The 72,089-nt window shown below is 40.0% G+C and overlaps 1 protein-coding gene across 3 annotated transcripts; it reads left to right on the forward strand.

Moving 5' to 3' along the window:
- Window positions 1–20,032: 20,032 nt before the first annotated feature.
- On the forward strand, window positions 20,033–53,906 carry KIF5B (kinesin family member 5B). 3 transcript variants are annotated; one of them, XM_015619107.2, is made up of 26 exons: window positions 20,033–20,393; window positions 27,674–27,761; window positions 29,297–29,370; window positions 29,799–29,903; window positions 30,300–30,348; window positions 30,650–30,705; window positions 30,819–30,906; window positions 32,316–32,440; window positions 33,939–34,043; window positions 34,436–34,581; window positions 36,337–36,485; window positions 37,890–38,083; window positions 38,988–39,056; window positions 40,154–40,360; window positions 42,100–42,243; window positions 42,896–43,084; window positions 43,928–44,045; window positions 44,365–44,426; window positions 44,536–44,645; window positions 44,826–44,927; window positions 46,963–47,023; window positions 47,128–47,199; window positions 47,378–47,482; window positions 47,974–48,190; window positions 49,873–50,002; window positions 51,352–53,906. In XM_015619107.2, the coding sequence occupies exons 1-26, from the start codon at window positions 20,268–20,270 to the stop codon at window positions 51,356–51,358; spliced, it is 2,898 nt and encodes a 965-aa protein (XP_015474593.1). In that variant the 5' UTR covers window positions 20,033–20,267; the 3' UTR covers window positions 51,359–53,906. The 3 variants fall into 3 exon arrangements, 2 of the variants coding, with proteins under 2 accessions (XP_015474593.1, XP_015474594.1); XM_015619108.2 differs by having other exon boundaries at window positions 42,899–43,084; XR_004500539.1 differs by lacking the exon at window positions 46,963–47,023 and having other exon boundaries at window positions 47,084–47,199.
- The last annotated feature ends 18,183 nt before the right edge of the window (window positions 53,907–72,089 follow it).

Raw genomic sequence — 72,089 nt, forward strand, 5'->3', positions numbered from 1 at the left:
TATGGCAAATGGGATCACTGTGACCTCAGCGCAGCTCCATCTGCTGATAAAGACTTTATTTTTGGCCGTAATGTCACAATTGCCTTAAATAATTGAGACTGAAAACCTCCAGGATGATAACTGCAATGGAAAACATAATGCTTCTTGTAGCATCCTGCTCTGGGACAGAGTGGAGGTGGAAGTTGAAAACCTGAGCTCAGCCTGCACATAGGGAAAGGCTGTGCATGGAAACTCAGCCGCTGTCTGCAATGCAGAGCAAGTTCCTGAGCTGGCCCTGGGTTAGCTGGCCAGGACCCCACTGTTTCTCAGGAGGTGGATTTGTCCTGGCACAGCAGCTGCTCTGTGCTGTGCTGTGCTGTGCTGTGAGACACAGAGCAGTGTCAAGATCCTGAGGGCACGTGCTCAGAGGGGAGAGAAAACAGAGAGATGAGGCAGGGCAGCACAGAGGTGCAAAGCTTACAGGAATCAGACCAAGGACTTGTCTGGCTGTCTAAATTTGCCTCCTGCTTTAGTTAACTTAGAATCAACCCCTTACATTTTTGAAGGATAGATCTGATCACATAGTTCTACTTCCTTAGGCTGAACTCAAGTTAGCAAAAAAATTAGGACTGTCTGAAAACAAATAAAACCCACACACATTGTGCCTTTTGGCTCTGAGCCAGTGGGGGTGTACATTCAGTAGTTTTTTCAAAGATTTGAGACATGCTTCTTATCAAGAAAATCCCTGAAAGTGAAAATTCCCACAGGACTGTCAGACTTGATGGGTTAGGCAAAAAATACCTGATGCTCCAAATTGTGGACTAAAGGCAGCTGAGAACACCAAGCTGCAGGAACACAGGACTCCATCAAGTCTGGATTAATTTGCTTATTTGTGCTGTGGACAAGGATCACTACAGCCAATGTCTATCCCATCTCCATCCACACACAGTATAACATGACTACTGTTACAAGTCTGCAATGGTGTCTTTCTGTGTCAGCTTACAGGCAGGTTTCTTGAAACACAACTGGTTTTGTCTTTTGAACAACAGCCAGCACTCACTGAAAGCTGTACAAAGTTTTTTAGGGGTTTAAGGGTTGCCTGTCCTGTTCCCAGTGCATGTTGTCCCTGCCACTGATGGCAGAGTCACATGGGCAGTATAAGTAAGTTTCAACAGAAAAAGACTGAAGGGCCATAGACATTAAATTCACATCCCACTCTTGGAAATTATTTCTGTCTAGTGTAGTGAAGCTGGAAATAATAGTTGTGAGGTACATTGATAAAGAGGGCTTCATAGACACTACCCATATTAAACATTTCAGTGGAGGAAACCTCACTCTGTAAAAGCAACTCATGTCCTAAGCAGCTTTTTCAATGAGGAACTCTCACTGAAATTGCTGAAAAGGAAAAAACAGCCTTGGTTAAGGCAAGGTATATATTTCATTGGAAGTAATTCTAGATACATTTAAATTACTTGCAAATTTTGTTTATTTCAACAGGATGGGACTTTGGCCACTTTTGATGTAGTGGAGATTAACTCCATAGGATGGCAAGTCATGTAACTTTTCACATGTTTTAGTGCAGGAATTCAAAGCAAGGCATCCCTCCTAACACTCATGTAATGTCACTGTTCTGGTGTTCCCAGCCTCTTTACAGTCACAAGCTAGGCAGAAATCAGCTGCTATCTGATCTCACATACTGTCTTTGATGCCAAAGTTGTATTACATGACCAAAGAACTCATGAGCAGTTATAAATTAATTAACACAGACACAATTCAACACTAAGCAAATGGGGTGTTATGTCAGTCTAAAAATATCTTAAATTCCAGAAATCCCAGGTGACTCTCCACAGTAACACATCTGGAAAATTCAGTTTTTTCTCTCTCCAGTTACAGCTCACAGAGCTGGATCCCAGTCCTTAGTCTAGTCACTCTTCATAAGCAGATGTCCTCACCTACCCCGTGCCCTTCTGAAGCCAGCAGGCCCCTGTACAAGCACCAACAACTCTTTTCCTCAACAGCAGAACTGAGCCAAAGCAAGAAAAAAGGAAAGAAAGATGGAAAGAAAACACCTCATTTCTGATAAATCAAATAGGCTAATCAAATATCGTGAGGAAAGGCCCTGCAGAAATGTATTTATAACACACAGGATGTCAAACAAATCAGTGACAGAGGGAGAATGACTTGAGCAAGTTAAGTGTCCAAATAATCCACCAGGCTTTGAGTTGGCAAGAATGCTACAGGACCAGATGTAGGCTGTGAATCAGCAACTTTGGAATGCCAGTGCAGAAAGAATGGCAAGAGTGATCCAAGGGGGGACAGAGGCATGCAGAAACTGTTCCAAGACCATTTTAGCAAAGCATGTATTTCTAACATATATTTATGTCCCTATGATGCTAAAGTAATGGCTCAAATGCTTACTAGCTTAGCTCCTCAAAGCATTAATTGAAATCAAAAAGACTTCCTGATGTCTAAGGCAAACTTTACAACTTAAAATTAAAAAATATGCTTTAGAAAGACCTATTTGCTGGAGAGTGGAAGTAAAAAATGCTGAATTACTGCTTCTTAGTTTCCAAAATCTTCATTCCATAGACTGACTTCTGTCTTGGCTGTCACCAGAGCAGGATGAAGAACAAATGGAGGAGAGCTGTCCCATGCTTTTGGCAATGTGGTGCCAAGGACAGGATTCCTTTCAGTGGGTGGGGAGGAATGACATGCTGAGGGCATTTGTTCCCAGCTAACTTTGGCCCTGTGCTAAACAGCCTCAGGATAGACACGGGTATCCCTACCCTCACCCTGCCCACTGCTCTGTCTCCTTGCCCATGGGGGATGCAGGATTATTGCACTACCCAGACTTCATTACTAAAGATCTTTTGCACTCTGTGAAAAGATAATTCACAGCTCACTGGGGATCCTTATACCATTTTCTTTTTGGCAGTATCACTCCTTTCTTTAACCCTTTGAGAGGTGAGCAATACTAAAACAATTTTTGTCCTCTTTGTTCCATTGGAACTCATAGTCCATGTGTCCTTCTAGAGAAAAATCAGACTACGTTCACTAGAGAAAGCAAGTGAAGTGTCTTTTTCTAGAAACAGGAAGAACACATGATACTGCTGGAAGAATTATCTTTATTTTCTTGAATTAAGCTATACTTCAGGATATTTTGCAAGGGTTAGAATATATCTATTTCACTTCAAATGTCTCTTACTGATTTTATGATTAATATTTCTTTTCTTTCCTTTTTTTTAGCTTGAATGGGAAAAAGTAATTAATTTCTAAAATTTTAACAATAAATTTTCTCCAACCTTCAACCCAGAAAAAAACTTAAAAATAATTTCTCTATCAGCTGACTGACTGTGAGTGTACCCTGGTGTGTTCAACATACAGAGATAGCATTGTCAATAGTCAGAAAACACCTCTGCACTTCAAACAGAAATCACATGAGAGGACCTTCCTGATGCCCAGATGGGTCAGTTGGCAGGAGGAGGACTGATAGCAATGAGAACCCTACTTTGCATGTGTTTATAATTACCACACAGGCTGCTTAGGATATTTTTTTTTTCTTTCTCCTGACTCTGCTGTCAGCAAAGTCAGACGTCTTTATGGCTTCCATAATGTACCCAAAGATGCATCTTCCTTGCAATCCACTTCAGCATTACAGGCAGGAATATCCCTGTCACCAAGAAGGCAAGAACTGTTTTCTTCTTTCAAATAGAAATTAGTTCTAGCCTTGACTAATTTCTCAAATTACTTTGATCTAGTCCAGAATAGCAATGCTGAGTTCTTTTCAGACAGCAGGATAGCAACACTTCTTTTTCTATGCTAGTGAATTCTCTGGATGTAACTTGGAGGAAGACAGGACAAGGGAAAAGAAAATTAACAAGAAAAGAGAATTTCAAGTGTTCTGTTCTGCTTCTCAGGCCAAAGATCCTATACAAGATGGTTATGCACTGGACCATGGGCTGTGGTCAGGAGAACATTGCTTTCAGATGACAATTGCAAAGCTCCATTCCTTAGACTGGAGCTGTGCTGTGCTCTGGAGCATTTGGATCAGTGACATTCATTTCAGTCCCTCTGTGCCCCAACTGAGACCTGGGGAAATTTAGTAACAGTCTCTGTGGGCCCTCTGCCCTCACTGCATTCTGCAGCTGCCTGAATGGAAAAGCAGCAGAAGCATTTTCCCCCACTTCTAATGCATCTCAAATCTAACTTGAAAAGACCACAGGTAGGATGAGAAATTTATGTCACTCTTGTGTTCAGGCTTCACTTGCTGCTGCCCGGGTTGCTGCCATGTGTGACAAAAGTGGCAGTTTGGGTTCTGAGAACACCTCTGTGCTGGGAACTGGCCCATGGCTCCTTGCAGGGCACCAAACAAATACCTGGCAGCAACGTGCTGCTGCCAATGGGAGAATTGACCCAAACTGTTTGTTAGAAGCATAAATTGTGCCTCCCATTGCAAAGCACCTGGGCATTTAGAACTTTGGAAGTGGTTTTTTTGTACTGTTTAAATATGAAAGGAAGCTCCTCAAACAAGTGAAATTTTCAGTTTCAGTTACTGTATGGTGAAACAAATCCTGGCCTTATTAAAAAAAAAAAAAAAAAAAAGCTGGCTCCTGTTCAACACCTCTCCTTTGATAAAAGAACTTGAAATAATGTAAATAAAACGAAATAAATCAGAATAAAAACCAACCATGTATATTTCACATGAAGTGAACCTACTATGCCTGCTAAATACTTACAGGCAGTATGTGATCTGCTTTTGATTCATCACTTGTTTAAGTAATACAGATATTTTGCTCTCCAAAGTAATAGGCAGAAAAGACCAAGTAAAACAAAATGTAAAAAACCCAACCAGGTCTATGCCTAATGGCTTGTGTTTGCAGGTCAAATAAAGAAGAACTGTTTAAAACCCTTTCTGAAAAGCTTATGGGTTTGGATATTACCTCACCTAGCAGAAAATCACTGAGAAATGTTAAATTTAAGAAAGACTTCATCAGCAAAATTGTGACACCTCGACAAATTGATTAAAATAAGTTGATCTGCATCTTGAACTAGAGATCAGCAATGTGGCTCTGCGTTTGATCCTTTGCCATTTGTGCCACTGGGAATTTGTTTTTGCACTTGTAACCCAGGCAGAGAAATGGCATGCAAGGGAGAAAAGTGCTGGAACGGCTCATTAATGCTTCTGTAAATAGCTGTTCTTGCCTTGTAAAGGCACTGGGAATTTTTTTTTTTCATGAAGATTGGGTGAATACCCAAGCAGTCTCAACACTGATGGGCCTTGAATTACTTTACAGACTTTATACAGACATAAAAGGGAAGAGGAAAATGCATCTGCAAAGTATCTCAGTTGACCTGCAGGTAGACTTAAGCTATTAATTAACATTTTTGATATTGACAGGTTTTTTTACCTGCATCCTGTGGTAGCCACTAGCTAAAGTAAAAACCCAGCTCTTGGGTTTGCTGGTACAAAACAGAGTGGATGCAAGGCACACAGAATGATTATGAGTTTGACTGAGTCTACACATTCTTTCTGTTGTATTCCCAGCCTGAATTGCAATATCAGAGATGACAATCATAATTTCACTTTGAGAAGTTGAAGTACATGCCCTAAGAAAAGAAAAGAGAACAAAACAGTTTGTACATTCCAGATTGAATGAACGTTCACTGACTCATGGCAGTTTGTGCAGAATTGCCATGGTAGATTGTCAGACATCTGGCAATCAGCATATTGCCAAAACAATGTAATACAGTCAGTTGTACAGACCTGAAGTTTGTGACTTGAAATTATATAGCTTACTAGAGCAAATGTTTCAAGTTTTGTCAGTGATATATTTGTCCTTCTGACAAAATAATGAAGCATTCTGTTAAATAGAGTATTTTATTGTGGAAACCTCAGAAATAACAGAACATCTATGACACAGATCCATCACATTCATTTGCGCAGTTGGAAGGCAAATCATCTGTCCTCTGATTGATTATCTCTGTGTCACAGAGCTCCATTAACATTATTTGAAAATATAAGTTAGTGTAATGCAGTCAAGGAGTTTGAATTTTGGCAGTGTCATCATATGCACGTAATGTTAAGAGATGATACTTATTAATCAATCATCAATCTGACTCATTTAAAAACATCATATTCCAAAGCAGAAAAAAATTGAAAGGAAACAAACAAAATAATTATTTTATCTTTTGATTTCAGTAAATAAAACTTCCATAGTCTTATTCATCAACTTCCTTTGATTTTTTAGGAAATCAAAAGCATTGCTGCAGGGTTAAAATTGGACAAAAAATATCATAGAGAAGGTTTGAATGAGGACTATTGCATTTAGATGTATCAGACTGTGAGCACTTGCTTAGGGAGCCTGGAATAAAAATACTAAACAATTTCCTATCTTCAAATCATGTATCTTGAATGATGTGGAATTCATTATTTTCACTTACAACCCAGCAGTGAAAACATCCTCTTACTGGGAAAAATGAACTTGAAAAGACTGCAGAAATTTTAAAAATATTGATATTGCCCTTCTATTTTAATTTAATTTTTATTGCATATGCTAAGAATTTTATGATTTGGTTTTAAACTCTTGCAATACTTTAAATTATAGTAAGGACCATTTTATAAGCTCCATTTTATTTAAATTAACTGTTTTTAAAGAGAAAGAAAAGAGCAAAAATACCCTCTAACGTAAGATGTGGTAACTTATTTTTCATGCAATTATCTTTATTATCCCTTCCAGAAAAGCTGATCACTTTGATAATCACATAAAACAGTATATAAATTAAAAGGAAAAGTGCATGCTGTGCCCTGCCAGTGGAACATCTGATTTTGATCATTGCAAAATGTCAATTAAATACTTATAATGCACTGGCAGATCAATTTTTTTTAATGCTGTGTAGGTAGATAACTTCACCACGCTATTCTGTCCTTAGGGTTTGTTTCCACCCAATCTGACACGCATTCATTGATACTGATGTTTCTGTTCCCACCTGGTGGGGAAAGCACAGAGTAGGCCACTAGTGGCAGGCTGGTTAGTCAATCTTTAAAGGATTCCATTTTTAATCTGATTGCTCCTTACTTTTCTTTTAAATATACCACAGGCACCTGCCAAATTTATCTCTTTGACATAAAAATAGAAGGCTTCTTTAAAATATTTAAAAATCTAGTTTCAGTTGAGCTTTTTCTTTCATAGAGAAAATGCAATGATAGGGTGGGAAAAGCAATTGATAACTCAGGCACAGGGAAAAGGGGACGAATGTACTTGAATGCCAGAAGTGCAGTTATCCCAGAATCATGGCATAGCTGAGGCTGGAAGCGAGCCCTGGAGAGGATCTAGTCCTGCCCCCTGCTAATGCCCAGTGCCTTTTACTATGCACACTAATACCATTTGGTAGCTTCTCTCTGCTCATAACTCATGTCAGAGTCTAATCAGCCCTTTCAGAGGGCTAATGATAGAGCTCTCACAGACAGTACTTCAGCACAAAGTTTGAATCAATAATGCTTTAATGGATTCTATTTGATCTTTGCAAGATACAGAGAACCAATCCAATTCTGCGTCATTTGAATGCTTTCCTTCAAGTGAATGCCAAATACAGCCTCTGCTTTGGAAAAAACTGCTCTGAGGAGTGTACTAAATGTGTGCAGAACATCTGAGACTCTTGTGTGGTTAGAAATGTTCTGAGACTGATGCATTGCTGTTATCAATATATTGCATATTGCTGCATATCTTATCGCTGTTTTCTGGAAGTCTACTTAAGGTGGGTCCAAATTTACATTTAAGGGTTCTGTGGGTAAACTTAAGCACCTGACTAAAATTACCCCACTTAGGAGTCCAACTCAGTCCTCATCCGCTCTGAGCTTTAGGCATCTAGGACTTGCATATCCAAAGCTAAGTTAGATTACTTGGGCTCTTTGACAGTCAATAGAAGGTACATGGGCCTCCCCAGAGGACAATTCATCTGACCTACCTTGCAGTGACAAATCACCTTCTGGGCCATTTAAATTTGTTCATAGACTACAAGAGTAGACTAAGAACACTAGACTGTCTGCTAGCTTAAAGATGATTGAACAGGTTAGATGAAATCTGCTCTAGGTTTTAATTGTTTTGGTTGTTTAACACTCTAGAAATCCTCCTGGCCAAGGCAAGGTCAAAAAAAGAACATTAACACCTCTCTGGCAGACAAAACTTCAGCTTTCCTTGGTCAGAATGCTGAAGAGACTTTCCTGGACACCAACCAGACTGCAGAATATGAATACCGAGGTTCCTGTATATTGTGGTATATGATGTTTCCTTAGACAATCTGTTTTCCCTTGCTATTTCTTAAAAAAAAAGTTATTAGCAGAAGAACAGTGTTTCCACAGATAAAAGATTACTATTTTGGCTGTTTTTTCTTTGCAGGAGCAAAGTAATCTCAAAAAATTAATAATCAATTAACCAGTTGACAGCAACTTTAAAGTCTTGTTCATACGATTTTGCCTCTTTTAATGTTGAACATTGAGAAAAGATCAAAGCAATAAATATTGGTAATCTCACAGGAAGCCTGTCTGAAGCAAACCAAACCTTTGCTCCTTTTTCTGTGTACTCATTAAGTTACATAAATATCCTTGCTAGCAATGCAGTAAATTCTGTTGGCTATATATAAAAGGGAACAGAATTCAGCTTATTACCTAAGATGTAGTTACCCTGTCTAGCAGGAATAAAAAACAAAGCAAAATTGCTTTTTTTGCTTGTGTGTACAGATAAAATTCTTACAGAACAAAGAAACAGGTTTGCTAAGTAAAAATCTGTCAGGTTCATATAATTTTTTTCTTGGGGCAAAAATACTCTTTAAAGTAGAAATCTTCAACACATCAGAACACACTGGTGTGAGCACTCTGCTGTATTGTCATTCATGCACATGAGATTTTCTGGAAGGGTTTCCTCTACCATCTTGTATATCTCATAAAATCTTCAGTGATCTTAATGAAGACTTATATCACATTGGACTTCTTAGTTAATTTTAACGTGCTGTGACCAACGTGCCCGTACTTGTCTTTTTTTTTTAAAGACAAGTCATGCTGCTGAGCTGGGAAGTACAAGCAAGGGAATGCCTGTCTCCTGGGGAAAGAGCTGTGCCACTACCTCCATCTAGATACAAAGAAGAGAAAGGAAAAATGTACTTTGCACTCAAAGTCAAAACCAGCTCTTGTGGCATATTCAACATCTACAAAATGCTCAGTAGGGATTTCTGGAGAAATCTTTCATTTGGCCAAGAAGTAGAGCCCTAAGCAGGTCAGAGGCACAAATAACAGCCTTCCAAGCTTACAGGCACTGCTTGTTATTCTCTGGGTTCAGGTCTCAGCACAGTCTAGAACATAGTAACAGAGGATTGAAAAAGACTACTTAGGTCACTGAAAGATATCCCAGGGAGTCCAAGAACAACTGCAACAGATATTTAGTCTTAAAAGATCCATACAACTCCTCCCCATACTTCTGCTTGAATGCTGTTCCTGATTCCCTGTGGTACTGAGACACAAAGGAAAAGGAGTAAAGCTGTACATCTGGGGTACCATGAGAAGAAAGCAGGAGTGGTCATTTCCAAACACCCTAACAGCAGTAAGAATTGGAGATCCTAAAAGATCCTAAGATGCTCCAAGAACTCCTAACACCAGAAACAACAGCAGTGCCTCTCACTGACTACTCAGCCCAGGACCCACTTGACTGCTAGAGCTAAGAACAGAAGTCCTGTAATGGGAGGCTAAAGCATTGTAAACACACACAATCTCCTCTCTAACAAGCATTTGGGTACCAGCCCTACCAATAAATTGATACAAAAGAGCAGTGATCTCAAGCTTTAATTCTAACTGCACAGTCATTCTTATCTTGTTTTGGGATCCCCATCCATAAACTTATCAACCTCCATCTTAAAACACTTTGAGTTTCTTATAACAATGTACCATTGTTGTCTACCTTTTCCCAGGGAAAGCTAGCCTTGGGGAATACAACAGGAATGTGTTGTTTTGTTTGTTTTTTTTTATTTAAACAGCATGAACTTCAGTGTTAACCCTTTCATCATTCTGCTAAATATTATACATTTAAAATAATAGTGAGCACTGCTGTTTTCTGTAGACCAGGCTGTACCTTTGAGCAGTGGAAACAGGGCTGATGTACCTGTAATCAGTGTGACCTGTAATCTTTACACAGAAAGGACAGATGCTCCAGATAATCAACTCATGCATAAAACACTGCTACAATTGAATTCATAAGTCCTAGATTAAATGCAGAACACATATAAGCATAATTTTTTTCAAGACATACTAGGTACCCACCTAAGCCACTGTGACCCATGAGATGATGATAAAGAGGGAGGATTTTCAGAAACAGTGACAGGATTGAAGAGGCATTCCTTCCTCTTCCATTTTTAAATTAATTTGAGGAATTATATCTGCTCTGGATACTTGATCATCAATTTTATTAACAGTGAGAAGTTTATATATTATTTTAATATCACACATAATAGTATATTATAGTATATTTATATATATTTATATATGTATATACATATTATATATATTTTTATATATTTATAGTGTAGTATATTTACAAAGTAAATAAATACAAACTATTTTCTTTTCAGTAATGGCAAATACACATAACAATAGAAGGGGAAATTTTCTGCACAAAAATTGCTTCAGCATGTTGTTAATGCAGTCAGTGATATCTTTGAAAACAGGAGGAGTTAAACTGTTGAAAATGGAAAACACCAATATTACTGACTTGTAAGTAGTTATGTTGATGAGGCTGAGAATTAACAGGTAAACAAAGATGGAACTCTGTAACAGAAACATAGAAGGGCCTATTCCAGAGAAAACACTTGAAAAAGGACTCTGATATCCACAAAGATAGTTGTTTCAAGGCACCTAACTCTGACCAGCATCAGGTACAATGTAAACTGGGCCACAGCATGCAAGGACCATCAATGCTTCACACTATAAGTTTGACATTAACTAAATTAACTTCAAATATATTTTCACTTTAGAAAATACTCGCTTCACTTTAGAAAATTTTCAAGTCTATGTATAAAAGTATTTTACAAGTTATTCTAAAATACTTCACTGATTATGAGGTCCATGTCCAGTAACCATCCTGTAGAGTTTTGACTGGATAGAGGGCTGGTGGATGAGGTAAGGGGAACTAAAGGACACACAGGACTTCAAATCTATAGTATCCTTTACAACCTTCTACAAGCTGATCTGCCAAATTGTAATGACCAATGAACCACATGCTAAAGCTTAAGCTACCTCCCTCTAAGCTCCCAACCCTCCTCTTACATTTTAACCCTCACACACCGTGCAAGGTAAATTTTTAATCCCATGGCATTGAACTGGATTCAGAGGAATTCCTTGTGTGCTACCTGTTAAATGCTGGGCCAGAGCAAAGGGCACAAAGAAAATTTTAGTTTTACTCATACTATGTTACTAAGTTCCAGCCATTGCAATGGGCACTGTTTTCCATTTAAACAGAACATAAAACCATTAAATATAATAAACTTTACTGAAAAGTTTATTATAAGTTCTTCCCTTTTACCTGGTGACAAGTCTAATGGTTTTGGGGGGCTCCAAAATTGAAGACTACACCAACTGAGGAATCAATTTCCTTGTTTTTCTATCCAAGTACAAGTGCTCTCTTCAGAGCTATAACCAAGGAAGGAAGAATTCTTTGCCAGGAATAATGATACTATTGTTTCTGAAAGAGATGCATATGGACAAATCAGAATATAATTATTCAAGACATGTGGGGATCACAAACACAATTTCAGTTTTGCTATTCCATTTTTCCTCTGTATTTTTGGAAATGTCTTAAAATTTTCTACAAACAATTAGGAAAACAACAAGGTTGTTGATGTCTATGGAAAAAGCACAACTCAGAGTATGACAGTCAAAAGGATTAATAGCATTTAAGATGAAACCATGTTATCTTAATATCAGAAATATAAGGGTTTCGTAAATTCTCATTGTTCTCACTGTTCTTTTTCTTTGCCCATATTATTCACCATTTTGTAGGCATCATGAGAGAAGTCATTCTTCCAGATTATTTAATTACTAGAATAATGCAGTAGGATGCATTGCTGCAACTCTGGGAGACAAACTGTACCCTATGCTCAACATCGAAGAAAAGAGAACAGGAAATTATGACCAGAGGCAAGGACAGAAAAAAAAGACCAGCAAAGTCATACAAATCATGAACCAATGAAACAAATGATCTTTAATGTCGTGAAGGTACTTGAGAAAGAGTGAATTAAATATGTGGGGGCAAGAAAGATTTTATTAGTAGCTATACTTTTTTTAAAATTGTTTCAGGTGCCTGCTGGATATTGGGAAAGCAACAATGTATCATGGAAAACCATTACAGGGCTGGATAGACAGAGTAGAGCTGTATTAAAGCTGAAAAGAGACCACCTTCATGAATGAAATAGGGATGAGACAGAAGTTTACTTAGGATAACAAAAGCTCTTTAGATGTTGCCAAAAAAGGTGATTAGTAGCTGTCTCATCCCTTACCTGATTTTCTTTTATTTACTCAGCCACTCCTTAGTGTGCTAAATCAGCACTTTAGCACCAAAGCTCCTGAATAACCACTAAGAACTGCTGCTTTCCCACATACTAAATCCATGTTGTAAGAGCTGGCAAACATCCAGAGTAGGAAGAAAAAAAAAACCAGATTTTTACTAAACAGTTTGAAAATCTGGTGTAACCCCTCTGCTGTTTCCTGTGGACAGCATGGTAAATGAGCTTGATAAAAATGTGACTGAGATGGAGAAAACAGTATGAACTGACACATACATGTGCATGCAAGCACACACTCCCCCACGCCCCCTCACTCCCTCCACCTAGGGCAAGACACATCCATTTATGGGAGGATTGGAAGTCAGGATGGTGAGTCTGTGTGAGGTCAGCAGGAACTTCACAGGAAAGGTTGTTTTTGAGGTGCAGTTGTTCCACCCTCCCACTCCTCATGAATGGTGCATTTACCATTACCAGGGAAGTTTCTTCTGCATGCAACTTGAAAAAGCACTCACAGCCTGGCAGTTTTAAATTGCATTCTGAAAGTCGGCTCTGTTCTGACTATTGCATGTACTGTCACCAATGATAAATGTCAGAATAGAGAAATTTCTGTTGATAAAAGAACTAGAAAAAAAGTTAGATCCTTCTTTTCCAGTATTATTTCTGCAAAGCTTTAAAGAAATTCATAAAATATCATTTTGCCAAGAGATTTTAGACATGAATTTGAGTATAAACATATTTCAAACTTGCTGAGTTAAAAGCTATGTATGGTCATCTTTTTAAACAGAATTACGTCTACAAAATAAATGTGAATTTTAGTCAGTTTGTGTGTACATGCATGTGTGTGTGTGTGTGTGTATAACAACTGTGAAAAACACACTTTACTTCAACAGTCACAGCCTCTGATGCTTGATGTTTTTTGATGCATGAATTGGACAAAAAGATCTAGTCAGGTACAATTTTTCAGAACAATATCAGTGAGAGACAAATCCCATTGATCTTAAACTGATTCTGACTTTAATTTTTGCTGGCTAATAGAAGCATGTCAAGCTTGGCTGGTTAGCTGCAAGAATAAAGAAACAAGAAGAAAGGCACTATGGGATCTCTGTTCAAGCACACTTTTTACATCCTCCCCGAAGAAAACAATAAGGCCTTGCCAAATATTACTGTCTTTTGAGCTTTAGATTTTAAAGAAACATATAAAGAGATGGGCTTTAACTGCTACATTTAGGAGCTTTTTATTCCTTTGATGCTTCTAAATTCAAATTCAGAAAACATATGAATTTAGATTTTATTTTTTTTTCCGCAAGTGCCCAATAAAATACCCTCAATGACAATGGAGAAAAGTGTCAGAGAAGAGTCCTCAAACTCCATCAAAAGCCTTTTTTCAATCACTGAAAATAAGATCTTGCTGAATTACCTGTACAATCTCAAGATAGAAACTTTTAAAAAACCAAAAAAAACCACAACCAAACAAAAATAAATAGACCTAGGGGCCTTGGGGGATTTTTTCTCGCACTCAAAATGGGACATTGCATATCATTTCTGACATCCTTATAGCCAGCTATGTAAGATCACTAGACAGACTCTGATGTGCTTGGAAGTACACAGGATATATGACTAATGTATTTTGATAGATAATACATGTCATACAGATTTATGGTCATAAAATACATAGCTTGATATTTCCTTATCATTCAATCTACTTTTTGTACTCTTCTTTCTCCAAGTTTGGGGTCTGAAGGACTGCAAATTAGCTATGACCTAACCCAAATTATATTAGAGTGGCAGGGGGTTTTTGGCACATGAAAGCATTTACATTAATAAAGCAAGGTTATCCATAGACCATACCAATGAGGAGCTGTGACTGGTTTAATGTTCACTATGTAACTTGTGCTCCCTAAATTTTTGTTTGCCATTTAAAAGTTGATAAAAAAAGCAAAGCTGCATTTTGAAGAAATAAGCAAGGCTTCGGTTTCAAATGTAGACCTTTTATCCATAATTTTGCTGCTTCCAGACAAGGTTATCAGGATATGCTCATTCAGAAGAGAAATGCTGCAGTGAAGAGAAGGAGAAAACAAAATTGCGAACAAATACAGAGAAAAAAGAAGAACAAATCCAAAATGGAGTCAAAGAAAAAGTTGCATTCAGAACACACTGGTGTTACATAGTAAGGCTGACTTTCCTTTCACATTTCATGTAAGGCTGTAGTATCTGCTTCCTGTGAAATGGTAGTTTCCCCACCAGCTAAGTATGTAACAGAATGATAATCTCAGTGGGATTTCTTGCCATTTCTGTATGCAACCTGAGGTGCAAAGCAATGATGTTCGTAGTCACCAGTGGTTTGAAATCAGGTTATTGTGAGACCACTACTCCTGTCAATACCAGATCTTTACATGTGGATCAGCTGAGAAAAATTTTATGCTCTTTTGAATGCTTTGGATGCTAATTTTTGCAAAGTTTGTTCAGTGTATAATTTTTTTGTCCTTTAAAAATCATGGAAATTCCTCTCTATTTCTATATATAGCTATATTATAGTAGTGTTATACATTTTGTTCTGCAATGCTTGAGCCAGTTCTTTTCTGGAGTGCCTCAATAAACCACACAGAATATAAGGTCCAAAAGTGGGTTTCTTCTTCAAAGAGAATTGGAGTCAATACTTTAGATAGTGAGCAGACAGATTTTTTTTGCATGAATTTGCACAAATTAGCTGAAATAAACATCTAAAATGTGACATTATTCCCAGAGCTTGCTTTTGCTTTTAATTAGTCCATCACTATCAGAATATTAAATATGATCTTGCCGATTAGGAACAAATTAGAGGGGTTTTGGGGTTTATGCATTTCCAGCTAAAAAAGTGAAATAAAACAGATTTTTAAATTAATTACATTTTTTCCAAGAAGAGGTTACTATGTGTCACTAGAAGCAATCTCAACACGTTTCATTCTTCTAACTCACATAAAATCCAAAACTTGATTTTGACAAGTAGATACATTCCATATCATATTTTTTACTGGAATGAAAAGAAACTTGTGTTTTGCAACCAGATAAGAGCTTCAGGTGATCTGGTTGGACTCCAACAGTATCTTACACCATTGAACTTCATCCACCTACCTTCCAATTTCAAGAAATCAGTTATTGAGTTCCTCAGGCTGAGTTGACCAGACACAGTCTCTTGGTAAAGTGCCTTAAAATCTATTTATATTATTTAAAATATATTTCTGCAAGCTGTTTAAACCATAACACTTTGTTACTTTTAATTACACTGTTCCAATCAGATGATGTTGCAAGACTTCATAAGTCATCTTAACAACATTTATTTACAAAGTGCGCTACAAGCAACAAAGAATTTTGTTTGAGGTACACTATATCTGGCAGATTAATCGCTCTTTTGTCCTGAAAATTGACTTGCAAATTTGGAATAAATTTGACCTGGAATACACCTCAAATTCTCAGAAGTCATGTCGTATATTTTCCCAGCACACTGCAAATTAAAATGAGAAGAGTACTTGTGTTTGCATTAGGCACACTGAATGTCAACAAGTGCTGTCAACTGATGAATCTCAGAATTTAATTCTTGAAAGGGCAGGAGGAAGCTGTTTTAATTTGCTTCTCCACAAACACCTGGTTTAAAGATTTATTCAAATATGTAATGTTCTTTTTAAACCAAATCAAGATTACTTTTGCTCTGCTGGAACAATTTTGATGGTTAATTACATCATTATCCCAATATAGCTTCCCTGTAAGGCTTAGGTTTGCCAGTTCCCTTTGCTTAACATGTTTTTATTGCTGGGAAAGACTGAAGATCTAAAAGAGCCAAAATCATAAAAGAATTTGTAGGGGTTTATTGCACAGACCATAAAGGGAAAGAAACATGGTTAGTGAACTAACAACACAAATTCCTTACATAAATTACTTCAATAAAACATGTTGGTCTTTACTGAGAAACTTTACCAAACTTATTGTGAGCTATATGGGGTATAGTAGGCTTAAACACCAAACAGAACAGTTTACTTTTTATGACAACTGATATATTTTTTTTTCTCAATTTTTCTCTCTTACAATATATTACTTTTAAACAGAGTCTCTTATGTTATGTGTCAAAAAAATGTTACAAACATTACATATGTTTGTAAAAATGCTACAGACATTACATAACAACACAATAGACAGCAAATATATTCTCAATTGGCAAAGGAAGCACATTCTGTTATTGCCACAAAATGGGAAACTTTCCAGGACGTTTGGTCTCTGCCATGTTCTCGGGAGACCACATCTTTAAACACAAGTCCTCAAGGCTGCTCTTTTGATACATCTTGGCGCCAGTAGCGATAACACAGTGCCCTCTTTGAGCACACGGCTTTGTTGTGGCAGCCTTTAAGTAGGTCATGCCAAAGAGAGGTTGCTATTTCAATCAACAGATCAGAGAAGAGAAACTTCATGACAGAGTCTGAAGTCTGACAGGGATCTGAGTGCACAAGCATGGTTCAGCAGAGCTTTTACCAAGGGCTCCCACAGCTGGGATGGGACACCACACACAAGTTCTCCTATGTGCTCTCATAGAACCAACAGCTTCAGAGTGGCCAGTTCCTACTACAGAGTTCACACATGCTGAAGTTTTTTGTTTCAACACAATTAAAATGAGCAATTATCTACTCGTGTCTGTTGTCTTTGTGGAGTGTCTGCTCGGTCAAACATTCAACAGGTAAGCAAGGCCAAGCACGTATTTTCCTGCGAATCATGTCATTATGAGGTTTCTTTTTGACTGAGATGTTCTTACATTGGGCACTACTTGTCAATAAATGTGGCTAAAGATACAGCCCTTTTGCTCATGGATAACAAGAGCTATAAGTTTTTCAATACATTAGAGTAAAGGATGTTCAGCAGGTGAAACGTACTTCTGTGAGTAACAATCACAAAGTTGTTTATCATGCAGCTGACATTTCTTTTTCCTTATGTACAAAAGTAAATGGATTGAAAAAGGAGTAAATAATTCACACTCCTTTCATAAAAGTAAATAATAATTACTTCGTAAAAGTAATAATCTTCTGTCACAGGATATCTTTGAGGTTTCAAATCCTGCAGCTGCCTAAGAATATTCCTTGCCATTAGCTTGTGAATAATTCCAGAAATAGATGAGATAGAAGCATTAATACATATTACTGCTTGAGATACAATATAATTTATACATATATTATATATAAATATATTTCTATAATAGAATAGCAACCAACTAAAACAGGTTTTCTGACATGTAAAACCTATAACAATTATGTTTAAAACATGTTATTGAAAACTGTAGACAGATATCTGTGTATATCTCATATGCTAGAGGCTGTGGACTAGTACTGCACCTTCTACAGACTGAGCCTGTACCTTGGCTTTTCCAAACAACTATTTCCACATATCCTCATAGGTGTGGACATATTGTTGCTGCCCTGCATAAGACAGCGCAGTCCTGCTGCATTTTTAATCTCAGTGGAAAAATAAACTTGTTACAACATGAACATAGTTTAGAAGACTTAGATTGCTCCATAAGATAAACTAGGCACAGAAATATTTTTTGTATTACTCTGTGAAAAGAACCTATAAATGCAACTAGATTATTAGGTTATCCTTCTGTCATGTGGAGCAATTTAAAAGTGTTTACCTTGCACACCTATCCTAAGTAAAAACACATCACTGAAACCCCTAAACAGAGAAGTCTTAAAAATGGTGGATGCCTGACTACAGATATATACAGATAGTCCCTGTTAAAATTCATAGTAGTTCCCCCCTTTTTTATAAAATGAGTACTTCTAGGGAAGCACATTGCTCTTCTGGGTCATTCTGGCCTACTAAAATATACTAACTTAAGAGAAAGGCTGCTTATTACGTTTTCTGTTGCTTTTTTTTTTTTTTTTATTAGCTTCAAGACTATTTGAAAAATTTCCAGTACAAATCATGATTTCTGTCAGGAAACTGACTGAACCCAGCCAAGCTGTGAGTTTGTACTTTGTTCCTATCTGAAAGTTCATGCCTAGATGTAAGAGGCACAGTTGTAAAAGTGTGAGGCTCTTGTGGCTCTCTATCAGAATGGTTTACCTGATGTTTTTTTCTAGATACAGTCCCTAAATTTTGGTCAACTAGATTTAGAACCCCTGTAATAAATACATAAACAAAACTTGCAATAAATTCAGGTCTAAAAAATTGCTGTCCAGGTTTTTTGTTTGTTTTTTTTTCATTTGGGATGAAGAGGTGATGAGGGTCTCCACCCTGGGGGTGACACCATGAGCTGTGGGCTGCGTGTGCTCTGATCCCACTCGCTGGAACCCATTGGTTCCAGCTCCAGGATGCACACGGGCAATGAGACTCATGGGCATACTGTCATCTCCCTGGCATCCGTGAACACCTCACAGATGTGGATTTCCCCCCTTTTAGCTATCAGAGGAAAATAAATGTAAACAAACAAACTAAAAATCTCAAATATCATAGGTTCCTATTTCAGCGACCTGCTTTAAGCCTTTTCTTCATCCTCGGCCCCTCAGTTTTGTCACACATACAGTGCTGTCCCCAGCAGTGCCATGCCCAGCATCCTGCTGCTGACAGGGCTGTGTCACGACCCCTGTCCAACACCAGCTGCCCCCAGAGCTGAGGTGGCAGCGCGGATCAATGCCTGATGCTCCTCACCAGGGTGGCCACCGAGGCCTCATCCCTGCAGCCCTTGGCCGATAACCTGCTGAGGGAGCTGGGCGTCTTCAGCCTGGAGAAAAGGAGGCACGGGGGTGATTTTATTGCTCTCTATAGCTGCCTGAAACGAGGTTGCAGCCACCTGCGGGTTACCCTCGTCTCCCAGCAGCTAGAGAAAGGGCAAGAGGACTTAGCCTTAAAATGGCCCAAGGGAGGTTCAGTTTGGACAGTAGAAAGAATTTCTTCACGGAAATGGTTTTTAGACATTGGAATGAGCTGCTCAGTTAAGCTGTGGTGGCTGTCTCTGGATGTGTTTAAGGACAGACCGGATGTGGCATTTAGTTGAAATGATGATATTTGGTTGTATGTTGTACTCAATGATATCAGGGCTTCTCCTAGCTAATTGATTCTGTGATACTGTGTGGATGATGCCAAGTTGCCCATGAACGTGGTGTAGTCACCATCCCTGGAGGTGTTTAAGAGACATCTAGATCTGGCCCTGAGTGGTATGGTTTAGTGCTTTAGGGGTCACAGGGGTAGTGCTGGGTTGACGGTTGGACATGGTGATCTTAAGGGTCTCTTCCAACCTTGATGATTCTACGATTCTATGATTCCTTAATTCTATGATTCTATGGTTCCAACTCCAGGCGCGGGGCGACGCGAGGAGCGACCGCAGACGGTGCCAGGACACCCCGCCCGCCTGAGGCAGCCCCGCCCCTGCCAGCGCCCCCGGCGACCCCGCGGGAGCGCCCCCTCCCGCCTGAGGGCGGTGCCGCGCCTGCGCACAGGGCGGGGCTGGGGGCGGGGCGGACGCTGCGGAGGATGACGTCACCCGCCCGCCCCACCGGCGGGGCGGGGCGGGACCCGCGGCCGCAGCCGCCATGGCCGGTGCCATGTTGGGGAGGAAGTGAGAGTGGGAGGCGGCGGCGGCCAGGAAGGAGCCCTTCCCTTTTCCCTCCTGCTGAGGCGGGCACGGGTTTCCCAGCCACGGCGGCTTGTGAGACCCCCGGCGCAGACGGTGCGGCGGCGGCAGCTGGCGGCGGCGGAGCTGAGCGCCCCGGAGGCGGCGGTGGCCTAAGATGGCGGACCCGGCGGAGTGTAACATCAAAGTGATGTGTCGCTTCAGGCCCCTCAACGAGTCGGAAGTGGCCCGAGGCGACAAGTACATCGCGAAGTTCCAGGGCGAAGACACCGTCGTCATCGCGGTGAGGGGCTGCCCCGGGCGGGAGAGGCGGGAAGCGCCGCGGGGGAGGGAGGGAGGGAGGGGGTGTCTGGGGTCGGCGGGGTCAGACGCCGCGGGATGGGCGCGCTGTGAGGCGGGAGGGCTTGGGAGCGCCCGCCGGTGGGGACGCCTCGGGAATGGGGGCGGCCTCTTTGGAGACAGACGGAAAGGGGGCAGGCACAGCTGCGGACAGGGTGGGCTGGTCTGGGTGTGGGCATGGCGGGGCAAGGGGCGGGAGGCGGGGGGGGCAGAGGGGCGTGGGGCTGTGGGGACGGGGCGGTGGGGGCAGGTCAGGAGACCTTTGATAAAGGCCCAAGTGCTGAGGTGCGGAGTGGGGGTGAGTCCCACACTGTGCCGGCCGGGCGCTCCCCGGGCCGTGCGGCGTGACTGCTAAATATTTGCTCGAAATGCACGCGTGGGAGCTGCCGCCCGATAATTGCGGAGAGTTTGGGGGAAGAAATGCGAAACGACAGTGCAGGCTTCAGAGAATTAATGCTCAAGAACTCTGCATCAGACTTCAGCTGACAAATTCTTTTCGTTGTTGTTAAATCCGAATAAACAGACCATTTGCCTTATTACATGTTCGTAAATGTATTTTAACTGGACACTCCTTGCAAGGTATGAGGCCTGTTAAAACCAGGATGGATGTTGCTGGGGGAAAGATAATCCTTTCCTTTCTCTTCAGTGGATCATATTTCGCTACAAAGTGGAACTGGAATATAAAAATAAAGTACGGTAGTTTATTGCTGGGTTTGGTTGGTGTTGTACAAACACACTTTAGCCCCAGTGTTTGTTTTATTTTTGTTAACTTTTATGTTTTCATGTAAATATATTTCTTGAGAGACTGCTGATTCTTGCCATAACTTAGATGCCAGTTATCTGTCTAAAAATGTTGGGGGTTTATGTTTTGTTTCTTGAGGCTACTAATAATAGCCATTTTGCACAGTATCTGAAGTTGCAGGAGGCAGTTTAATAAAATATTTTTTTAAGAGGAGTTACTAAATACTAGTTCTTTGGTCTGTTAATATTCAGCTGAATTTGTCAATAAAATATGGAATTCCATGAGTGTGGAGTGACATGAACAATGGCATGCTTGTGAAATGAGGTAATTTGGGCCTACTTCAGCTGGCAAGTTACTATCTTGGAGTACATCACTTCTAAGGTTGTACAGGTAAACTCAGAGGAAGGAGCCAATCCTGGAAAATGGAAAATTTAACTAGAGTGAATAATCTCACATTCATCAGTGAATACCCATTCATTGTGACACTGCATAGTCTGTTTATAATCCACGGTTTATTGTAGAAACCTTGATGTGTTCTAACTTAAAAAATGAATTTTCTAAGTTTTCTTTCAGAAGCCCTAGTATTAATGAAAGCTTATCTTTTTAAAATACTCTTTAAGTGCACTTTAAAATGACTTAAAATGTAGATGGTGGTGAGGTGGTTCTGTGTCTGAGTAGAACAGTTTGATGGTGTGCTCCTGAGGGATCATGTGCAGCTTTCTGCTCAGGACTGATGTTTAGTGTTGCCAACTGTACCTGGGTGATTTCTGCTTGGTAAAAATCACAATGAATTTCCCAGTTGTCCTGGATCCAGGACTTGTCTTGTCTGATCCGGGGCAAAATGCCCCCAAAATTATTAAACTGGGTAGCAGTGACAGTATTTGTCTCTTGTTTCACAGAATTTGAATAAAGGTTTGATACTCTCTGATTTTGTCTTTGTAATGGTGACTATAGGACAAAATTGATATCCTCGAATCTCTAAAACTGTTGACAATAACTTGTGTTTGGTGGTTTTGTTTTTAATAACTTGACTGAGTTTTTACAAATTTAGGGACCCTCTAACCTGAGCCTGTAGCCAGGCACCACTTGTTTCTGTGTGTTGCAGAATTGCCCAAGGGAGGATAACAGAAGCAGCGCTCGTGAAACTGTATAAAAGGCTTCCTCCACAGGCTGTGTGTTTGGTTACTTCAGCTCTTCTGTTCCTGTCCTTGTTGCTGCCTGTCACATTGGCTGCCTGTAGAGCAGTAATGGAGCCGCTGTTGGTTTTTTATAGCTGCTTTCCTCAGCTGCCTGAGGGACTTGCACCTCTTGTGGGCACCTGGCTCGTGCTGGAACCGTGGAGGCTGCTTTAATAATGCTTGGGAGTTGCCTGTAATGGTCGATGGGAGGTAAAGACTGGGCGGCAGCGGAAGCAGAGCTGATCCCAGACTGCAGGTTTGACTCCTCGGGAGGAAAATCAGTGACTATAGCCAAACCCTCCTCCTTCCTTGATTCCCCTATCATCTCTGAGCTACCTATCTTCCTTTCTTTTCCTAGCTCCTATGTAATTAATGTCATCATTGTCTTTCTGGCCAAGTGAGTCATTTTGATTTGTGTTAGATAAAAAATGATAGATTTAACTGTAGCTGGTGTGTAGCAGTAGTTTGAGCTGATGTGTGATGTTGGTCTGCTGTAAAGAGCAGACTCTGAAACAAAGTATTTTCTTTCCACAGGATGAAACTTTTTAACTAGTAAAAAGCTTTTAATTTTTTTAATTACTGGTGGCTTCTTTCCATCCTAATACTCTAGTAATTCTTTTCTCTTAATGGCTTCCTCTGTTAATTAAATATAAGGATTTTGTTAAAACAGATGATAGGATGACTCATTATATGACTTATATGTTAAACATTAGAAAGATATCTGTATTTGAAAATTGATAGCAATTTGCTTGTGGATTTCAGGCTTTTGAATAAGATAGAACAGGAGGAAGAGCAGTTTGATATGGGATTATGTCCTTTGTTTTATCAAATACAAAACTACTTGCAACTGAGTAGCTTTATAGTTCTGCATAATGTATCTATACATCTTCTTTAAAAAACTTTCTATACCTAGTGTTGTTCATCTTAAAACTGCCAAAAAGATGCATTTTTGAATACAGTGATACATGGGGGTTTGGGACTGAAGCCTGAACCAAAACCAGCACTACCCAGTGACTGAAGTGCTGAGGCCTTACGGGTCTGCACAGAAATGGGCAGCATGCCTCTGTTGTCCAAATGGTTTTTAGTAACGATCATTGTCTATTCCTTATTTGTATGGCTTTTAGGAAAGAATCATGGCTACTTGTCTGTATTTTCGTATTTGTTTAAGTACTATTTTTATTTAGTGTAAGATGTACCCCTGTGATCCTGGAAAAACTTGAGACATTTGACTTTCTTTTTCATTACCTTTTAAACTAGTGTTGCATCGTAAATGAGACAAGGCTAGGTTATAAAGTTGTTGGAATCATGTAATGAAGGTCACTTGCTTCTATCGTGGCTTTTAGTAGTAGGTTTTTCAAAGGAAAAGCGCTGAAGCCTGTACTGGACTTGTATAAATTCAAGAAGATATGCATTCTTAAAGTAACTTTATTATTATTTGCTAATGTGAAAAAAGGCAATGTTTAATTAGAGACACAAAAAAGGCATCAGGTCTACAGTGAAACTTGAAATATGAATCAGAAATTGCAATCTGTAGCAGAAGTAATACTATTCTTCCAGTGTTACTGTTTCTTTTTCTTGCTTTATTCCATTAAATGCTGAGTAACAAGGATGCTTTTCAGGTGACACTGGTGTGATGATTTAACAGAAAGCAAATATTCTGTTTTACAGGAATCTGTAAAAGGAGAGCTTTTCTCCCTGGCTGCAGTGCCAACTTGCTTAGGAACACCTCGCTTATATTTGCTGGGGTTTTTTGTTCTGAAATTCAGTGACTGTTTTTATAAACAGCAGTGCTTGCTTTTCTCTTTAGAAGAACCTTTCTACTAAAGTAAAGTTTGGCTGAAACATTATTCAAAAAAAATTCTGTTTCCATTCTGGAAATTGAGTTTCTAGTCACAGTGTTCTATAGGAAGAAGTAACTGCTTAGTAAAAACTTACTAAAAGTTAGTACTTGGGTTGCAGTATTTGGACAGAAATAAGAAAAAGAAGACAAAAAAAGCTGAGATTTACTGACTGTTCTGTATCAGCTGCACTTTTGTGTGCATGGGGCTAAGACAAGAAGAAAATCCTCACTCTTTATCCTAAAATTAAAATAATAATTTTTAGCTGTGCCTTTTCATCCACTGGCAGTGCTGGATTTAATTAGGTGTGTCAAAGCAGCAATACCTTAGCATAGTAATAGGAAGAAGTGAGTCAGGTGTCTGACATCATATTTTCCAGAAATTATTCCATTTTGGATTATTCTTTTAACATATTTTGTGCTGATGGGAAGAACAGTCTTTAATATAGATGCAGATCTTAAAGGCAAAGTAAGCCCATTGTATGCTACTTTAACCTTTCACCAAGAATAGTCTAAGCATGGGTACATATTGTACCACCGTTTTAACTGCCTATTCTAGCAAAAAACACTCAAGAGCGTCTGGATGTGTTATGGTAGAAAAGTATGCTACTGATTTTTCAAGTGAATTTTCAGTGCTGACTTTGCTTCAGATATCAGTGCATAAAAAGGTGAACTCAGGTGATCTTAAGAATAACCAATTCTGTACTTGATGGAAAGTTGCAATAATAAGGGTTGTTTTTGTGTTTGGTTTTTTTTAATTATATCTATAAAGATTATGATGTAGCCTTTTGATGTAAGTTTTAGTGTAGTTATGATTGCACATTTTTTTTTGTAGTCCTCACTGGACATATGGACAAAGAAACTTTTCCACAGAAACTCACATGTAGTCCAAATTTTGTATAAGTTAGATTGGCTCAGCATCCTTTTATATAATGGGTAACTAGTCTTTAAGTTAGCTATGGAACTGTACTTCAGTGTCATCCCTGTATTAAGATTCAGTTTAACTACTGCTAAATCATGTGGGCAGCTGCACCTTTCTGAAGTCTGTGAGTGCACTTGGAAAATCATGCTGTGAGACCACATCCCTCCAAGTACAAAGCAACTGCAGGAGCTGAGGTTGTCTTGTGGTTGACTACAGACAAAAGAAATGCTAGGCAAGGAACTAAGATTCTGAGAGGAAGTCAGAAGTTCTGCTTGTTTGCTTGGTATTTTATGTCTTGCTTATGAGGCCACGTGTATAAAAATTTTAATAGAATTTGAGCACCAGTTTCTGAAAGTTTCTGGAGTGTGTAAAGAAACCTCATATTGTGTTAGTGATGTTGCTACTGCCCCTGTTAGGGACACCATGCGGTAATGCTTCTTGGGCCTTTTGTGTCTTTGCTTCATCATTAGATCTGATTGTTTACTACTTGGGAAAGAAAAGGCATCTGGTGAAAAAAAAATATCTGACACTTTAATCTTTCTTGATTAATCTCTTAAAGGTAATGAGGAGACTTTCTAGGGCATGGTAATCTGTGTAATACTGTTTTAGCTTTGTTTACTGCAGAAAGTAGACTGTAAAGAGCAGTGATAAGACATAGCATTGTAGATGTCAAGGATGTGAAACCATACTGAGTGGGAGTAATTTGCATTCTTAAAACAATTATCCTGGAACCTGCTTGTCTAAACCTACTTGATTAGATACTGATTCAGTGATGATGGAGCAGAGGGACATGCCACTAATATGGATTTTCATAGGTGTGATAAAAAAATGAGGGCATGTGTGCAAATATTCCATTTTCCACCTGCAAAGGATGGAGAAGTGACAACTGACAAGACCCCATGTGAGAATTCTCTTGGCCAAAATTATTAAGTTTTGTATATTGGTAGCAATTGTTAACTTGAGGGAAATTGAAATTGGTCACGTGCTTAGCAGTTTTTACTGTATAAATAAACAAGTTCAATTAAAGGCAATACTGCCAAAGTGAAGGCCTTGCAGCTTGATTTTCTGTTCCACAATGGAATTATTTCAGTGCATATAAATACACACTTGAGCACAAAACAGAGCTGATTAATGTTTTGTGATGTAGCTGACTTGTAATGTGTAGTGTAGCTGATTGATATCTCTGAAATTGCAGACTTTTTGAAGCTACAGCTGCTAGTGAGTTCTTTTCTACAGGATCTTCCTTTTTATGTAATGTGTTCTCAGTCTTCATGTTCTTACCTCAGGGTTACTTAACTTGTTAGTTGTCTCCCTCCTGGTGCATCTAATGGCCTCAATTCTACCTGTAGAACATAGGGATTTGAGGTGTCTTTGAAGCTGAAATGAGTAATGGAGAAGGGTGGTGTTTTCCTTGCTGTGAAACAAGTGTTCTGACAAACTTCAGCCCCTTAGGGACAGTTTCTGCCTACTGAGTCTTGTGGTTTCTTGAACATATTTATACAGTGAACACTGTAATTATTTTTCTGAGAGGGTGCTCATCTGCCCGATTTCAAGGCCTCAGATAAATATGTTTAGTCTAAAAAAGCTTTGTTTGATATACTAGATATTATTAAAAGACAAATGGAAGATCAGGCCAGGGAAGGGAAATGTGGGTGGGTGAAAGATGGAAGCCATACTTGTTTCTTTGCCAGAATGTCCTTGTGGGAGGATGATAATGAATTAAATTTAGGCAGAATGGAACACTTAACAGTTGCAGGGAGTTTAACAATAGTAACTGACCTAGGTTCTTTGTAAATGTCACCCATCTGCTTACCTAAAAATTCAAGCTATAAAAGTGCTACAAAAACTTGAGCTTTGTAAGATGAGCATAATCATTTATATCCTAATGGATTGTCAGCTGCTTAGAACTATTATTAAAATCTCTTCTCTAAAACAAAGCAATAACCAGCATTCCTCTCAAAATTCAATCAGATTTTCCTTATGTAGTCTTTTCCAAAATTACTCTTGTCAAAGGTTCCCTTCCCCAGTATCACCTGTTCTTCTGTTTGGAGAGCTTTATTTTAAAGATGTCTTTTATGGCACAATAGTTTGTGTTGAATGTTTCATTTTTGCTTGATTTTTTTCCAGAAATACTATCAAGATGGATACTGTGTCATGGGGTGTTTTTAATGATTCAAGTTTACCAGAGTAAACCTACTGCCAGGATAGATGAGAATTGGGGTTTCTCAGATGTACAGGCAGATTGGCTTACGTTTTAAATCAAGTAACTTGAGGTCATGTGGCAGAATAGTTTTGCAGAACTATGTAGATAACACTTGGAAACCAGGCATATTTAATTCAAGGCCTTCCTCTTAAGTAAGCGTGTGAAGATTTAGGCAACACTATTTAAGCTGATTTCCTCGCTACAGTCTTCAAGTGCTTAAAATAGAAGATTGGGCTGAGACAGTGTTGAATACTTATAAACTATTAACAAACACCTTCCAGTTCCACTTCCAGCATTTTTTGATAACTCTTCTGTTTTCTTTTTTTTGTTTGTTTTTTACAGTCCAAGCCATATATATTTGACCGTGTATTCCAGTCAAACACATCACAAGAACAAGTATACAATGACTGTGCTAAAAAGATTGTCAAAGGTAAGGTGGAAGAGCAAATTTAACATAAGAAAGTCTCATATTCCTGTGGATTTCAGTGTTGAAAAGTAATCCTTCTATTGCTGCTTTTTATCTTTGGAATGTTGAGTAAGTGCCCACATGGATTGTAGCACCGTACAGTCATCCTGTAATTGAGCTAATAAGTTATGTCAGTACTTAACCTTCTGTTTCAGTTGATTGCAACATTTGGTAACATTTACCTGATACATTTTAGGGTTTTTTTTTCAGCTCTCTGTAGTGACAATTTAAAACAATTTGTCAGAAATTAATCATAGTAAGTGTTATTAATAAGTTTGAGGTGTGTCATCTACCCTCCCATGTCCCCCCAAATTTACTGGTGAAAAGATGATACAGAAGTTTGTTTAGAGGAATGCAAGAGGAAATGAAAATTGTGAAATATGAGTTACTGCTGTGCATGCCAGGGTGTACATTTCTCCATAGTTGAATTCTCAGATTTGGCATAGTAACTTCAGAAAATCAAGCCTTGTCACAAAGAAGGATATGCCACAGTAAGTTTTTCTAGTAAGCAATTAGCTAGTTCCCTGAAAATAAAATTGATTTATTTCTTGAGGGCATCAATAAGTTCTAATTGACCCGGCTTTCAGAACAGCTTTACAAAGCCTTGTCAGAAATCCCTGAAATGCCAACTGTTAGTGACAACAGAATATTAGGTAAATATACTGTGTTTTTTATCATAAGAAAAGTAAATTGCTGTGGCAAATTCATGCTGCTGCAAGTATTTAACCCTTTAATGAGTTAAATGTTAATCAGCCTCAGATCAGAAGTTTGCTCCTTGAAAACAATTTAGTTAAGAGTTGTGATGCGGCCGCTTTTCACCATGTAAAACTCTGAGCTCTGTGTGGCATTTCTCAACTGTGCAGCATCAAGTGACAAATGAGCTCTAGTGGTGAGACAAATGGATTTATGAGTGTGATGGAGTGGCAGAGACTTCCCCATTTGGAGTATCTCCTCGTGCTTGTTTTTGGAAAATAAAAGTTTGCTTGCAGGATGTGATTCTACAGTAACTTATATGTAAACAAGCCAACCCACCAGCCCCTCACCCCTCAATCTAAAACTTTGTTGGTTCATTCGTAATTTGAAATAGAACCTTATGGCCTAAGAGCAAGATGCTCGACACTTAGGGCATTGCCCATTCTCATTACAATTGGACGATTAAAGTTTTCTGAAGGCAGAAGGTATGATGGTGTTGTCATGTTTGGTTTCTTCTGAGAAATCAAAGACTATCAGCCTGGCAATTGTATTGATTTCCTTTTTGTTCCTAACTGTGAAGTCCTGATTTTTCTGGTTGAAGGAACAGTTGCTTCTAATCAGCCAACTTCTGAGATTCAGTCAGTGATGGCAAAATGTATTGAAAGATGTAGAGAGGAACAACCTTCCTCTCCCTAACTCTAGCACAAGGTTCCCAGACACTGAGCGATTTAACTTGCTGGGCATTTTAGGACCTGCCTGCTTGCATGAAGGAAGTGAACACTAATGAAAATACTCTTTCTCTTTAGATGTACTTGAGGGATACAATGGTACCATATTTGCTTATGGGCAAACATCATCTGGAAAGACACACACTATGGAAGTAAGAAATGTTAAAATAATTTTCTCTTGCTGTCCCTGTCGTGTCTTTTTCAATACAATTGTCTTTGCTTTCTAGAAATAAGATGTCTGCTTGTTTTCTTCTTGCAACATTTTAATACCCCATTATGTTTTTTTAGGCACTGAGAATGGCAATTAGGGTGGGTTTTTTTCACCCTCAGTAGCAGGATGAGAGGCACAAGAATAGTATCAGTGTTTTGGGATTGTAGTAGTTTGGGAGAGTTCTGAGGCTGTTTTTTCCACTTTTGGGAAGTTCTAGGGCTAAATGGATAGTTCACTTTACTTCATAGAGTAAGTGCATCATACCTGTCAGCATTTTGTCTGTCAACCTGAACCAGATGTTTTGTGTTTGAATACTGTTTGTAATGCTGGATTGAGTATGAATTTTTTGTTATATCTTGTTCTGTCAAGGGGAAGCTTCATGACCCGGATGGAATGGGCATTATTCCAAGAATAGTGCAAGATATTTTTAATTATATTTACTCCATGGATGAGAATCTTGAGTTTCATATTAAGGTAAACTTTTCTTCATTTTTTCTTTAATCTGTATTAAAACTCAGAGGTAGTCTGTGGGTAAATGGATTTTTTGTATCTGTTTTAAATGCCTTGGAATAACTTGGAAACCTGATAACCTGAGTTATTACTGAAGTAACTGATCTTTTCCTAAAGAAGAATTGTGTTAACACTTTAATTTTGTTCCGTTGAGCATTGATGGGACCTATGCTGATAACCTGTGGCAGTGATGATAGTGTTTGAAACTTCTGATCAAAACAGTAACTTTTTAAGGGTGTATTTTAGTTCAGCCTTAAGAACTTGAGCTGGATGTAGTGTTATGTGGGAGGATTGTTCTGAATCTTTGTGATCAAGAAGAATTTTTGCCTTCTGATGTATCTCTTTTCCTCTTACTTATAGGTGTCATATTTTGAAATATACTTGGATAAAATAAGGGACCTTTTGGATGGTAAGACTTTTATTTATATTAAACGTATAAAATAAATTATTCTGGAGGGACATATTAAAAACACTTCTATGTTACTTAGGTATTCATTATGCTAACAGCCTTTGTATGATAAAGGTACATAATAATGGGAAAGCATGGAGCTCATCTACATGATATTACTAAAGCTACAGTGGTGGTGCTTTCTTACATGTTAAGTTTTTGTCAAGTGTTGCTGAGAGGTAACAATTATGACTTGGGCGTGCATTGTATCCAGTACTTTTCATTCAGTTTTGCCTTAGCCTTGGAATGTTTTCTCTTCCAGTTTCAAAGACCAATCTTTCTGTTCATGAGGACAAAAATAGAGTTCCCTATGTAAAGGTGAGCATCAGTTTGATGGATTTTCATCTTGCACTCCTCTAGTGTGCATCATTTACTTGTGCCTTGTTGATGTGGTGTTATTTTTCACAACCCCCCCCTTTTTTATTCCAAAGGGTTGCACAGAGCGTTTTGTATGTAGTCCAGAAGAAGTTATGGATACTATAGATGAAGGAAAATCAAATCGTCATGTAGCAGTTACAAGTAAGTATCATCTTCTGTTTCCTTTTAGTGATTTATCTATTTGTTTCTGGTATACCTTAAAAAAGTAGGGAAGGCACAAATAGTGAGCTGAATCATTCAGATTTTTGAAAGGGTCTGGCATAAGCAGTTTCAGGATGTCTCAGACACAAGTATTTCAGTTAATTTCTGGTTAGATCATGTTTCTTGGACTAGGATTGAAAGGAGAAAGTCATCAGTGAGAACTATGCATCACTGGAGAAAGAGGTGTAGTTCTGCTTTAGGAATAGTGCAAAATCCCAGTATGTGGAATTTGTTTCAGTTAACCTAGAAATCTGTCATGTGGCTCGTCCACAGTTTGATCATTCTGTTACATATTCTAAGAGCAGCTGATCAGAATTGCGACCTGCTGCAGATTTAAGCAGCATCCCAAGATCCCAAGATTTTTGGCTGTAGCATGCAACTGGGTTGCAAGGAACCATGTCATAGGTTTCCAAATTCCCACAAAAAGCTGGACTTGGAAATGACAGAGGTCTTAAAGAAGACAAGGGAAGATGTAGGTGCATGCAAAGTAAGACTTGAACTCTTAGCAACTGAGGTGATTGTCAGAAGTCTCAGAGCCAACTTGAGCATGTTTCACAATCTTCCTATGTCGAGTTCTTTATTCAGGAAGAGTTACTATACAGTCCTTAAGAAAATATAAGTGTTCTCTTCTAATTTCTTTGGTTAAGGATCAAAAACAAAAATACGGTGTTCCTTTTAAGGAATGTTTCAGTCTTGTAATTTTGTTTCATTGCTCCTAAGTAAGAAGGATCAAGTGGGAACTGCACTAAAAAAATTTGGATAGAATATTATTTTGTGTGCTTCTTTAACATCAGTAAGCTGGTACTTTTAGAACTGAGAGATTTATAGTTAAAAGGAAGAAGAAATGGGCAGATGTTCTCATTCCGATTGCAGTTTGCTTAGATTTTGTTACTTGATTAAAATACTTTAAATTCAACAAGTCTTGTTTTCTCTTAATGTTTCAAAGGAGAGGGGGCAGTACAAGACAGGGATGAAAGGCTGTGGATAGTTAAAATTTTCACAGAAGGATAAAATGAGGTCCACTGGAAGTCTACAAAAGACTCTCCTATCAAGACTTAAATATACTTTTTGTTCTAATAAAATAAATTAATGTGTGAAATCCATGGTTGGCAAGCTAGCAAAGCTGATGAGTGAACTTATGTGATATTAATAGGAGCCCAAGGGAAAACTGGATCTTTCTTACCCAGTTCGGTGATACCATTGGTTTTGCTGCCTCTAGGTCTGCTGTCATTGAGAGATTACACTATACAGCTTCATTAGCTTTGGATCTCTCACTGCACTGTGGGAAGGTGTTGTTTTAAGTGAGAGTGTTGTAAAAATCTTTTTGACATGTTTGTTTTGAATTATAGATATGAATGAACACAGCTCCCGAAGTCATAGTATTTTTCTTATTAATGTAAAACAAGAGAATACTCAAACAGAACAGAAACTAAGTGGAAAACTTTACCTTGTGGACTTGGCAGGTAGTGAGAAGGTAATTATAAGTTTCTTTTTCTGCTCTGAAACTCTTTTTTCTTTACAGTCACGTATTTTACATTTGTGTAATACTGATAGTTCAGTTGTCATGAAGGTGACATTGAGGTGTGTTAATTTTCACTTGGAAACATGGTTCCTGTATCCTAGGCTGGCTTGGCTGTTAGATACTACCACTTGAAGCTGATCTGCATTTCTGCAAGTGAGGGTTTGTAAATCTGGACTAGGATGGGGAAAGAGGGCAGAGTTCAGTTTCAGTATCTGTGAGTGTAAAAAAAAAAAAAGCATTACAGATGTGTGGGTTAGCCAGGTACAGGAATAAAGTTTCATGGTTGTGGAATACCTGGGTTTTCTTATGTAGTGATACCAAGCTTGTTAATTTGAAATTCTGATTAACATTGGTTGACAACTTGCATTCCTATATTGGTAGCTTAAAGCAGGGAAGGAAATAGATACTGTAATTAGTCTTCTAAGAGCTGGATTTCTGACATTCTTTTCATCTTTGCTTCTGTGTTTATCCCTGTCTTTGTCTCCAGTTTTTTCAGTCGTTTCTGCTTGCTGTGTTTTTCCTTACATCATTGTTCTATGACCTTGTTGTTGTCTCTGATCCTATGTTTATTCTGAAATGTGTTTCTTTAGTCAGTCTTTTTTTCTTTCAAAGAAAAGGGCTGGGTTGCAGGTCTCCTTTCTCTGTAGTTCCTTTACGTGTTTGTTTCAAACTTTACTTTGGTGCATTTCCCCAGTCGCTTTGAAATACATGGAGTTTCTAATGCCTTGTGTTAGTTTAAACACAGGAAAGTAGAATTGTTTAATTGTAGTTATGGTCATAGCTTGGTGGAAACAGTAAAGGAAGGATTATAGAAATGTAATTCAAATTCAGTCCTTGAGGCAAAAGAGGTAAGGTAAATTGAATAGCATCAGGTCACATTTTTTCATGTTTCTGCTGATACCTATTTAAGTTCCTAGAGCATTCATGTAGGTCAGATTCAGCCTCTAAAATCTGTTCTCACAGATTTCTGCTTGTGAAAATTTTCTGCTGTATTTTCCAGGGATAGTAGTGGTATGTGGTTTGGTTGTATGGTTTGTTTTGTTAGGGTTTTTAACTGGGAGAGGTAGTTTGGTTTTAAGGATGATCTGTGGACAAACTATTGCTTATTTACTTTAAAGGAGTTCAGTCTTTTTTTACAGACTTCAAAAAACTTTTGTAGTTGTTAATTTGACAGAAGTTATTAACTATACGTTTATCTGCTACAAAAAGATGTACTTTGCAGGGAGAATATTTAGTTCTGTTAAAAAAATGAGAAATGTCTTGAGATACCGAGTTTTGAATAAGAAATTAATAATGAGTTGGGAAAAGGGTCTGAGAAAGAGTTGGCTTGTGTGTACCTCATAAAACTGTGGAGAATGACTTGTAAGTGGAGAAATTACCTAAGTTTTCTCTTAAATGTTGAAGGTATTTTTTGAAGATGCATTTAGTAATGTTCTGAAATATTGTATAGGTTAGTAAAACTGGAGCAGAAGGTGCTGTGCTGGATGAGGCCAAGAATATCAACAAGTCTTTGTCTGCTCTTGGAAATGTCATCTCAGCACTGGCTGAAAGCAGTGTAAGTGTTCTCTTTTGTCTTTTTATACTTAAAGGTTAAAAGTTTGCATCTCTGACCATATTATGCAGAAATTCCTACCAATCTCAGTGATATGAGCCAGTGCCTTGCAGGTGGCCATTACTCTTGTACTGTATCAACAGTAAAGATTAATAAGTTATATTTAATGCTGAGGGACCCAAACATCATACTGAAAGTTTCCTTGTGCTCTAAAAGTTACCAAACCTAGAAATACAATTTTGTCATCCCATGCATCTTCAGTCTTATGATTTATGAATTAAAGTAGAATTTAATGTCTTTCCAATAAGGTCATACCTAGCAAAAGTGTAGTTCATATTTCAACAGATTAAATTTCTGGAAACCCGTGACTGATGATTTAACTTTTTTCTTGGTAGACATATGTTCCATATCGTGATAGCAAAATGACCAGAATCCTTCAAGATTCACTAGGGGGTAATTGCAGAACCACTATTGTTATTTGCTGTTCTCCATCTTCTTACAATGAATCTGAAACTAAATCCACTCTTCTGTTTGGCCAAAGGTGAGTAAATGACTTAATAGGAATAAGTGCAGAATGAGAAATTGTAAGGTACTCTATTAAGATTCCTGAACCAAATCAATTAGAATAATCGCTGTTTCTGTAATTCTTCAGTGTATATATGGCTAAGTGTTGTGATCTACTTTATATCATAGTATAGATCCTTATTAAAAATTAAAAATTCTTAAACCAGCCAGGATCCTGAAGACTGTATTTTCAGGAGAAGCATATATTTTGGTTCAAAATGTGGTTTAATGTATAATTTTGGGAGGCTGTAAGTACTTCCCTGTCCCCTGCCCTCCCTAAAGTAGAAGAAGGTAGGAAGGAGCTTTCCCCTGCTAAGTTGAATCCCCTATTTGCTAGAACAGCCTGTCCTGGTCTGTATCTAACAGTCCAGTAAACTTAGAAATGATACTTGTAAATTCCTGTGACATTTGTAACTGAATTTATACATTCTCATTTCCAGTGAAGTATTTAGTTAAGTAGCTCTTCCTTACCACTTCTGTTGTTGTTGTTGTTTTGTAATACTCCAGTTCTTGGCCACTAGGTTGAATTACATCATTTAGTGGAGCATATTACAAAAACAGTCAATGTTTTGCTAGTCCATCTGGTCTTTGATGTTAGTGTACTTCTTCCACTTCAATTCAACAAGATAGTTTCCTACTGGTCTTCTCTGAGAAGTTTTATATTATGGAAAATAGACCAGATTAGAAATCTGACAGAATATGAATAGTTAATGAGAATGGAGTAAAGACTCCAGTCTGCAACAGTGGAGGTTTTTGGTTTCCTTTTAGAAGGTAGGTCTTTTATTATTTAGTGAATGAGCTACTAGAAAATGTCTTCTAGCTGCAGCTATGTAGTTTCACTGCCTTGCGTTCTTGATGTCTTCAGGAGTTAACAGAGTGCATTCATATCTCAGCCACCACAGTTAATCCAGTATACTAATTCAGCTTTCTAGGGATGTGAAATTTATGCTGAAACCCTCAGCTGTAGTAACTGAAGGGTATATAATAGTCATATAATATAGTAGAAAATCATATCTCTTTTAGTAGTAAAGTCTCCCTAAGATTTTGAAGTTAGTACAGGGCAAGGGAGATGTTTAACTGCCACTGAGTTTTTTCCTGTTCTGAATTTTGGAGTGGGATATTTAGTAGAAGAGCAGACGAGAAAACTACTGAGATTAAGTGAGGTATGGAAGGAGCACTGTACATTTCTTCATGAGTATGTTACCAGTGCCTGTAGTTTTGTCTCCAAGCTTAACTTAATGGCATTTACCTGAACGTAGAAACTCATATCTGCCATTATCTAAGTAGCTTGTAACACCTTTTTGGTTAGTGGAGATACAGTAACTGAACTTCTTGGTTGAAATGAGCTGTTTTTTAGATAAGCTGGATGGTTTGCATGCTAGAAGTTTATCATCTCCACTGGACAGTGTTTGCTAGATGTGGAATACTATCCTTTGTTCAAAACTGTGCAAAGCTCTCCTGACCTCAGTTCTTTCAGGTGAAGGTGTGCAGCTTAATTTTTCCAACTCGGCTTGAGATTTCTCAGCTTTGCAAAAGTTATGTTGCTCTGTCCTTTTTAAAGTTGTATCAATACAATTGAAAGAATAGTAACTTGACAGGGAATAGAAAAAAGGTTTTGGAAGAGATGGGAAAGTTTATGCTTTCACTAGTGATATGTGAGCATATTATTTAGTAACCTTTAATTCCTTTCTTTGAAAATGAAGTTTCAGAGCTTTTTCATTTCTCTGTGCAGAGCAAAGACCATTAAGAACACAGTGTGTGTCAATGTGGAGCTCACTGCAGAACAGTGGAAGAAAAAGTATGAGAAGGAAAAAGAGAAAAACAAGACTCTGCGTAACACCATACAGTGGCTGGAAAATGAGCTCAACAGATGGAGGAACGGTGAGAAGCAGTAATATTATTATTCTGCAAACTTTAGCAAGACAACACACACTGAGTTAGTCTTCAGGCTACCAGAAATAGTTAAGAGCACTACTCAAGGCCATAATAAGGATATTAAAGCTATAGTATTAAGTCAACTTTGGAATATGATATTTTCCATTTTATTGCAACTGAAATAACTTCTAATAATCATGTTACGACAAAAATGTCTGAAAGTGTATTCCTGTTAGATTGTTCAAAACTTGGTTTTCTAGCAGGACTAGAGTTACATACATTGTAAAAAAAATTATTTTGGGGGACAAAAAACTGATATTATTTGTAAGTGCAGAAACTATGTAAAATGTTTCCTCTGCTTTTGGTTTGGGTTGTGATATCAAAATGATATCACAAGATCTTGCCCTCATTTAAAACTCAAACATGTGAACAGGCAAAAAACCCACCCAAACCCCAAAGTTGCTGACAGTACAAAATGTCTGCCTGTTAATTCTTCCTGAATGATTAACTTCTTATCAGTTCAAGCTGCTGGCAAAATGCAAGTTAATAACGAAGCCATAAATTCAGGAAAAGAGAACATAGGTCATACAGATATATTTTGGAGTTTGGCAGCTGTAGAGGATGATTTTGCAATCTTGTAGACAACTGCACCACATCTTGATACAAATCTGAAAAAAATTGATTTGCAGAAGTAGGTTCGGTAGGATGTGGGTGGGGGGTTTTTTTTGGTTGGTTGGTTGGTTTTTTTGTTTGTTTGTTTTGTTTTGTTGGGTTTTTTATTGTTTCATAGGGCTGGTATGAGGCCGCACCTGAAATGTCAATATTCTGAAAAAACTAGACTTAACATGAGATACTGGACAGTTGGAAAGACCCTGTACCTTCCAAGGACTGCATAAAATCTTTTGAATAGAACACTAAGGAATTTAGTTTAATTTACAAGAGAAGTACCTTGGCAAGTGTCTTCTTCTCTGTGAAGTTAGCGTTCTCATCAGAAAAAGCTTTATGAACATAAAAGGATAAAAGTGTAACTGAAAATATTTTAAATCAGAAGGAAAGCAATGTAGAAGTAAATATGGCTGCCTAGTAAAATAGTGCCAAGGGGAAGAGATATTTTTTTGTCTTCTGGGAAAGTTAGGTGACTTTTTAGAAGATAAGATTTGATGTGTAATTTTGAGCTCATAGGAGAGTAACTGGACAAAATAGTGTTTTGTGGTAAGCAGGAAATAGTTTGGATGATCCAGTGGTCTTTTTTTTTTTTTTTTTACCAAGTAATCAGCTGAACTCAATTGCTTATTAACTATTATTAATTATTAATAATATTTTTAGTAGAAAATATGTAATACTTCTTAAGGGTAATTTTGTGGGAAATATGTCATGGTGAACTATACTAAATTTAAGTGTACCTTTAAGGGGAGACTGTACCAGTTGATGAACAGTTTGACAAGGAGAAGGCCAACTTAGAAGCTTTTGCAGTGGACAAGGATATTACTGTTATTAATGATAAGCCAGCTACCACAATTGGAGTAACTGGCAATTTCACTGATGCTGAGAGAAGGAAATGTGAGGAAGAAATTGCCAAACTTTACAAACAACTGGATGACAAGGTATGCCATTCTTAATGTAAGATTTCTTGAAAATATATTTTGAGCTATATTACTGTGTAATATGTCCTCAGCATCCTCAGGAGGAGAAGCCATGGGCCAGATACAAAACTCTTCACTCTTGTGACCCAAGGGAATGGCCTGAAGTTGTGTCAGGGGAGGTTTAATTTGTATATTAGATAAGGTTCTTCATCCAGAGGGAGGTTGAGCATTGGAACAAGCTCCCCAGGGAAGTGGACACAGCACTGAGCCTGACAGAGTTAGAAAAGCCTTTGGGCAATGTTCTCAGGCACAGGGTGTGACTCTCGGGGTGTCCTGCACAGGGCTGAGAATTGGATTTGATGATCCTGATGGGTCCCTTCCAACTCAGCTTATCCTGTGACTCTGGATTTAATTTGCCAGTGTTCATTTGTTAGCTCAGTTTAAGTATTTACTGAGAGTGCTTCCTCTTAATTCTGATTAAGAGAAATGAGTTGCCTTATCTAGTACAAAGGGAGTACAGTTTATTAGTTGGAAAAAAATGGATGTGGGAAAATGAGTAATTTGAAGAAAAAATTCTTTTCTTTCCATGTTTTGGATGTTTTATTTGAAATAAATAATCTCAATTTTAAGCAGTATTACTGTATTTGAACAGAAAAATCTTTTCATTATTAATTATTTCTTGGAAGTTAGAACAACTTGGAGAAGACTTGCGAAAGCACAGGTATATGACTTGTCTCTGAAACGTGGTGTATTACAAGTACATGGCAGGTTAAGAGCCTAATGAATCAAGCAGTGAAATGAAAATGTTTGTTTTTTACTTTTATTGCCTTGTTGTTAATTAATAATTATCTCAGAATAGGGAAAAGTTAGATTATTTTTTGTGAGTGGTATTTGTGTTTAATAAACAGTCTTATTTCAACTGCAGGATGAAGAAATTAATCAGCAGAGTCAACTAGTAGAAAAACTGAAGACACAGATGTTGGATCAGGAAGAGGTGTGTTTTGCTCTTGCACCTTTATTTTATTTTCATTTGTCTTTCCTTTAAAGAAATTGAAGGTATTTGGAATAGGTCACAGTTTATGACAAGGGAGGAGAATGACAGCTTACTACTGCACAATAGTTCTTTTCTATGCCTTATCTAAATGTTCTGCCTGTTCATTCCTCCCACTTACACTGTGCTGATGGCCAAACTGAAACCAGTTTACTTGGTTCTTAAGTATCCATGAAGATTGAAAATATTTTTTGCAAAGACAGCAGCAGTTGTCTTCCCTATGCAAAGTTAGCTGATTGTCAAAACTGAAGGTAACTTGATTTAATGTAAAAAATCTTTTTTAAAGTCTACTTTGGGTCAGTTGCTATACAGAGAGACATGAGAGAGGAGGGGAATGTATTGGCCCATAATGAAAAAAAAGAAGTATGTGTAAATTCAGACCATACTTGCTAGAATATTCTATTTATTTGCATGTACATGTTGCCAGGGATATAAAATAATGGGGGAAAATTCCTATTAATAGTGAAATTTCATTTAGCTAAAACGTAAGAAAAATTATTTCTCTATAACACAAAGATTTAAAGAAATGGTTATCTTTTGTGTACGTGTTCAGAAAGAAATGGGTCAAGGACTAGGAAGTTGGAGCTACTGTTGAATGTAATTTAAATAAATAAATCTGCTTTTTTAGCAATTGTACCCTTTGTCTAGTTATTCTTCAGCAGTTAACAGAATTAAAATGCTGGAAGTTTAGTTCCCTAGACTGTTGACAATTTCAGACTCATGAGTAGTGTTCAGTGGCTTTCTTGTGAACTTGCAATATTCAATGTGCATTTCTAGTTTCTGTCCTTATATGTCTTTGATTGTAATCTCTTCCATTTTGAAGATATTTAAAAACTTAAAGACCTGTGAATATGGATGGTAAACTTAGCTGTTCATTGTATTCTATTCTTAGTATTCTTATTGCATGAAGCTAGTCACTAGGAATGCAGATATAAGCTATTGTAGTAGCTAGAAGCATTAATAAAATTCAAGATATGCATGGAATTTTCTTCATGTTTATTTATTGTTGCATTTTTATTAAATCGCTACCAATATTGCAGCTTCTGGCATCAACCAGACGGGACCAAGACAACCTGCAAGCAGAGTTGAATCGCCTTCAGGCTGAAAATGATGCTTCTAAAGAGGAAGTGAAAGAGGTGTTACAAGCCCTTGAAGAATTAGCTGTCAACTATGATCAGAAGTCTCAGGAAGTAGAAGATAAGGCAAAGGAATATGAGCTGCTTAGTGACGAACTCAATCAAAAATCGGTATGAAATTGGGATAAGAAATTACTGACCATCTTCAGTGTGACTTTGCTTGCCTTGCTCATATTTCTTAGTCATTTGAAAGTATTTCACAAGGGAAAATGAGAGCCTAAGTCTAAAACTTTTTCATTTTTTGGGGAATGATTTTCTAAAACCTGTAAATTTAAGAAAACACATACAGTGATTGTTGACCTCGATAGCACTTGTCTTTTTAGTGCCAACTTTCTAGTGGCATTTTTACTGCCTGAAGAGTGTTCAGAAATATCCTGGGTGGCAAAACATAGTACTTTCATTACATTCTGGTTTCATTTGTCTTTCTGGTGCAGTTGGGGAAATCCTGACTTAAGAATCTGCTTCTCCCAATCTTGAAGTTGCAATGAGCATGCTACAGCTTTTCTTGAAAGGAGTGTGTACTTGCCTGCTGTGTGTATGGAATGTGAGATAACCTACCTTGATGCCTCCAAAAATAAGCAGTTTGGTTTACTTTCTGAAAGGAGTAGTTGAGGATGCATTCCAAAAGATAACGCTGGTTAAAATACAGATGCAGCAACAGTATCAAAGAATACTGTGCACCTCCTTACATACTTGCAAAGTTTCTGAACTGACTGACAGGTTTGGTAGCCAGTTATTTGGCAGACCTCAATCAGTTGTAAGCAGTTAATGCTCTACCCAGTATCCTAAAATTCTAAGTACTGGAAAGGACTGGCATGTTTGCTGGCATTGCAGACAATACGAACAGCACAAGTCTCACTGTTCTCTGTTCTTGAAGATGATAATATGAGAGTCTGGGTCTTCTAGTGACTGTGGCTTTCAGTTTTCAGCTACTAAGATATGACTTGGTGGAACACTAGTAATAGAAGTTCACAATATCATGAAACTTCTTATTAAACTTCTGACTATTCTGAGCTGAACAATCTTTACTGGTAACTTGTATCACCTGAAGGCTGGCCAAAAGCCAGAGAATCTGTGGTCTTATAAGTGGCATTTCAAATCTGTTGGAGTGTATGTGGAAGTGTATGGTTTGTTTTTTGCTGGGCTTTTTTGTTTGCTTTATTGATGTACTTTTTAATTATAGGTAGTGATTCTAGATAGTATAACTAACATCCATTGAGTGTCATGAATAACTCAATTTGAAAGAAAGCAACTGTTCAGAGGTGTCATAAAATTAAGATATCTCAATCTGGCACTGCTAACTCATGCAATAACCATCCTTTGGCATCTCTTTCCTGCTGTAAAACTGCTGGTGTTTTTTTAAAACTGAACAACAAATAAACAGACTTTTGAGCATGTGAGCTGCTGAGCTACAGCCACTACAAGCACAGCAGCTCAAACCAGCTGAAAAAGTGCTCAAGAACGTTGTGCTTGTGAAATCTCAGTACTGGGAGAGTACTCTCATTTTTTGATTTGCAAGTAGGAAAGAGTTAAGAGCTCTGCAGATAAAGGTGAAATTGTTTTCATTTATCAAAATGTGGTGAGAAGTGTTGAACTTGCTGTCCATGTTCCCTTTTTCTATAAATGTGATTCCCTGCAATATTTTATTGCATATAACTCTAAATGCTGTTTAACAATGTTAACACTAATTTTGCTGCAGAGTTTTAAGAATGGATTTTGTGAGTTGAAGGTCTCTGTCCGCAGTACTTTTTAGTTCTTTCAGAAGAAATGTTAGTGCTCTATAAATAGTATGAAACTAGTTCCAAGAACAAGAGTGTGTTTTGTTTAACCAAGGGTAACTTTTACTATAGGTCACTTTAGCCAGTATAGATGCAGAGCTTCAGAAACTTAAGGAAATGACCAACCATCAGAAGAAACGAGCAACAGAAATGATGGCCTCCTTACTAAAAGATCTTGCCGAGATTGGAATTGCAGTAGGAAATAATGATGTCAAGGTAAGAGTTAATCACTGCTGTCTTCACTGCCATGTATTAAACACATACATTGTGGATAGTTGGGGGCATTTTCTTAGTATGGTAAAAATTATCACCATAGGAAGCTTTATGTATGTTAATAATTTGGACACAAGCTTCTCCATTTCTTATATTGTGAATTAATCAGGTCCCAGAGAGAATTTGATTATGCATAGACAAGGAAGAGCAGGCATGATTTTTTTTTGTCTGAAGCAGTGTTCTCATTCATGTTATGAAACTGCTGTACGAAGTGGTCTTAATCAACAGTTGGAAATCTAATATTGACCTACAGTGACGATTGGGATGATACTTGTATTAAAAACAGGATGAGGACATGAAATAAAAGATAAGTCTAGAAGATGGCCATAGGGCAAGAATGTAAGCAGTATTAGAAATCAATAGTGAATTGTATTTCCTTCTTCAAGCAACTCATTGTCTTTGCGCAAACTTCTAAATAATCAGTCAGAAAACCTAGATACTGAAATGTATCTAACACCAAAAGGTGTTTTTGTTTTTAAGTTCTGTGGTTATCAGTTGAGGCTGGGGACGTGTTCTAGCCATTAAGATGCTCCAGTGCACTGTTAGTTCACTTTTGTTATCTGAGGTTTCTAATGTGCTATTCCATCCTTTCCAGCAGCCTGAGGGAACTGGCATGATAGATGAAGAATTCACAGTTGCAAGACTGTACATTAGCAAAATGAAATCAGAAGTAAAAACAATGGTGAAACGTTGCAAACAGTTAGAAGGCACACAAGCTGAAAGCAATAAGAAAATGGAAGAAAATGAAAAGGAGTTGGCTGCCTGCCAGCTCCGAATCTCACAGGTAAATATATCTCGACAGTGTACAGTGTTCTTTATAAATTAAATTCATTAACCTATCGGGGGAAAAAAAGTTGCAGGGTTTTTTTGGCACCTAACAAAGCACACTGTGAGTGAACAGCCATAAGACTCGGCTGTTTCTTTAGTACTCTCATCAGATTGGATGCTTCTAAGTAATTCAGTGTGACAGAATGTCAGAATTTCTGCAATATATCTGTAGCCTGCTACTGCTTTTGTAGCACTTGTATTAAATACTGGAGCCCATGTGTTCTCCATCACAGGGTTCTTTACAAATACAAGTCTTACAGAAGCAGTTGCTAGTGGGCACTCTGCCTGCTAATGCCCCAAGCTGGAAGTGGGAGAGGTAATAGAGTAAAATTTCAGGAAGTTTGCATAGCAGATTATATTTATTTCTTATGTGAGAAAGGCAATTTTAATGTGATTGTTAGAAAAGTAATGTGATTTCTAGCACTTCTGAAAACTGTAATCTAGATATGTAGTTGAACATTTCTGTATTTTGTTTTTCATACACATAATAATCTTTTTTAAAATCAGGACATGCACATTTCAGGGCAATCTTCTAAATACAGGGGCCTCTTTTGCCTCTGTTAGTTAAAACATCTCCCAGCCAAAAATGTATTTCGTTCCAATCCAGAATAAAGACATTGTCTTAAAGGCTATGTTACAGATCTACTTGAGTAGTCATATTCTTCTCAGAGTCTAGTTGGCACCATTTTTGTTTTGAGATGAGGTTACTTGTTGTGTGAAAAATAAGTATGAACTGTTTATGCAGATGTAATTCCATGGTACCTAGTTCCAAAGCAAATGAATCTTTTCATTCCACAAGCATGAAGCCAAGATCAAGTCACTGACTGAATATCTTCAGAATGTGGAACAGAAAAAGAGGCAGCTGGAAGAATCTGTGGACTCACTTAATGAAGAATTAGTTCAACTCCGAGCCCAGGGTAGGACTTGCTTCCCTATACCACCACCATTTTAACAATACAGTGATAAATAGCGACTTGCTCTGTTCTATTTAGGTTGAAAGGTAGGCTTTTTGCTACAGAACATGTGGAATTAATCTGTGGTAAAACATGTTGGCTGTTTGAAAGAACTGTTATTAACAGGATTAAAGATGTTACTAATTTAATTAATATTTGTGGTGGGAGGGGACTTTTTCGAAGTTGTAAGGTGTTGGCAAGGGAAGGGGGAATTACTGCCATCATGCATGTGATTGTGTAGATAGCTGGCTGAAATGTGTTTTTTGTTCTCTGTCCTTTCTAGAAAAAGTCCATGAGATGGAGAAAGAGCACTTAAATAAGGTTCAAACTGCAAATGAAGTTAAGGTAAGTCAGTTTCATTAAAAAATAAGAAAACCCTAACAATCCAAATCCCTACAGAGTGTAGTCTGGTGGTAACTCAGAGCATTTAATATGTTCTGGTTTCTTCTTATAGCAAGCTGTGGAGCAGCAAATTCAGAGCCATCGTGAGACACATCAAAAACAAATCAGTAGCCTGAGGGATGAAGTTGATGCAAAGGAGAAGCTCATCACTGAGCTTCAAGAGTAAGTACTTGTCATTATTTTAGTGGTGCCAAATGTCTCTGTACTGTGCAAGTACAGAAGCAAAGTACTGTGGAAGGATGTGGTGAGAGTTTCCTCCAGAACCATCCTCCTGTCTTCCATTTTGTTACATTTTGCTGTCTGAGCGTTTCAGCTGAGAAAATACTTACTTTCTGTGTTTAGCCAAAACCAGAAGATGATGCTTGAACAGGAGCGTCTGAGAGTCGAGCATGAGAAGCTGAAGGCAACTGATCAGGAAAAAAGCAGAAAACTTCATGAGCTTACGTAAGTGATAAGGATGCGTTACAGATGTGTGTGGGGAAGACATACTTTATAAACTAGTGGCCTAATATGTTGCAGTGCATCTCACTTTACTGTATGTTTGTTGAAGAGCCCTTCTTGAACATTTTTTAAACCTTTGCACTGTGTGAATACTTAAAATAGGAAGTAAAATTATGAAAGGTATGAAGGCCACAACTGTCTTTTTGTTATTATGCTATGGATTAGAGCAATTAACTTTTAAATTTGCAGCTAAGTATTGCATTCTATAAGACTACAAGAGCCTTCTAACAATTCCCCTGAACTCTTTCTGCTTCTTCTGTTCCCTTACTCTTTTTATAGTTCTTACGTGATTTAACTTGTTAGGTGGCTCTAATTGGTTTATTCTTAAAATTAAACAGTTGCATGCATCATTGATTAACTAAATACAATGTATTCGTGAATTAGAGACTAAGACGTTAGTGTAAAAATGGAATTGCATTCTGATTGCAGGTAAGTATTCAAGTCAAGCTTGAAAACAGTTCTCAGCTTCTAGAAATCTGACCTTAATCTCTTGGAAATCTTACTAAGTGTATAAATTGTAACCCCTTCCTGGCACATACAAATTTATCTTTATAGAAGCTAAGAATACATTATACTTAAAAGTACTTTTTAAAAAGTGATTTTTGGCTATGTTTAAAACACACACAGTGGTTTTCAGGGGCTTTTATCATAGAGTTTGAAGTAATCAGAGGGACCTGACTGGTAACTAAGAAGCAATGTTTGCATTTTTTTATTTTTTTTTAAACATTTTTTTTATTTATCCGGTTTAACTGACTAAAGTTTTAACAGTGCTCTGGTCTTGTAAATCCAAATTATTTTGATTTATTTGTATACCACAATGATTATAAAACTTACATCAGCCACAATAGATTTTCTTGTCTTGTAAAATTTACTATATATAACACATTATTGCTTTCTATTTCAGTTTGCGGGCTCAGGTACATCTAGCATTGACCACTTTAAAGCACTTCCTGTATAGGAACGTTCCTCTTCAAAGGATTTGCAGAGAAGTTTTAAAAATTAGGTTTTTGTTCTGCATCCTCCCCTAGCCTTTTTGAATCCAGTAATTTTCCACTGAATATCATAAATGTGCATGGCAAATGACAGACCAGGAGCAATGCAGATTATTCACTATAATGTTTTTTCAGTTTGAAGTTCTATAAGATGCCTGGAACTACTTATCCAGAGACATCTGGAAAATGGATAGGATAGTGATATTATTTAGAATATTTTATTAGATCAAATCTTTGCTTATTTAACTGTGAACTACTAGGGAAACTAGTAGGAGAAATTTCAAGAGGAAAAGATGCTTCTTTTAACTACTTAACAGGAACACTTCATTTTCGTGCATTCCTTGGCCTCTCTATTCTAATCTCAGGTCATAAGAAAAAAAGTCCACATTCCTTTCCTATATTCTGTCATCTTGATAACTGCACTGACTTAAGAGTTCTGCAAACATTTCCTGTGCAGAAAATGCTTTCACATTAACTGGCAAGACAGCAGCTCTGTACACTGATAATGATCAGGTTATAGGTTATGCTCCTGTACACTGACATTGTTGTTCACGATGCTGGTTTTGCCAACGTGTTGAGGCTAAGGTGTTAAAAAAAACAAAGAGCAATTTTTTAATCTCACAAATGATACTTGTCATCTTGGCTGGTCAGAGCTAAGCTAAGAACATTTGTAGGATAAGATGTCCCCAAATATTCACTCCAAAGCTGACTCTGAGTCTTGTCTTTTACTAATTTATTCATCTGAATATATTGTTTTATATTCAATATTAAAAGTATGTCCCTCTTTTCCTTTTGTAAGTCTCCCAATCCCACCACCCTCATGCTGTACAGATTTCTGAGTGTCATCTACTGGTTATATCTTTAATTTAAGACTTCAACAAAAAGATTTTTTTTATTTGTACCATACAGTGTTTATTACTCTAGTCCTCTAAAACAGAATTTCTAATTTTTCTAGGATATTTTAGGAATAATTCATTCTTTTTTAGGGTTATGCAGGACAGACGGGAACAAGCGAGGCAAGATTTAAAGGGTTTGGAAGAGACTGTGGTAAGATAGAATATATTCCAAGGCAAATGTCAATATTTGTCTCTTTTTTTTTTCTTTCAGAGTTTGTTTGGGTTGTTTTGTTAATTTCTTGTCGTTAACTGTAGGCAAAAGAACTTCAGACTCTTCACAATCTTCGGAAGCTGTTTGTTCAAGATCTGGCTACTAGAGTAAAAAAGGTAATGTGCTGTAGTTAAACTTGTTGTTTCTGAGAATACCGTACGAATTTCAGTTCAGAACTAAATTAGGAACTACAGGATTGTTTATTTGGTTTAATTTTTCTGGCTTGATCTTAATATTCAAGTTCAGGTTTGTACTCATCCTCCTGTCTCCCTCCCCATGCCTTCGTTACTGCAGAGTGCTGAGATTGACTCAGATGATACAGGAGGCAGTGCTGCACAGAAACAGAAGATTTCCTTCCTTGAGAATAATCTTGAACAGCTTACAAAGGTTCACAAGCAGGTACAATGAGACTTGATTTCAAATTTTAATAAAACTACTTCAAATCCATTATTACAGAAGCAATTGCCTATTGGTCGTAAAGTAACTTTTATAAGTAAATACTTCTACATCTTAAGTGTGTCTCTTGATACAGGAAAACTTTAGTCTATTATTTTGTAACAGAAATTAATTAGCTGTTTTATGTGGGTGTATAACAAAATAGCTGCACTTAAACTGAAAGGCATCCAAGTTTGTGTTTAGACTTCATATATGAGTCTAGGGGCTGCTTGCCTGTCTGATGGAAGAGGTGCCTCTGTTGGGTAGCAAGTTCTTCCCCAATAACTGATTTTCAAATTACAGTCTCAATGTCACTGACCTCCAGAGATTTACTAAAAGCTTAAACAAAACTATAGTAACCCTACTGCTTTACCTCTTTAGGGGTGGGGAGGATATTTAGTTAGCTCTCCCTATGAAGAGAGATACCAAGCAAATAATCACTTCTGGTTTTGTAGCTGGTACGTGATAATGCTGATCTTCGCTGTGAACTTCCTAAACTGGAGAAGCGACTTAGAGCTACAGCTGAAAGAGTGAAAGCCTTGGAATCTGCACTGAAGGAAGCCAAAGAGAATGCTTCTCGTGATCGCAAGCGGTATCAGCAAGAAGTGGATCGTATAAAGGAAGCTGTAAGATCCAAGAATATGGCCAGAAGAGGACATTCGGCTCAAATTGGTAAGTAAAGAGTCCCTTGCCCCCTAAAGCTTCATCTGTCTCCTACTTTGTTTTTGTTTTGTTTTTGCGTATGTGCACCTTTCAGCCCTCACTGAAGCTGCACATATCAATGTGATCTATTTTCTACTGTGAGGTATATTCTGGTTAACTGACTGTGTATGGAAGTGGTACTTAATGGTTGTTTGACTTTATATTTATTATAAATGGCTTTGGAAAAGGCTTACCAAGCTTGAATTCTGGCCTGAATATGTTAGATTTCTTAGAAGAAACAGCATACTGCATGTGAGTCTTAATCTCTTACATCATTCAAATTTCTAAGACTGAACAGGTATTTCAAGGCAACAAGAAATCCCTATTTCCGTCACCTTCAACAACAGCATTGACCTGATCTGCCAGGGCAGAGGGGCAGATAGAAACACGCAATATCCAAAGATCTTTAGTTACCTTTTTGATTATTGGTTCCAAAAGATACAGCATCCACAGCCCTCTCTAGGGGAAAATAACAGAAAAACAGGAGTGGGAAGGTGGGGACAAAATAGTCATATTCCTTTGCTCCTCCACCTGCCATTATTCTGTCGGGTGCTGAGGATCGAGAAGGTGTGTGACCTGTGGAGGACTGTGCACATTACATCACAGCTGTAGAACCAAAGGAGTTCAGTCATCAATACACTTCTCTTAAATGTTAATGTGGCTGAAATGAGCATTGCAGTTAAATTTTGCTCATACTCTGCAGGTCTGCAAAGAGCTGTTGCAAAACAGTTACAGTTTTTTGGTCCTATGAAGTGGCAGCTTGCAGACAGGTGCTTTTCTGTCTTAATTCTCTCTCGAGCAGTCTTTAAGAAAACAAACAATTCTCTGGTGAGCTTACCTGAGGTATACAGCCACTTGTGATTAAATGTCTAAATGAACTAGTCATGTCTTCCTGGATATCAGCTTCCTATAAGGCAGTAATTGAGAAGTGTTTCTCTGCTGCAGCTGCTGCCTGTAGGTTCTTTTTTTGCCTACTGAAACTTTAAGTGCTTCTCTTTAATATTACAGAAGTTTGTGAAGTCCTACACATACATTATGCGTGTTCTGTTAAGAGATAAGTGCAAAACTGATTGAAACTACAGTTTATTAAGTGTATGCAGTTTATGAACGACCTGTTGAAACTGTCAAATTTTTACTTTGGCTATAGAGCAAGGTTTATATTTATGTGGTGGTTGGTTGATGAAGTAATGTTATCTGTGGAGTGCTGGTACACAGAACCACCTGCAGAGAGTAACTAGTGACTTCATCAAGTAGATGTGGGAAGGACAGCAAGTATGATGATTCCTTACTGATACATAACTCTCAGGGAGCTGTCTAGTGTTGTCTTATTTGAGTTCTTATTGCCAAAAAATAGGATTCATAGAAGACAATACATTAGGTGGGCCAAGTAATTGTTTTGAAGATAGTCTTTATCAGAAACGTTGTGAGCTTTAACAGGGAACAATAAAAGCAAAACCTTGTCTATTTTCTAGGGTTTGTTGTTGATGACACTAATCTGTTATGTTCTCAGAATGCCATCCCCTATAAACTTGTTTTCTTATTCAAAGTGCATCCAGTTGTGATTATTACATTTGGTTAGTGATATCAGTAAATTTTAATAATCCAAGGTATTGTTGTGTATATATTTGTAAGTCACATTTCTTGTCATGCAGCTAAGCCTATCCGCCCTGGCCAGCATCCAGCGGCTTCTCCAACTCATCCAAGTGCAATTCGTGGTGGAGGTGCATTCACTCAGAACAGCCAGCCAGTTGCGCTGCGTGGAGGTGGACGGCAAGACAAAGTGTAAGCTTGTCTTGTAGCATTTTTTAAAATGTGTGATCAAACTACTTTGTATTAGGTTTGTTACAGTTCATTCTGTGGCATAAAGTCACTTGAATAGTCAGATTAACTCCTCTTTACAGAATGTTATAGCCAATGGAATGGTGTAATGTACACTTGACTAAAGATGCTGCTGCTTTTCTTCTAAAACTGTAAAATGGTAATTCTCATGATGTTCTGCAGGAGTAGAACAAAATGTGGGAACAATCAATTGGAGATTGTTACCAGTCAATGACAGTACCCACTGTCTGGGAAAGGAGTGGACATTTTAAATTCTTTTGGCTTTCTTCAGGAAAACATTCAGTGATGAAATAAAATTTATGGAATTTTTACATGTTATTTATTTACTTTTCTGACTGTGCTTGCACACTGTTTCATGTGTCAATGATTTGGCATTATTTAACAGAAGAATTCCTGTCCTCATCCAGTAAACTTAAAATGTTAGCCTTGCTAAAATGTAGTTACAGGAATTGAAATTAAATGTGCACGCACTTTAAAATATCTCTGATCTCCAAATTAATTACATATTGCATGGGATTTAATATGTTTAAGTTGCTTCATGGAATCATCTCTCTTTTTAATTAATATCTGCTTTATAGTTGGTTGAGCTGTTGTTCACCTAACAGTTTTGCTTTAGTTTATATTCTCTGTTGTCATCTTCACTTTTAAACGTGTCTGTAAATGTCTTCCGAGAGATTCCCTTAGTTAATTATCTGTATCTTCAGTTTGAAATACATCTAAAATGGGATGGGGTACTTGAACTGTACTGGGTGTTCCTCTTCTGAAGAGCTTCAGAACATCTTATGTGAATCTTGTTTCTATTTGTTTCTTTTTGTTAGCTGACTGACTTTTCCAAGCTTTCTCTCCAATTCAGAGAAAACTGAACTGTAGTACTTGTCAAGGTACCTGGTTCAGTAATGTCTCTTAGTAAATAAGAGATTGAACTCATGGGTACCTCAACCTTGAATAAAATTTGCCTTGAATGACCAAGGAGTTGCCACTAGCCAGGAAAAGCAGCAACAGTCATAGGAAATGGAGCTAGACTATAAGTGTTTTCTGTCTGTAATGTTTACTCCATTATTGCAGTCAAGATTGCATACCCAGTCAGTTTGCCATGCTGTAAATTTGGTGGTAGCAGACAGCATTACTTAAATACTTTGTGATTTCTTATTTTAAAGTGGGTTTTTTATTAGCACTTACCTCAGCGGTTTAAGAACTGGGCTCTTAAAGGACATGTAAATAATGACATGGTCTACTGTAATTGAAAATAACTTTGCATTTTTTGGCTTAACTCTGATTTTTTTCATTTGCAGTTGCTGAAAAGTAAATGCAGCGTTGAGGAGGATTGGATATTGTGTAGAGGGAGTCATTCCATGACAATAATCTCTCCTTTTGTGGGGACTGTAGGATTATTTTTTGAAAATTGTATAAATTATACCTGGCCTGTACAGCTCTTCCCCCTTCTACAAATTCTGCTAACTGATTCCCAAAAAAAACCAACTAGAGTGCAATTTTGGCGTCTTGAAAAATGACATGTTACTTAAAGTGTAGCTCTGCTTATTACACAGTTTGTCTTTCATGTCTTAAATTTAGTCTGCACTGTGCCAAGCTGAATGTACGTTGAGAAAATCTTAGTTCAAATTTTCTAGCTTAATTTGTGTACATCTTGTTGTCTTAGGGAATGTGCAACAGTGTTTAAGTATACTTTGATTTTTATCACTTCACATAACACTACATGTCCCACAGAATTAGGGCGGCACTCTACATTACAGTTTCTCTTGGGATGCTGCATAGAGCATTGGAACTAACTGTGTTTGTACAGTGTGAGGATCCTGAAGTGCCGATGACAGCTGCCACAAGGCGCCGTGACACCACCCACCTAAAGAGTTCAGTATGACCGAGGCTCTGTAACTTACCGAATGCCCAGCCACCGGGTGACTTAGAATGAAATACTGTGCAGTAATAAGAGTAAACCTGAGTTTACAAAAAAGACTTGGCAATGGATTATCCTATCTGTCCTGTTCCTGGTTTTGCACAAAGTACAGTCTGGTGGAGTGAAAACATTCTGCTTCATTCTGATGAGCCTGTCTCTCCATTTGTCTGCATCTGCGATGGTTCACTTTCGCTATTTTGTAATAGTGAAATGAGGGCAGTCTGAGCTGTAACTTTATATTCCACTACATACAGTACTGGAATTTTTGGCTAAAATTTTAATTTTCAGTTTAAACTTTTTCAACAACAGGCCAATGAATTCAGATGCATAAATAAAAGACACAACTTTTTAAAACTGATGTATCCAGAAATGCCAGAGGCATGTTGAAAATAACAATAAAATAAAGTGCTACCCTGAATTGTATTTGTAATCCATTTGTAAGTAGGTATATGAAATGTCCAAAGTAGTAGTTGAATATTTTTCTTCTCTTTGCAATAAAGTCCTGTAAAGTGGCTAACAAAATGAAACACGGGGTTTTGATTGATTTTTTTTTTTTTTTTTTTCTTTCTTGTTGTTGTTGTTTTGAGCTCCGGTACTGTCACTGAGCTGAATCCGGGGTTTAAAGTTTTATAGTATAATTTACTTAACTTATTCATAGGATTTAGCCACTATAATTTTTAGAACAGCCTTCTTCTGTATAGAAACTAGTTACCAGGTCTTTAAGAAAGAAGAAACTTAGTATTGCTGGAAAAATTCAATGAGTTTCTCAGACCTGGTTGATACAACTTTTTGTTCTGGCTTGAGTTTTTTGCTGGGTATTCAGTTATTGTGGAAACAGTAGAAACTGTGGCTGTTCAGACGGAAAATCACTTTCAATTTTTATATTTTAAAATAGGCAAAATATTTATATTATGATGAAGTATAGCAAAATTTTAGACCTTGAACCACTTTTTTTCTATATCTACAGTAGTCTGAATTTTTAATAGCTTGATTTTTAAAGGTTGAGTGTATCAGTTGGAAATCCCACTATTTGGAGTTTTCAGCTTTTAAGAGTTTTCTTCACTAAGGTCGCCAAACACTCCAAACTTGCAGTTGTTTTAGAGCACAGTTGAAGGCAGCATACTGAGGGGAAAAAAAATAAACAACAAATATTTTGAATTAAATTTCTCATCATGGAATCAGCACTGTCCATTATCTTTCTCAAAGTTAACTACAGGTTTTCAGGCCTTCATTTGTTAATGTGCAATCATAAAAACAAAACAACACACTCAAATGAAGCAGGATTTTTTTCTCATGCCTGTGAATGGGGGTTTCATTCCTGTAGGTAATTGTCATGGGTTTTGGTGCTGAAAATTGCTGTGTTTAAAAAGTTAGATTAAATAGTAACTAGTATGTAGCTCAGTGTACATCACCTTTTTATATTTAAACTTTTTTTTTATTTTAAACCTTTTATGAAGTTTACCAAGAACTGCCTCTTAAAATGTAAAAAAATACAAAAAACACACAACTTTCTTTGCTTTCTGGTTTGGCTGTCATAGGTCAGCCAGACAGGACAATTACTGTATTTTGTAAATGAAAATAGTCTATACGGGGAATGTTCAACACTGCTATTTCAACTTGCAGTCTTTGAATGGTTCTTATTTTTATGTTCCTCTAGATCATATTTTTAAAACATGGTTTAGGATAGGAACTTGGTGAAATAATATTTATTTCTGGTGAACAACTAAATTATTTACATAACTTAAATGCTGACTCACTACTGTGTGTAACTCTAAATTTGACATGAGGACAAGTCTACCTGTGGAATCTGATTTAACTTCAGTACACTTAAGATGCATTAAAACAATTGGTTTGGGGAAGACGCCATATAGTTTTAACTTACCTGCATGCTGTAAATGTATTTGTGTTTAAATAAAGAGGAGAAAAACCTTTCAACTTCTTTGTGCATTTATTCCATTTATTATCTCTACATGTGGTCAAATGTGATGATGCAACAATCTTCTTAAGGTGTGCTGTGTTGTGCTTGGGGTCTCCTGAGCGTGGTGCCAGTTGCCTGTATGGTGATGCTCAAAGTTCTCATTTTATCCACATGCTTGGACAGTTGTTTCTAGAATCCATGTCAGCTTGGTTGGAAAGAAATCAGCATGAGTTATCACTTGCTTTGTGAATCTCTCTTTTTTCAAACTTGGTGTCTGCTGATTTGGTGGCCCCTCATTCTTATTGAGAGAGATTAATAATCCATTTCAAGTATTTCTGTGCCTTCTAGACTCTTGTAGGCTTCTTTTCCTTTCCAGGGACTCCTTTTCCTTTACCAGTATCTGTAATAGCTGATTCTACTTTTTCTTAGTGCTATTGAACTGATGGGGTTTTATTTATGGAGCAGTGTAGTTATGCAAGGCTGCAGTCAACTTCTGGATAATTTCCATAGAAAAAGATTTTACTAGAAGTATAGAACTTAGATATATACATACATATATATCTATATCTATATATATCACATAAAAGAGGTCATGATTTAAGTCAGCCAGTACAATTATGTAAAAGCAAAGATCTCAGGAGGGGGAAATTGCATCTGTACAACTGTGCAGCAGTGAGCTGATCTACACTGTAAAATATTCCATATGTATCCTGTTAATAGAAGATGGCTCAGTCACAGAGCTCTCTTTTTGAACAGATCTCTCTAGCTGCTAGGATATGATCAACTCAGACCTCTTTAATTGCAGAAAACCACTAAGGGATGCTCAGAAAGGAAAGGAAAGGAAATCTTTCACTCTAAAGTTTCTTATGAGCAATGGAATGGTCCAAAATTACTTGCGAAAGTGAGCAGAAGATATTACTGCATCTCTGCCAGGGGAAAGCTGTGGTTACCTGCGCTGTGGAACTGAAGGAATTCATTGGCTGGGTGTTTTCCCCCTTGAACGCACCCAGGAGTTTTAACACCCATTTAGGAAGTGTCAACATGAATCACTATTTAACATATGCTATGTGCAACTAAACTGCCACTTACTGCGTAGTAGGGACGTAATAAAACCTTGCTAAACGACAAAGAAAACACCTCTGGAGGATGATTACTGAGGACTGATGGCTATGTCAGAATTTTTGCCTGGGGAGTTTTGAGCTCTTGACTCTTCCTGAAGTCCGCACGGTGCTGTTCATTGTTTTATCTTTAACCAGCCCTTGCTGGGGGCAATGCTGGGAGAGCAATTTGAGCCGCTGACTCCTCTGAGTGTTTCACTGCGAAAGCTGAAGGGGCAGAGGGAACCAGTCAGTCAAGTCAGCTGCTGTGCTGTCCAGTGTCATGGGCAGAAAAAGAGTTACGTGAAGGAGGAAAATACAGTACAAAAAAAACAAAAAGGAGCCTATTTAACCTATTTGCATTTGAAAAGGAAAGTAAGAGGCTAATGATTATGAAGGGAAAGCTGAGGTTTGCACGGTGTGGCAGATCTACACCTGGGATGTCCTGCAGGCCGTGCTCTGCACGGTGTGGGCACAGCGGTGTTGTGGGACGGAGCTAAATCCATCACTGTGTCCACCTCCAGTACCGACGGAAGTGTTCATCTGTACCTGCAGCAAGGAGAGCAGCATAACCCACATTCTCCGCGTTCCTGAATCTACAAAACTGGGCGTGGAAATGACTCGGAGGTGCCCCCGGCTGTGTGTTAAAAAGCTATTTCCAAAGTTCCTGTTGGGAGGAGCAAATGCCTGGAAACCTCCGTCCTGTCAGTCAGCTAAACTGTCTCCTACAATTGGAGACAAATACACTTCACAGCTTATAACAGCGTATGGAAGATACCTATGAAGCCACTTGTTGTTTCAGTGAATTTTTGATTTTGCTTTCGTCAGGAGCGGCATTAAAAAGTAAAGATAAATTAACTCAGGAAAGTGTAAATGTCGGCGTTATCCTGTCTGCTTATCACCTTCATCGACAGGCCCAGTTCCGATCGGCCAGGGCGTGTTGTGCTGCTGGAACAGATGTTTTGTGATCACTCATCATCCTACAAACAAGCGAGTATTTGGAGGGTATTGTGATGGTCTTCCCTGAGAGGGTGTAAATGATTCTTTAAATGCTTTTACTGCAGGAAATACCCTATAGCAGAACGCAGGACAGAGCTCAGACTGCTGCCCAGGAAGGCTCGTTTGAGCCACAGCTCGCTGCGAGGCCTCTCTGTGCCTGCAGTAGCCCGTGGTGCCGGGGCTGGTTTGCAGAGGGTCTCCCTCTTTCCTGCTGCTGGGGGAAGACGGAAACTCCTGTAGGAGAGGGAATCCTCTCACGCTTGCTTGGAGGGTTGTCTTGCAGAGGCAGCGCAGCTCCTGCTGCTCACACGCGGTCACAGCGAGTCCTGGTTCTGCCACCACCAGGCTCAGCCCCTTCAGACTGCAGAGCTCCCCTTTGCCCACCTCGGGTGTGACTTGTCCCTGTGCTGGGGGACGGGACGAGCCGCCTGCTTTCCCGACAGACACAGATATTGCTGCTCCTCAGGTCTGCTTTCCTCTCGAACTCGAGCCCGTGTGCTCAGGCTTGCACAACAGGAGAGGAGCTGAGCCACAGGTCGTGGAGAGGAAGGAATACAGGCCAGGCTGTGGTGGAGTAAATAAAGGTTTTGAGTTTGGTTTGTGACGCTTTCTAGGTCAGGTTCAGCTTGACCTCAGGCCGAATGAGGAGCTCCTTTCACAGCCAGGGCTGAGGTCTGGTCCTGCCCAGCAAAGAACTGTTTTGTTGATGAGCCTGCAAGGTGTTGAAGAAGTGTAAGCCACTCTTGTTATCTCACTGCTCTGGGCACTAAAACCACAATTGTCCACCCAGGGCTGAAGTCCCAGCAGTGCTGAGCTAGTGAGGGGCTAGCCTGTCTTGTGCCAGATTCCATGAGAGAGCACGGGGGCAATGGGGCCTCGTGCGCCGGGCACCGCCGGCTCAGTGATCCGAGGATCCCTGCTCGCTCCCTTGGCCCCTGTTCTGCCTCCAGTCCGGAATCGCGGGTGTCAGCCGGGCCCCGGATCCCCTCGGGGCATGGCCCGGTCACAGTGCCTGTTCAGCACCAGGGCCCATTCCCATGGGATCACCCTCGGTTCCCGGCGCTCGGCACCGCTCGGGCTGGCCGTGCTCCCCGCCCAGGGCTCCGGCACCGCCGCCCACCCGCCTCCACTGCTGGCTCCCTCTTGTCCTCCTTCCCCTGAGCTGCACAGGATTGAACCCTGGCGTTAAAACACTGGGAAAAGACATGGGTTATGGGTCTCGATAAGTACCAGAATATTCTGCTAGGCATTTTCTTTGTTTAAACCACATTTTTTTACAATGTAGATACTTGGAAATGTCACAAGATTTGGTTGCTTTATTTGAACTGCAAAATGAAGGGTATGAATTAATGTCAGAAAGTCAGACCTGTGCAGTGAGTGAATCATTATCAAATCCACTCATAGGTGAAGCTTGAGACAATTTTGTATTTTTCTCTCATTTGCAGCTGACTTGTCTCCATTGATCCACAGACGCTTGAGCAGCACGAAAGAGGTGGGAAGAGTCATTCCTGATGAGAAATGGATTTTTTTTCCCCCACGCTCATTATTGTAGAGGACTGTCAGTTTCCCTTGGCAGCCTGTACAATGGGCTTGCTCTCTAATAAATGCAGATAGCATTAAATTAACGTTTCATTCCCACAGTGACAAACAGTGGCATCCAGTTGCAGCACGTGATAATTCAATGACAATATGGCAGCAGACATGTACCTCGCCTGTTATGGGCTAATCAGAGATGCAGTGTTCAAATCGGACTCAAAGCATCCGCAAAACTTGGAGTGAGGGTATTAACCTTTATTAGCTGGTGAAAATGAGCTGGGAACTGAGAAATGAGAGAATATGAACAATAAAAAAAGTGCCAAAATGTATAAAAATAAGCATAAAAGCATGAGTCAAATCTAATAAAAATCTTTCTACTCTGCATCTAACTCTACCTGGAACCTGTGCAGGAGCTGTCAGGGGAGGAGAACTGTATCCACAGCTGACTGCAGGAGTGCAAGCAGATGTGGACATGAAGAAAAGGATCCTTGGTTCGTATGCTTGGCTGATAAAGCTGGTAGAAATTGTGCTGCCAGCCTCGGAAAGGATGGAGTTTGGCTTTGTTGTGCTCTTGGTCAAAGTCTGGAAATCTAGGACAAAACAAAGATATGGAGAAGGAGACTCAGACTGGAAACTGTTGTGCCAAAGAGCTGCAGTAGAGAAGAGCAGATACCCACTGCAGGGAGACTCCAAGGGCCGGTGAAGGGTGAGCAGAGCTCCCAGCACCCTGCCATGGTGCTGGGAAGGGAGCTCAAGACCTGACTCTGAGGCTCCTCTCTGCTTCTCCTCTGCTGCCTTTGTTGTTTCCTGCTCATGCTTGGCTGGGTGGCCCGACCGTGAATGTGTGAATGCATCTCTCTTTTGGAGATGCAGCACATATGGGAAAACACTCCAGAGGGAAGTGGATACTGCGCTTTTTGAGACAACTTGCAAAGGAGAAGAGATTTTGCAAGGACAGGAAATTCAGCCTTCACTTTTACAACACACCCTGGGGTTTTGTCCAGCACATCAGCAGTTCTGCAGGAGGAAAGGACCAGTGGCAGCTTCAGAAAACACAGGGTTCCCCTTTCACTTGTGCTCAGCTTTCTGGGCTGTATGCTTCTGAAAGGCTATTTCGGTGCATGTGTTCACAATGAGAGCAATGCCTCAGTTAGCGCTTGGCATAAAATCTTACGGGTGCTGGTTGCTTTTTACTTTTCATCAGATGAGATATTTAAAAGCATCTCATTTGTGTCCCCTAGAATTAGTCTGAAGATTCTCATCACACTTGGTTTTTTATTAATGAAAGCTCTTGGAGACACATCTGGCATATTTTATTGATCATAATCTCATGGTTGGAAGCGCATCTTGGTAGCTATAGCAACAGAAGGGGTTTTTTTTCAAATGTCAACATAGCTCCACAAAAAGTAGAGTAAGGGGGAGCAGATAATTTAAATTACTAGACAGCTAATAACTCCTTCTTCTGTAATAACACCTTATTCTGTAACCAGTTCTGAGATTTCTGATTCAATACAGTAAATAATGGATAAGAACAAAATCTTTCAATGACTACCTCTGCTGTGGAAGCTTGTGAAAGAGGAATAACATGGATGGATGTGGTGTCTCAAGAGTGTTTTTTTGCTGGTTGTCCATTGCTCCCATCCTCTGTTGGGCTGCAGGGATCATAAGCAGGCTGTGGGCACAGACCATGGAGGAACAACAGTACAGAGCATGTATTTGCAGCCCTCCCTCTTCTACCCAGCCAGGCAGGGGTCCCAAACACTGCTCACAGCAGCAGGGCTCGCTCCTGCTCCCGGGGGCAAGAGGCACTCCCAAAATGTGCCTGGGAGTTAAGATGAAATGATACAGACTGAAATTATAACCTTCTGTAAGTGTGCTCTGATGCCTAAAGACCCCTGCCAGGTTGGCACCACCAAATTTTTCTTATCAGAGATTTCCTCGGGTGTGTCTACCCAGGCACAAGTGGGACCTGCAGGTAACCTGGCCTGCACTGTGGGATGGCTCTTTTCTCTTCTTCCAGCCCCAGGGTTTGGCTCTGAGAGCATTCCTAGCAGTGTTTCTTCATTCTGCCTTACAGCAGCACCCTGCTAGCATTTGAAAATGGTGATGCTGGGACAGACAGCCAAATAAAGGAGTGGGTGGATGCTGTTGCCTCCCTTGCTTTCCCTTAGGGCTTTCCAGCAAGTGGAGAACCACCCTCAGCCTCCAGGCAGAGCAGAAAGTCAGATCCATCTGTGGCTGCCTGACTTCTTCAGGTCTGCAAGAAGCTGCATGTGGGTATAACCGGTATTCCCAAAAGACTTCTAGACATTCCAACCTTCACATCCTCTTCTCAGCAATTGAAGAAAATAGGCTTTTGGAAGTGCTGGGGAGCACAGCCCTGATAAAATTGCAGGGAGTGAAGAGCAGACTCCTTCCCTGGGGGCTGCAAATGCTGCCAGGTAGGGGCTGGGAAACGTTCCCACCAGCTCCATGGCTGGTGAGCAGGGCAAAACACTTTGGTGTTCTTAACTTGTTCCCCCAATTGGCAGCATTCCCAAAGTCCTGCTGCCGGTGGGGGAAATTTCCCTAGGCCAGACAGCCTCAGGCAGGGCTGGGGCTCTTGGCAGCATGCTACAAAGGGCCTAGATGATGATGAGGATGGTGGTGGTGACACAAGTCAAACGCACAGCTGGTAACCAAGTCATTCAGGGGCTCTGCTGCTCGAAATATCCCCTATTTAACCCCTCTTTCTGTGCACTCCTGTCCTCAGCCCCACACAGCACAAGGCTGTCCCTACAGATGCCCTTTCCGCCCAAGGAACCGCACAGATCACCCTCTCAAAACCCAGGGTGGGCAGAGTTTGGCTTTTTTGTTTTGTTTTATTTGTTTTGGGATCCATCGTCTCTCCTGGGCCTTGTTAACCCTCTCTGTGCCCGGGAGGGTGCTGCCGGCACCCGGCATTCTGCCCTGTGCGGAGGATGCAGCCGCTCATGCGTGTTAATCCCAGCGCCAGGTCACTGAGCGGGAACAAGGCGAGGATTGTTCCCGGGAGCTGGGGACAAGCAGGAGCTCAAGGCACGGAGAGGGCACAGAAAAGCCGCGCCGCCCCATCGCGGACACGGAGAGGGTGAGCTGCGGTTCCGCCTTGCCGTGGGGAACGCCGAGGGCTGCTTGCTGCAAGGGATGCTGGAATCGATGCTGAGACCTCGTTGCTGCTGAATTAAAGGGTGACTTGGCGAGGGCTGGCGCTGGCTTGGTGAAACACGCTTCCCCTGAGCTGCACCCACTCCCCAGGAGCAGCCTGGGAGAGGAGATAACCATCGGGAAAATATGCAGCTGCAGCGCTGCCAGGGATTTGACACAGCAGAATACTTGTGCTGTTATGGGTTTCTGCTGGTTGGAGAGCACCTCCCTGCCGGGACAGGCCCCTCACTGCTTTAACACTTAGAAATTTGGGGAGGTGAGGCCAGAGGGAAGCACCAATCTGCCACATGGTTACGGGTGGGCCCCGTGGGGCTTTGCTTCCTGTTCGGTCAGTCAAGAGCATCACTGTGAAGAGTCTATGCCTTTATATGGTGAGAGCAAACAGGGAATAAAGTAGATCCATAAGAATAGACAAAACCAATGTGCCTGGAGAGAATTTCAAAGACAAAATGGCTCATGCAGTTTGGGAAAGTCGAAGGGACTTCTTCAGAAAATGAGTGTGGTGTTGTACTTGAGAGGAATAAAGGTGTAGAGTGTTTCTTTGCTCAGTTTAATTTCTTCCCCTGCCTTTACATTTTCTGAATGCTATCCCAGAAAAAGTCTTTCACCTTAAGCAAAGGTTTTGCTGCATTAGCATAGCTGAGGGCTTCTGACAGATCAGTGCTGGAGGAATTTGCCTGGTGCTCAGTGGCAGCATCACTGACAGGATCTCAGATATTTTAGAAAAGATTGATGAGGCCACCTTTTGTTTTAATTCTTGTTATGTCTTTATAGCTATTCAGATTGCACACCATCCACTTAAGAGGAGCCTCAGACAAAATCATAACCCAAAATTTAGGTGCATCACAGCAACCTGCCCTGACCCAGTAGGGATCTAGTTCTGTTTTCTCCTCCTTTTCCACACTTGCAGACATCAAAGTCCCTCCATGTCTGTCACCTCCCAGGACACCACAGCCAGGGAGAGGGGAGGTGCTGACCCCTCACACCCAGATTAGGGCTCAGTGTCCAGGAATGTGTTGCAGGAACATTACAGGTTACATTATTTGGTATTCAGCATTTTCAGGAGTGAGGATGGGAAAGGGCTTTTCAACATCTACTGATGAGTGGTGACCTCTAGGCCAAAGACTCGCATTGACTTGACCCAAGAAATATTTATAGATTCCATACAATGGTGGAGAACTTCCACCGGTGGAGAGGAGAGGGCAACCAGAGCTTGCCACTGCCCTTAGGCAGAGGAAAGGCAAGACCAGGAGTTCCCATGTCTTGGCTGTTCTAACCACAAAAAACTCCTAAACTGGAGGGTGAATGTAGCAGCAATGAAAACCAAACCCAGAAGGTAAATGAACTGAAACAGAAAGTCATGACTCATGGATGGTGCATGGGTCTGCACAGAATTTTCTACTCCCACTTCCAATATACCTTCAAAGAGCTGTAAAAACCCTCCTCTTTTTTTCAAGCTAAATTTATAAAAAATATTTGCAAAAAAACTATTGTTTAAGCTCTCATGAAGAGCAGGGCTGGGCTCAACCCTCCTCAGCAGATATTTTAGCTCCTGGCTGGGACATACAGCACTCCCTGAACTGGCTTTTCATCTTGTGGGTACGTGCATCCCCTGTGTAGTGGTGATATTATGAATGCTATTGTTAAAAATTAAATATCACAGGGTGCTATTGCAGCCTAAATCATCCCTGTGACTCTGCTCTGTGTTTGTAGCTAGCTGTGTGTGATTATTGTAGCAGGATTGTTTTCCATGCTTGGAGCTTTTAAATGCCAGCTAGAGAAGGAGAGCAGGGAAATTAATTTAGTTGAGGAGTTACGTTTATCTTCTGTACATGTTACTGATATGATTTGTATTTGACTCAGTCAGCAGTCATTTAGTACACAGGCATTAATGAACACTCATTAAAGTCAGGCAGAAGCTGCCTGCTGCTTACTACACCAAACACCTCAGGCTTGTCACAGTACTGCAGAATGATTGCACTATTTATTCAGGTATATATATGTGTGTGTGCATACAGCACATGTATATACACGAAGATGTGTGTAGATGTATGCATGTGCATGTGTGTTTGGAGACTGTTATGTTCTGCTCATCCTTCAATACAGAGTCATCCCTGTGGATGCTCTCCAGTTGAAATGACCTCACTCAGTTTACACCACGAGTGTGGGGTGAGGCACGGCTGTTGTCACTGTCGGTGCAGCCCAGCCCACGCAGCCTGAAGTCAGCAGCAGCCCCACCAGTGCCCGGGTGACCGTGGTTGGAGTTCCTCCCTCTCCAGGGATCAGAGGAGCTGTGGATGAGCATCCCTCTGGAAGGTGGGAAAGGAGCAGCTACTCTGCCCCAGCAGGACATTAGCTGCACAAACCAGCTTGGTGCAGACTGGACCCAGTACCAAGTGTCAGAAGAGCTCACATTTTATTTAGTGTGTCTGTTTCCAAGGCAGAGCCTGAGCTGGCTGCAGTCCCGCATTGAGAGCTCTCTGCTGCCCACTCCTCAGGGCACAGTGAGCATTCACCAAGGAGCAATACTGCCCTGAAAATGCAATCTCTCCTAAAACCGTGGTCACACCACCAGAGCTGGCAGCAGCAGCCCACCAGCTGCTCCTGCCAGAGCAGACCAAGGGGGCACCTCACTGTCAGGGACCAGCAGTGGCTGCTGCACTTCTGCACCAGGGCTTGGGGTAGGCAGCTGTTCTGTGCCACCTCTCTTCTGCACAAGCACCCCCAGAGTACCAGTAAAGTGGAAGATCTTGTCCTGCACTCTGATTTACTTGGAAAAAGATATGTCACTAAATATTGACTCATTCTGCAATGAGACTAATACTTTCCAAACAGCTGCAGGTCTCTCCTACCCTCTGAAATATTCTTGTGGGGGAGTGACGTGGAATACGTTCCCCTCTGAAATATTATTTTCATTTGATGTGTGTTCTAATGCGTGTGCAATACTGTCAGTGAGATTACCCCAAACTGTCACGTGTTGAGGACTCTGTGCAATTTGTTTCTATAATGGCACTTCTTACTGCTCAACATTTTATTTTTTTTTATGAGCAGACAAATAAGTATTGGGAAAGTCTTGCATGAAATAGAAAAAACAGTTCCTGGGGAAAAACAATTTTTATTTTTCTTGCTTTATGAAACACTTCACAGAGGTCAGACTTCTTTTCTGTGTAAAGGTTGCACATGGGGGTACAGAAGGACTTCTTGAGTCTCACAGTATGTCAGTAGCAGAGGCAGAATGTCATTATTAAGCAGTAAATAATTAATGTTAATAACTAAGATGCTGATGGAAGGGATGAGGTGGTAGGGCTGTGTTCAGACTAAAGCTCCTGGTCTGCCTCTCAAACTCCAAATCAGTTGCACACAACATCTTGCCTTTGCCTGTGCACTTCAGCTGCCCCCACTGAGCTCTGCCCTGACCTTGCCTTGCAAAGAAGGGCAGGCTTTTGCCCACAGGGAAAGGCATATTAAATGAAAACAAAACCAAACGAAAACCACCCCCCAAACCTCAGGACAGGGCACTGTGCTTTGAGGGGAAGCAGCCTGCTCACCCCTGCCCGGTGACTCATCCTCGGTGGCTGTGAGCAGCAGCCGGGGCACGACCCGGAGCCGGGATGTCGATGGATGCCACGGGCAGCCAGGGACACGTTCAGAGGGAACGGGAAGTTCGGGTGGCACAGCGGTGGCACACATGGCCCTTCCTGTCACGAACAGGCACACCCCAGCCCAGCACAGGCAGGGGCACTGCCTGCTCTTTGCAGGCACGTTTTGAGCACCTCTGGCTGCTGGCAACAGCGTCCAGAGCATCACCTGTGCTGGAGCCGTGACCTCCGTGGCTGGGGGACCCGGAGGTGCAGGAGGGGTTCAGCAGGGGGGACCCTGGTGCCCTAAGGCACAGTGACTCCTGTGGGTCCTGCTGGCTCCCAGTGCCCTGGAGCTGCCCCAGGCAGGCGTGGCTGCCCCAGCTGCCACGGTCCTTCCTGGAAGGAGCCTCTGCTGCTGCTGCTCCTTAAAAATTAGGAAATTAGCTTGTGTGAAGAAGTATTATTTATACTCCCTTTTCACTAGATAAAACACCAAGCTGGCTGTGATGACAGGAAAGATGTGAGGTTAACAGATCAGGGTGTCAAAATCTTCTCTTCCCACTTGATGGAGGAGTGTATGAATTTCACCCCCACACTGACCTGGGGATGTACCTCAAGCCAGCCCTCAGCCTTTTGCTGCCACTACTTGCCTAAAATTCATTGCAATTTGATACTTCTTGAATGACTAGCTTGGGTAGAGCAAATCTCTGGTGTATTCCTACCAACCCTGTGTATGTGAAGAAGAAGAAGTATAGAAGCACTGGCCAGGACAATAGTAATTAGCTGCAATTTGTGAATCAAAATGCACAATTAATGCTGTGTCACATACTGAGTATCAGTCATGCAATGAGAGGGTTGAAATGGCAATTAGAAATTCCTAAGTTTTAGGGCCACTTCTGTGTCAAAAATCCTGCACCACTTGTCTGGACAGTATCAAGCCTTTGTGCAGCATCAGGCTGAGGGACTGCTTGCACCTGACAGGAGCCCTGTTGCAGCTCCATCTCCAAAGAAATGGCAGTTTCTTTGTTCTGGAGCACATCTCTGAGTGACAGAGTAATCCTGAGCCCAGGAGAGCCAGCTCTCCCCCTGCAAAAGGGGAATATGGAGGTGCTCCTACTCACTTTTCTTTCCTTGGAGTCTCCTCCTACACAAATACCAGGAGCTCCCTCCCTCTCATATGAGCTTTTCCAATTCCATGGAGCATGAGGAATGGTCATGCCATGGCCCAGGGCTTCAATCTGATGTGTGAACAAAACTGGTCTGATCTGTGCCTGCCTCAGTGCTCATGGCACAGCAGTGCTGGGCTCTGAAACCAGTGGGTGATGCAGCTTGTCCATGGGTTTCCTACCTGCAGTGATGCACACCCAAAATACCTGTCCAGGAGCTGAGACACCTTTGCAATGAATGACTCAGCTCACGTGTTGCCTGTCAATAACATTTGCTGTTTCAAAAGACATCCTGGGATGATGCCACCCTGTTTGTCCTCTGCTCCTGTCAAAAGCTTCCGGCATCTCAGAGGCACTGTCAGACGTGTTTGGTTTGGGGACACAACCTAGTATTTCCCAGTCTTTGGGTTTTCTCAGTCGAGATGAATGCTGGGGCATTTTCATGGTCACATCTGAATACAGAGAAAGGAAGGACTACCTGCCAGCAGGGGGGACAAAGCAGTAGTGTCCCCACTGAGGCTGAAATTTAAAATCTCACTTCTTGTGGCATGATAAGGCTCTGATTAGAAGAGGGAGGTTGGTGCTGGTGCAGACAGCACAGTGTCCCGTGCCTGCCAGGGGGAGGAGAGGAATGGTGATCTCCCCAGCTTCCCTGTTAGCACAACTCCCACTCTTTCTTACTGATTTTTAGGAAGCAAACTTCATTTTGCATCAAACACCTCCCCTCTCTATACCCCACAATCTTCATGGCCTGTTACTGTTTTTCCAAAAGCATTTTAAACTAAATGTTATATTCAAACATGTCCCCATGCCCTCCTGATACTGCTGGATCATCTTTTTAGCCTTCCACCCCTTAATGGCCCTCTTACAATATTAATGGTTCACACTTCTAATAATATGAGATTAATCTAATCTAATCTGCATTTTTTACGTGGCAATTGTTATTAAATCTCTGAATCCTGATGAAATATTAATAAGTGGCTTCTACCAGCTGCTACAGTGGTAAGACTGGACACACAGACCACTGAATTCTTTTCTTTTGTGGAAGCTGTACAGGACTGAAGAAGAACCACATATTATTTTTCCTGCAGACTTTCCACAGGTCACTAAACTGACACCTACAGTAAGCAGACCACCATTATTATTCTGAACAGGGAGGCAGCCCCATCCCAGCATTATGAACTGGTTTGAGAAAATTACTGATTTCTTTTCAGTTCAGCAGCTGAACCAAAATGTTAATAAAAGAAACAAAGAAGCAATTACCAGAGTTAGCAGTATGTAAAATTTGCAGGTGTTTCTTTTAGAAAAAAAACCCTTGTCCACAAAAATCATTCAATCTGACCCACATTAAAACACTTTATTTCCTTGCATTTGTTAAAAAAGAAAAATGAAAAAAGAAAAAGGGGAAAAAGGAGAGGCTCCATACACAGATCTGTTCCTACACATTCAAGATGCCAGCCAGCATCACGCTGAGAAATCCTCCCTCAGAAAGCAGCTGTGCCCCCACTGCACTGGGTGAATGACAAGGATCTCACACTGACCCAAAACGCTGCTGCTGTGTCCAATTGACCAATAAATAATGTCTTGTTCAGGGGTGATCTCCCGAATAGCCAGGCAATCCTGTTCCTTGGCTAAATGCTCCCTGATGGGTGGGGACTCATTTGGAGCAGATGTGAGTCTCGATGCCTTATGGGTGAGAGTTTTTCAGTGCAAACTGAGTCTCCAAGAGTGTGGGGCCAGGAGCATCCTGCAGTATCCTCTCTCTGCAGTGAATTGTCACCAACAACTAATCACATTTTTGTTTGCTTGTTTTTTTCACCCCACAAATTTGTGTCAAATTGATGAACAGTTTTGGGATAACTGAATTACTTTCTAGGGAGAATTTGTAGTTTCCTTCTAAGAAAGTGCTGAGATCTACCTCAGCAGATTATTCCTATTAGCAGCTCTGAGGATCCTTTGGGCAGCTGGAGACCATGTAGAAGAGAGACTAAACATTTTCCAAGCAAAGATATAATTAGGGATTAAAGAGACTGATCCTACTGCATACTGTAATTAGGGGATTATGTCATGGCATTGGCTGGGATTAGATTTGACAGAAAAATCTGTGCCCTGCTATATAAATTCTTCCAGGTTTTGAAATGGAAACCTATTAACAAAAAATCTTCACTGTCTTAAAGCCATGTTCTGCAGCAGCCTGGCTGCAGGTTGAGGCATGAAGGGAAATTTCTGTGGTCTCCTGGGCAGAAGTAAAGAAACTCCTGACAGGAGGTGACCACAGCTCTGCCTGCTGCTTCCCCTTCCCTGCACAGAAACTGGTCCCAGCTGAGCCTCCTCTGGTGTCCCCAGCACCCCTCAGCCCAGGGGCTCTTTGAGCAGCGCCATGGGGCAGCGACTCGAGGACCCCCTGCTTCTCCTCTGGCTTCTGGGCAGGTTCCTGCTGGGATCTCCCCTAGGGTTTGGGAAGAGGCTTGAAGTGCACCTGTCACCTCCCTGGCCCTGGGCATTGCATGGGAGGACAGAACAACTCCTTTACTCAGTAAGTGGGGCCAGTGAAGGCGCCCTGTGGCCTGGTGGGCAGGGAGAGAGGGAGAAACTCACCTGAGCACAGCCCTGCTGTCACAGTGCTCTGCATCAGCCAAGCAAGCCCTTAAATCCAATGAGCACAAGGAAAATAGTGAGAACCAGCTACATGGATCACATTCCCTTAGCTCCCACCCTAATGCAGCTCTAAAATCAGTAACTCAAAAAAATCCCTAAATAATACCTCTAAATGAACCACCAGCCGGACAGGCTTGGTGTGCTCTCAGTAAATTAATTCTTGTTTAAAGTCAATGAAATACTCCAGTGAAGCATCCCCCAAAACTAGCAGTAAGAGCAATTCTGCCATTCTGTTGCAGTATTTTTTAGGTTGCCCAGAGACACAGATTGCTTGAGGAGAAGAGGGAAATTAGTGCTCCCCTGAAACTCCAAGAACTTTGCCAAGGGCTTCTTTGTCACACACTACAGTTGCAGCACCAAGGCTGTCCAATTCCCACAGCATCTTCTTCTCACTTTTATGCAGTAAAAAAACAGTGCACTTCAGCACAGGAGCCACCTTTTTACTGTGTTACATCTATTACTAGCTGTTCCTGACAGAGTAAATGTGAACAGATTGTAAATGTGAACAGCTATGAGTACTCCACTTTCCTCATTATATTCCCCAGCACAGGAGTTGGATAATAAAATAACAACTTCATCCTATGGTCAATTAAGAGGAATAAATCTGAGGATGAAGTACATGTGACAAAACCCCAGTGTGAGAAAGCACTGCAGCCTCTGCAGATCCATTTTTCAGTTTATCAAAAATCAGTGTATTGTAAAGTTTTGACAGCCTTCGCAAGAAGGTCTTGACCAAATCAAAGGCTTCTTTTACTTTGGGGAGCATTGATTTTAGCAAGGTCAGTTGCCTTTCTCTTGCTGTGCAATCACAGAATGAAAAATTGCAGAATTTACAGAAAATGGAGAGCACATCATCATCAGCACATCATCTTGTCAGAGCATGATTTGTCTGGAGACAAGTGACTGTCAGATTTCCTCAGCCTAGGAAGTTAATCTGAACACTATCTGTCATCTAGTAATTGTGCTAAACATTCCAGCACTCATATCAAGCCAAATATTCAGGATACTAAAATGAAGATTAAACATGTGATTTTAAGTAAAAATTATTCCAGAACAAGTGCTTAGATTTTCAAATATTTTAAATTACTGCTTTGAATTGTTTTGCAATTTTATCTCTGATATGAACTAAATATTTCGATACACTGTAGGCTTGTCTAGTAAATATAGTTGTTTCTCCTCTATGTTATATTCTACTTGGTCAGGATTATTGCACACTGGAGTACCTTATTTCGTCTTTTTGATATCTGACGAGCTAATTAAAAAGTTACTTGAAGTTGCAAATAAAGAAGTAAAAGATTTAGAACTATAAAAAGTAATCTGTATGCTTCTATAAAAACATCTCTCTAGGGGATTTAAAATGACTGCAACATACAGTCAGGAATAAATGGTACCACAGCAAATCAGAGCTGCAATTTCATCTCCCATTAAGAGATTAAATAATTTTCCTTTGACAGTGATTGCAGTTGAGCTTCAACACAGTTGAAGTTGAGCTTCAACCTGAAGGACAGGATGTCATCCAGAGGGACCTGGACAGGCTCCAGAAGTGAGGCCATGGGAACTTCAGGAGGTTTAGTAAGACCAAGTACCAGGTGCTGCCCTGGGCTGGGACAACCCCAGGAATCAGCACGGGCTGGGGGCTGGAGAGATGGAGAGCAGCCCTGCTGAGAAGAGCTAGGGGTGAATGAGAGGCTGGGCATGCCCCAGGCATGTGAGATCACAGCCCAGAGAGCCAAAAGAGCGTCCTGGGCTGCATCCAGAGCAGCATGGGCAGCAGGGGAGGGAGGGATTCTGCCCTTCTGCTCTGCTCTGGTGAGACCCCACCTGCAGTGCTGCGTCAGCTCTGAGTTTCCAGCTCAGGAACGACATTCTTGGGGCAAGTCCAGGGGAGGCCACCAGAATGATGAGAGGGATGGAGCACCTCTCCTGTGAGGAAAGGCTGGGAGAACTTGATTTGCCCAGTCTGGAAAGGTGATGGCTTCAGGGTGACCTAATTTCAGCTTTTCAGTATCTGCAGGGAACCCACAAGAAAGATGGAGAGGGACTTTGTGCAAGAGCATGTAGTGACAGAAAAAGGAGGAACTGATTCAAACTGAAAGACAATAGGTTTAGTTTACATATTAGGAAGAAATTCTCTGCTGTGAGAGTGGCCAGGCACTGGCACAGGTTGCAGAGAGAAACTGAGGAAGCCCCATCCCTGGAAGTGTTCCAGGCAAGGCTGGAGGGAGCTCTGAGCAACCTGGTTTAGTGGAAAGTATCTCTGCCCATGGCAGGGATTGGATGATCTTTAAGATCCCTTATAAGGACATATAATATGAAAATGAGAACTTGTTTTAAAATTGTGTGTTGACAGTCATCTGTACAAAGTACAATAGATTTTTCCTCCAAAATGCTCCAGCAGGACCATTAGCTCATTTGTTAGAAGCTGCAGAAATGGTCAGGAACTCCTGAAATGGGAATTACATTCCTTTTTTCCAGAGTAAGTTATTTTGTCTTTTGTAAGATCTTGAAGATCTTACTGTTCCTAAAATACCTGTATGCTTAGGGGAATTTTATATGTCAGTCTTCTCACTTGTGTTTATTTATTGAACCCTTGGGAGAAAGAAGTCTTCTTGTATATCTAACTAAGTACCCTGAAAAGATCTATATTTAAAGCAAGCCCACTCACCTGCCTGACAGCCCAGCTCTGTGGAATGATCTTGTTGCTTGGGGTTCATCCAGAGCCCTGGGGGCAACCTGTTCCCCCAACACCCCCAAAGACACCACTTGTCCAGCAGTGAGCCCCAGGTCATCCACCCAGTTTAGGGGCCTGACCTTGCTTCCTGGAGCCGGGATGAGTTCCGCTGGCAGTCCCCGCCGCCTTTCCAGCAGGTGGCAATACCCCATAATGGGTGAGTGGGAGGAGTGGGGTCTGTGCAGCGCCGGGCCAGGAGTCCCCCAGCAGCCCCGCAAGTCCCTGCGGTGTGGAGAGAGCGAGAAGCAGGGAAGAGAGAGCAGGGCAATGAATAATAGATTACTAAAATCTAGCCAGCGAGAAAGTGCATACACAGGAGAGGGATGGAGTGCATAATTCATCTGTAATTGCTTGGGGGGGGATTTTAAATAAAGAAGAGAGCTGGGTTTTCTTTCCCTTTGTTTCTCTTCTGAGTTTTCCAGCAGTGTAAATGTGTTTTTATTCACCTGTCTTGGCCTTAGGGCTCAAAGGTGACCCAGCTACCATCCTGCCATCTGTCAGGTGATGGGGCTGGTCACACATGAGATGCTGAGGCGTGAAGCATGACCTAAAAAAGCCTGTAATACTGCTGGCCCAAAGTGGCAAGTGGATACACCTTTAAAAAGACCGGGACAAAATGCTGATACCATCTTGTCAATGGCTATTTCACAGCTCCTGAAAATACCCTGAAGGAATTTCTATCTTGTGATTCATGGTTAATCATCCTGCTCACTTTACAAACCATAAAATTTAGCGAGGTTGACTTTTGTCACAGCAAATGAAAACCTGTTTAACTTTCTTGTGCTCCTGCAGAATGAACAAGGGAGCACAGGTTGGCTAACTTGGAGTCTGTAAACGATGTTTCCTTGGGAATTGAGTATATTTGTGTCTGAAAGTGATGATTCTACGTGATAATTTACACCCTGCATTTGTCAAGATTAAACACCACAAAATTCTTATTTTCATTACAGAAAGTTGCATAAAGATAGGCCCATGGTCTTAATTCAGAGCTGTTTGTGCCAGTATCTTGTCTCTGAAAGTCAAAAAAATTAAGCTCTTATGGAGGAATAGCAAGTGAGACAACATGGCCTGGTTTCCTAATCACTGTGGGGAGGGATAAAAGGCTGGACTCTGCTGTAAAACCTGAGCATTTGTGACTGCCGCTGTTCCAGGGCTACCTGCCTAAAGTGCCTTTTGTTTCCTCATCTTGCTACACTCTTGGCCTCTGTGAAAGACTTTGGCAATAAGTTCCATGTTCTAGTTTGTG

This window comes from Parus major, chromosome 2 (assembly GCF_001522545.3).
Source record: "Parus major isolate Abel chromosome 2, Parus_major1.1, whole genome shotgun sequence".
Lineage (NCBI taxonomy): Eukaryota > Metazoa > Chordata > Aves > Passeriformes > Paridae > Parus > Parus major.

What these genes read in the sequence shown, in the direction of transcription:
- KIF5B (XM_015619107.2), top strand. Translation starts at nt 20,268, where the DNA reads ATGGCGGACCCGGCGGAGTGTAACATCAAAGTGATGTGTCGCTTCAGG. An exon ending in ATCTTGAGTTTCATATTAAG is followed by an intron (nt 29,904 to 30,299) that starts GTAAACTTTTCT and finishes TCTTACTTATAG; the next exon opens with GTGTCATATTTTGAAATATA. An exon ending in AGGACATTCGGCTCAAATTG is followed by an intron (nt 48,191 to 49,872) that starts GTAAGTAAAGAG and finishes CTTGTCATGCAG; the next exon opens with CTAAGCCTATCCGCCCTGGC.